Source organism: Musa acuminata, chromosome BXJ3-3 (genome assembly GCF_036884655.1).
Source record: "Musa acuminata AAA Group cultivar baxijiao chromosome BXJ3-3, Cavendish_Baxijiao_AAA, whole genome shotgun sequence".
NCBI classification, from domain to species: Eukaryota; Viridiplantae; Streptophyta; class Magnoliopsida; order Zingiberales; family Musaceae; genus Musa; species Musa acuminata.
In genome coordinates, this window is record NC_088351.1 from 22347365 (window position 1) to 22419453 (window position 72089).

At 37.2% G+C, this 72089-nt stretch overlaps 1 protein-coding gene, 1 long non-coding RNA gene, 1 other non-coding gene and 1 pseudogene across 3 annotated transcripts; 3 read left to right on the forward strand and 1 right to left on the reverse strand.

The window, feature by feature from the left end:
- The first annotated feature begins 28687 nt into the window (after positions 1-28687).
- Positions 28688-30605, forward strand: LOC135632382 (uncharacterized). Its single transcript, XR_010494689.1, has 2 exons — positions 28688-29016; positions 29928-30605. It is a non-coding gene; the product is annotated as an uncharacterized LOC135632382 (long non-coding RNA).
- On the forward strand, positions 29449-29538 carry LOC135634467 (small nucleolar RNA SNORD25). Its single transcript, XR_010495378.1, has one exon. It is a non-coding gene; the product is annotated as a small nucleolar RNA SNORD25 (small nucleolar RNA).
- LOC135634468 (small nucleolar RNA SNORD25) lies at positions 29929-30021 on the forward strand (annotated as a pseudogene).
- Positions 30606-31984: 1379 nt separating the features above from the next.
- Positions 31985-36224, reverse strand: LOC135633048 (uncharacterized). Its single transcript, XM_065142105.1, has 3 exons — positions 36037-36224; positions 32494-32725; positions 31985-32423 (listed from the first exon to the last, which is right to left on the reverse strand). The coding sequence occupies exons 1-3, from the start codon at positions 36147-36149 to the stop codon at positions 32136-32138; spliced, it is 633 nt and encodes a 210-aa protein (XP_064998177.1). The 5' UTR covers positions 36150-36224; the 3' UTR covers positions 31985-32135.
- Between the last annotated feature and the right edge of the window lie 35865 nt (positions 36225-72089).

Consider the following 72089-nt stretch of genomic DNA (forward strand, 5'->3'; position numbering starts at 1 on the left):
AAGAGAGTCATAATTGAGTTTCATTAAAAGGGCATTCATGTAAAACCTACCTAACCGACCCTTATTAAAGAAGTAAAGAGGTCAGCTAGGGTTAGGGTTAGTTTGGAGGTTGCTTCTTAGAGTAGGAGTCTTATTATGAGTTGGTTAGAAGTAGGAGTCTTGAGTATGAGTCCTATTATGAGTTGGGGTTTAGAAGCCCTATAAATAGTCATGTATTCATCCTCTTTTGATAAATAATAGATCAATCTTCTCAACAGCCTTTGAGTAGGAACCTGGAGGAAGGAACCCCTATAGAGTTCCAAGGAGGCCGATCTACTAAAGAGATTAGCCCCAAGCTTAGAATCCACAAGGGTTCCATCAGCCCTCCACAGTCGCCCAAAGTAATTCCCATAATTGCTTAAAAGATCGTCATTGAATTCCGTCATGATCTCCACCACCGCGGATCTTCCTTTAATCTCCTCGTGAATTACAACAGGTTCTGGTTTCCTACCTTACTATTGCCGCAATTTAGTTATCCTTATTCAAAAATCTAGCCATTCATCAGCCCTCCATAGCTGCCCAAAGCAATTCCCACAATTGCTTAAAAGATCATCGTCGAATTCCGTCGTGATCTCCACCACTATGGATCATCCTTTGATCTCCTCGTGAATTGCAATAGGTTCTGGGTTCCTACCTTATTGTTGCTGTAATTTAGTTATCCTTATTAAAAAATCCAACCATCCATCAGCCCTCCACAGTCGCCCAAAGCAATTCCCACAATTGCTTAAAAGATCGTCATCAAATTTCGCCATCATCTCGACCACCGCGGATCACCCTTTGATCTCCCCGTGAATTGCAATAGGTTATGGTTTCCTACCTTACTATTGCTGCAATTTAGTTACCTTTATTCAAAAATCTAAAATAATCTTTCCTATATTGCTGCATAAACTTTTCGTCACAAAATTTTTATCTCTACAACGAAAGATACGCCGTAGAATTTCAGCAACATAACACAATTTTTTTTATCTTATTACTATGTTTTTTCTATCCAAATATCTACGAAATTTTTATGAAAGCTTTGACACTTCCTAACAATGGATTTTTCTTTAGTTTTGTTAAAAAATTCTTAATATAAATTACTGACCTTTTAGTCCAAACTACTACACTTTAGACGTAAAAATCTACTACAGTACCTTTTTGTGATCCTTAATTTTTCCGAACCTTCTACCACCCCATGCCATTAACTCATCGATAAAAAAAAGACATAGACATCTCTAATCTACAAGCATATGCTATGGCTTCTCAAGATCCAATTAATGCCAAATTTGAAGCATTGGAATCTCGGATTGAATCGCGGCTTAAATCACGCTTGGAAGACAAATTACGCGCTTTGTTTGCAGAATTCAGAATTGGACAACCGTCGAGTCCAACCAAATTTCAATGAGGAGAGAGTTTATAGAGGATTCTAGAGAAGAAGGGGCAACCCTTGGACATGTTTCAGCCACGTATAAGGGTGAACTTCCCGCGATGGGAAGAAGGAGACCCAGCGAGGTGGATTTCATACATCGAACGTTACTTTCGCTACTACCTAACATTGGATGATGCTATGGTGGAAATTATTATCATCCACCTTGAAGGAGATGCTATTCAATGGTATAATTGGCTGGAAAATAATCATGGGGCTCTAACATGAAATCAATTTAAGAATGCACTATTGAATCGTTTCGGACCTATGAAGTATGAAAATATTGATGGTCAACCCACAAAGATTCGACAAACTTCTACAATTCAAAGTACCAAACCAGATTTGAGAAGCTATCCTACCTTGCTTTTGATTGGACTGACCGTCGATTGTTAAGAATATTCATTGAAGGACTCAAACTCAGAGATAAAAGGGCAAGTTAAGGTGTGGTAGCCTCGTACCGTGACAACTGTGATTTCTTTCGCCCGAATACAAGAAGAACAACTCAACTAAGATGCTCAGAGGATGAGAACCTCTCTTAGGCTTATGGCATATAAACCTCCTTCTACTCCCAGCTATCCTTCACTGCCAAAAAAATTGACAAGAGAAGAACTATATGATCGATCGGCAAAGGGTCTTTATTGGCATTGTGACGAGCCATGGAACCATAATCATCACTGCAAAAGGGGCCATCTCCTACTAATTAAACCACTTGAAGATATGGAGGAGGAGGTCCAAGAGCATGAGGAAGAGGTCACGGATGAAGAATAGCAGGCAGTCGAGATTATGATGCATGCCCTAGTCGGTTACGCGAACCCGCAAACGATAAAAGTAGGAGGACTTCTGAAGCAACAACCAATCACCATTCTTATTGACACCAGGAGCACTAATAATTTTATGAATAACAAGATCGCTATTCGAATGACCTTACCTATCGAGAATTGCAGTAGGTTTGATGTTAATGTCACCGACGGACGAATTTTGAAGTATGATCATAGGTGCCCATGGGGGAAACTGTTGTTGCAGGACTAAGAGATAATTGCAAATTTCTTCCTCCTCCCTCTGGATGATTATGAGGCCGTGCTTGGCATCGAATGACTGATGATATTAGGTGATGTTTCCTAAAATTTTATGAAACTAATTATGAAATTTTATAATAAGGGGAAACACGTGATAATGTACGGGAAATGTGGGGGGCGACGTAATGATGATTTACACACAACGAATGGAGAAGGTTTTGCACAAAGCATACAGTGGATTTTTTGTATAACTTGTGCAGTAAACTAAGGGAGAGCAAACAGAATTTGAAGATCCAAACCTACTTCCTTTGCTTATTGAATTTTTAGATATATTTGATGAACCACACAACCTACCTCCTACCCATCGACGTAATCATTATATACAGATTCTTCCAGACAAACCTCCAGCAAATACTCAGCTATATCGGTATCTACATATCCAGAAGGATGAAATAGAAATGATTATAAAAGAGATGCTTGAAATAGGAGTTATTCGGCCAAGTTGTAGCTCTTACTATTCACCGGTGCTCCTCGTATGAAAGAAAGACGGAACATGATAAATATGTATTGATTACCGAGCTCTCAATAGCATAACCATCAAGGACAAATACCATAATACAGTAATAGATGAATTTCTTGATGAATTAAATGGAGCACAAGTCTTCACAAAGTTGGACCTTCGATCCGGGTATTATCAAATATGAGTGTGCGAAGAAGACATACCAAAGATCGCCTTTTGAATACACAACGATCACTACGAATTTTTTGTAATGCCCTTTGGTCTCACTAATGCTCCCTTCACCTTCCAAAGTCTTATGAATGATATTTTCTGGAATTATCTTCATAAGTTTATGCTGGTTTTCTTCGACAATATCCTTTTTACAGCCCTTCTCTTGAAAGTCATTTTTAACACTTCCAACTTATTTTGATGATTTTACAAGAATATTTTCTTTTTGTCAAAAAATCAAAGTATAGCTTTTTTTTAACATAAGGTGGAATATCTTGGGCATATCATATCAGAGGAAGGTGTATCGGTGGACTGCTCAAAAATTGAAGTAATGCAGAACTGGCCGACCCCGAGGAACATAAAATCGCTACGCGGCTTTCTCGGTTTAACAGGCTACTATTGCAAGTTCATGAAAATCTATGGAAAGATCAATGCACCCCTTACTTCCTTGCTAAAAAAAGATACTTTCCAATGGTCAGACAAAGCCACCATCGCCTTTGACGAACTTAAAGTCGCAATGATGACAACACTCATACTAGTGTTACCCGACTTCGGCAAGACTTTTGTTATTGAAGTCGATGCCTCCGGAGTTAGAATTGGTGTTATACTAATGCAAGATGGCTGCCCCCTTACTTATACCAGTAAGGCAATATCTCATTCCCATCTCAAGATGACTATTTACGATAAGGAGATGCTTACGATTGTGCATGTGGTGACCAAATGAAGACCGTACTTGATTGGGCGACGCTTTTAAATCAAGACCGACCATAAAAGCCTAAAATATTTCTTAGATAGAAGATATCTTCCCCCAAGCAGCAAAAATGGGTAACAAAGCTTCTTGGATATGATTATGAAATAACTTATAAGAAAGGGAAAAAGAATGTTGTTGCAGATGTGCTTTTACGACTACCCGAGCAAGCTGAATTTTCGATCGTTTCACTTCCGATAAGCGACTTCCTTGAGGATATTAAGAGGGAATGGCAAAAAGATCCGGAGACCAGTAAGATTATAAAAATTTAGAGGAAGTATCAAACTTCATGGCTCATTATAAATGAGACTCAAAAGAATTGTGCTATAAGGGATGCATCGTGCTTATGCCAAATTATACTTGCATAAAAATCATTTTTCAAGAGATGCATTCCACACCTACAGTCGGGCACTCCGGGTTCCTTAGAACTTATAAGAGAATTAAATAAAATTTTTATTGGGTAAGGATGAAAAATATTATTGTTAAATTTGTGGCACAATATGATGTATATCAAAGACATAAAGGCAAGACAATGGCAAGTCCCGAAAAACTGTAACCCTTACCTGTCTAAGACTCAATATGGACTGATATATCAATGGACTTCATCGAAGAACTTCCCTCATCACAAGGAAAAGCTCAAGCAAGGATGAAACAATAATATGGTCAACACAAAGGCGAAAGAGAATTTTCAATAGGAGATTGGGTCTTCCTATGACTCCAGCCATACAAGCAAACATCAATCTAGACCAGAGCATCTATGAAGCTTTCACCTTGGTTCTAAGGACCCTACCAAATTTTAGAGTATATCGGAGCGTTAGCATACAAATTGGACTTACTCGCCAGTTCCCGAATCCATCTAGTCTTCCATGCATCATGTTTAAAGCTCAAGCTGGGACAAAATGAGACAACCCAGAGTCATCTATCAAATATGACTACCCAAGGAGAACTCCAAACCCAGCCGAGTGTCATTATTGATCGACAGATCGTAACTCGATGATGACGACCCACTACTGAAGTGCTAATATAGTGGGCGAACCTACTAGCAGAAGATGCCACTTGGGAGAACTATGACGACTTGAAGATCAAATTTTCAGAATTCATGGATCGTCAGTCTCGAGGACAAGGCTAATTTGAAGACGACGAGTCTGTTAGGACTCTAGCTAGGAGAATCCTAATTAAGTTTCATTGAAAGGGGCATTCATGTAAAACTACCTAGTCGACCCCTATTAAAGAGGTGAAGAGGCCGACTAGGGTTAGGGTTAGTTGGGAGGTTGCTTCTGTTAGGATCGAGAGCACTAAGAGGGGGGGGGGGGGGGGTAAATTAGTGCAGCGGAAAACTTTCTGCGATTAAAATCGAAAACTACGTTCGAACGATAAAAATGATTTCTGTGTAAAATCCGATTCTAAGCAAGATGATATTAAAGTTAATCTATGCAGGGAGTTTGCAGCTATGATGAAAACCAGAATATAGGCGCAAGCTAAAATCCGACGTTCGTACGAAGAAACTGATTTACGACTAAGTGCTGATTTATAAATCGCTTGATTAGGCAAGATGCAGTTTAAGCAAGAGTATGAAGGCAGTTTGTAGTTATGGTAAAGCTTAAAATGTAAACGCAATATGCAATATGATGATCGTACGAAAAAGCAGATTTACGTCTAAACGCTGATACGAAAAGTAAAAGGCTTGAAACCCGATCGTAAAAGCGCAGAAGGCAGTAAGCTTCAGAGGAGGTTTGCAGTAAAAATAATATGCTCAAAGTAAATGCAAACCGAGATTTAGAGTGGTTCGGTCAATCTTGACCTACTCCACTTTTGGCTTCCTCCACCGACGAGGTCACCGACGTCAACTAGAGGCCTTCCTTCAATAGGCGAAGGCCAACCACCCATTTACAGTTTCACTCCTTTTGACGGGCTTAGGAGACAACCCTTACAGAAATTTTCTCTCCTCTCTTTACAACTCAAAACTTGAAGAACAGAGGGAGGAGAACTTTTGGCCTTTACAACAATTTTGAGCTCTAAGAATCACAGAAAGATGTCAAGATTTCGAGTGTTAGTTACTCCTTTCAGTGCTGAATGGGTGGGGTATTTATAGGCCCTAACCCAGTTCAAATTTGGAGCTCAAAACTGTCAATTCCCGGAATTCCGGGATCAGGCGATTACACCTCCTGACTAGGGCGGTTGCACCGCCTGGCAGAGCTCGAAGACTGAGCCTCTAGGCGGTGCCACCTCTGTCAGGGGTGGTTGCACCTCTCTGCCAGAGCTCGAAGACCGAGCTCAGGCGGTGCTACCTCCTGTTAGGAGAGGTTGCACAGCCCAGTCTCGCTTGGAGACTGAGCCCAAGCGGTTGCACCTCATGGCTGGGGCGGTTGCACCGCCCAGTCTCCCTGGGAGACTTAGCCCAAGCGGTTGCACCTCTTACAGTAATCAGGGTCCGAATGGGTAGATCCATTCGGCCTAAATTGGGTCTTTCAGGGGCCCAATTGCCCCAAGAATAAGCCAATGGGATCACCTCCCATTACCAACTTAATCATTGTACTAACTACGATAAATCCTAAGACAATTTCTGCAGCTTCCTCCGGTGCGTCAATCGCATCTTCCTGCGAGTTTCCAGCGAACTTCCATCGATCATCCGATGAACCCTCGGTGATTCTCCTGCGGACTTCCGGCAAACTCCTGGACTTGCGACGATACACTTGGCGAGTTTTGACGAGCTTCTTTGGCAAGCTTATGGACTTCTCAGATTTGTTCTTGTAGAACCTCCGACGATAGTCCGAACTTCCGTCAAGCTCTCGAACTCCCAACGTGATTATTGTCATGACTCCGGCGCAACTCCTGCTGCACGTCTTACTTTCATCGTAGTTAATCCTGCACACTTATCTCAACATATAGGTTAGACAATAAATGACAATTGACTTCATCATCAAAATCCGAGATTCAACAATCTCCCCCTTTTTGATGATGACAATCAATTGATAATAGAGTTAACCTTAACTCCCCCTGTCTACATGCCATACTTGAGATAAGTCATTCTTGAATTCAAGACCTAAGAATTCAAGTGACATCTCTGAAGATGATGTCAATTCTTGACATTCATTCTTACATAACAATTTTGAATGATGGTAATTGTAACAATTCATCATATTGTAAGATATCAACTTGTAAAGCTGTGAAGTAAGATTTTGAGATCATTAGCATCAGTGTTTATAGCATATTCTATATATGGCATCTGTTCATATATCTTTTGATGATGCAGGTATGGCATAATCATAGCATTAGTGTTTATAGCATCAAATTAATTCATATATTTCTCCCCCTTTGTCATCAACAAAAAGCATAATAGATGTGATACCAGGAGAACAATATAAGCAAGTTATCAAGCATATAAAGTAAGACATGATACCTGTAATGCTTTGAATACTTCTTCTCCCCTTTTTTGTTATAATCTTTTGTGCATGAAGGAGGAAAGTCATTTTATCAAATCCATTTTGGAAAAAATATTTTTCAAAAGAGTGTGTTTCATGCATTCGGACAAGATTATGCTACAGTTTTTCAAAAATCAAAACATTTCAACACATGGCAATCAAGTGATCCAATAAAGTCCGAAAAATAATTTTGACTAGTTTATCTATTCGGACACATCAACATTCCTAATCCTCTTCTTATGAAATCAAATTGTTCTTCACTTAGAGGTTTTGTAAAAATGTCAGCTAGTTGATGTTTAGTATCAATGAACTCTATGGTTACGTCATGATTAGTAACATGATCTCGTATAAAGTGATGTGTAATATCAATGTATTTTGTTCTTGAGTGTTGTATAGGATTCTTAGTTAAGCATATTGCACTTGTGTTATCACATTTAATGAGAATATTCTTAAGATTAACTTTGTAATCTTCTAAAGTGTTTTTCATCCATACAACTTGGGCACAGCATGCACTTGCTGCAATATATTCAGCTTCGGTTGTTGATAGTGCAACCGAGTTTTGTTTCTTAGATGACTAGGAAACAAGGGCATGTCCGAAAAATTGACATGATCCTGATGTGCTTTTTCTATCTAGTTTACAGCCAGCAAAGTCCGCATCAGCATAAGCAATTAACTCAAAATTCTTTGATTTTGGGTACCATAATCCTAGATTTGTGGTACCATTAAGATATCTCAGTATTCTTTTAACTGCTTTGAGATAAGATATCTTAGGGTTTGATTGAAATCTAGCACAAAGTCCTACACTGAACATGATGTCTGGTCTGGTTGCAGGGAGGTAAAGTAAACTTCCTATCATACCCCTATAAGTTTTTTGATCGAAGCTTTCTCCACTTTCATCAATTTCTAACTTAGTAGAGGTGCTCATAGGCGTGTTAATAGCCTTTGAGTTGTTCATATTAAACTTTTTTAATAAATTCATAGCATATTTAGTTTGACTAATAAAGATGTCATTGTTTAGTTGTTTGATTTGCAAGCCTAAGAAGAATGTTAATTCTCCCATTAAGCTCATTTCGAATTCAAGACTCATAGTTTTAGCAAAAGATTCACAAAGAGATTCATTCGTAGAGACAAAGATAATATCAACAACATAAATCTGGACAATGAGAAAATTATTTTCAAAATTCTTGATGAACAATGTAGTATCAACCTTGCCTTTGGTGAAATTATTTTCGATAAAAAAAGAACTAAGTCTCTCATACCAAGCCCTTGGGGCTTGTTTTAAACCATAGAAAGCTTTAGTTAATCTAAATACATGATTAGGGAGGCTATTATTTTCAAATCCAGGAGGTTGCTCAACATAAACTTCTTCAGAGATAAAGCCATTTAGAAAAGCGCTTTTAACATCCATTTGAAATAGCTTAAAATTATTACTACTAGCGTAGGCAAGGAGCATCCTTATGGTTTCCAATCGAGCCACAAGAGCGAAGGTTTCTTCGTAATCGATACCTTCTTCTTGGTTGAAACCTTTGGCCACTAATCTAGCCTTGTTTCTAACCACGATACCATTTTCATCTTGCTTGTTTCTGAAGACCCATTTAGTACCAATAACTAAATGGTCATTCGGCCTAGGAACAAGCTTCCACACCTCATTTCTCTCAAATTGATTCAGTTCATCTTGCATTGCGATAATCCATGAATCATCTTTAATGGCTTCGTCAACATATTTGGGTTCAATTTGGGAGAGAAAGGCGGCGTTCGCACAAAAAATTTTAAGAGAAGATCGTGTTTGAACCCCCTTTGACGTGTCTCCTAAAATTAGCTCATTAGGATGAGCATCTACATACTTCCAATCCTTGGGTAAGGATGTTTCGGAAGTGGATGCATCCAAGTTGCTAGTTGGAGAAGGGGTTTCATTTAAATTCAAGGAATCAAAATTAACAACATCATCAAAATCATTTTTCTTGATTTCGAAAATCTCATTGAAAACAACATGAATGGATTCTTCGATAATTAAGGTTCTTTTATTGAAGATACGAAAGGCTTTAGAAACCGAAGAATAACCAAGAAAGATTCCTTCATCGGATTTAGCATCAAATTTTTCTAGGTTATCCTTTTCATTCAAGATAAAACATTTACACCCAAAGACTTTAAAATATGAAACATTGGGTTTCTTGTTGTTCCATAACTCATAGGGAGTTTTGGTTAGTAGGGGTCTTACTAGAACTCTATTCAAAATATAGCATGCGGTATTTACGGCTTCGGCCCAAAAATATTTGGGTAGGTTGTGTTCATTCAACAAGGTTCTTGCCATTTCTTGTAAATTTTGATTTTTTCTTTCTACTACTCCATTTTGTTGAGGATTTCTAGGAGTAGAGAAATTATGGTTGTATCTAAGTCGCATTTGTGATTTTAAATTTATAATCTCCGTCTGTAATTTAGGCTAGAGAGCATTGCGAGTTCCTTTTTGGATCTTGGGTTATGAATATCGAGAATCAAGGAGCAGAATATTATTTCTTGCTCCAGCCTAAAATTTTTATGTTTTTAATGTTTTTACAGGAAGGGATAATTTTTAGGTACCCATTTGCTTTTGGGTGCCTCACAAATAGATCTACATTGTTTATCATGTTGCATAGCATTTATCATGGTTCCTTTAGGAACCCAAATCAATTTGTTTGGACTAATTTTCTTGAATGGACAATAATGCGTCTTGTGTCCAAATTTGCAACAAAAGTTGCATTTGTTTTGGTGTTGAACATGTAGGATGGGGCCTTTTATGAAGGTGGTTGGATTTTGGTGAGGACTTCTCACAAATCCAATTCCACTTCTTTTGGGAACGTGACCCTTGTTTGCGAGAATCATGTTCAGTGACATGCTACCAACCTCAAATTTCTTTAAGGTATCCTTAAGTAGCAAGTTTTCCATTTGGAAAGTTTCTAGATCATGGCATTGGATGCATGAATTTAAACTATCATGATATTCAGTTTTTAACTTATCAAAATCACAAGACTATCATGCTCCTTTTTTTAGCAATTTGTATTTTCTATCAATAATTTTGCATTCATCAAATAAGTCATTGAAGGAATTTAATAATTCATTGAAAGATATACCTGCATCTATTAAATTCGTTACCTCTTCTTCGATGGCCAATAAGGCGTTACGAGCAACTTGCTTGGTGTTGAACTCCTCTTCTTCGGACGCCCTCGAATCATCCCATGTTGCTTTGAGCGCTTTCTTCTTTGTTGTTCTCTTTTTGACTTGGGGACAATCACTCTTGTAGTGTCCCGGCTTTTTGCACTCATAGCAAATAACTTGGTCCTTCTTGGGTTCAAGTTTATTTTTAGTGTCATTCTTAAACTTGTTTCTTTTAATGAATTTCTTAAATTTTCTTGTTAGAAGTGCCAAGTCATCGTCACAGTCCTCATCACTTGAGTTTTCTTTCAAGTGGTCTTCCAAAGTTCTAAGTGCCATATCATTCCTGTTCTTTGGAAGGATGTCTTCTTGCTCTTCATGAGCTTTGCAAGTCATCTCGTAGGTCATTAATGACCCAATTAGTTCTTCAAGAGGGAAGTTGTTTAGATCTTTCGCCTCTTGAATAGTAGTGACTTTAGGATCCCAACTCTTAGGAAGGGATCTTAGAATCTTATTTACGAGCTCAAAATCCGAAAAACTTTTTCCGAGTCCTTTTAGACCGTTGACAACATCCGTGAAACGGGTAAACATGTTGCCAATAGTCTCACTCGGTTTCATCCGGAAAAGTTCAAAAGAGTGTAACAAAAGATTGATTTTTGACTCTTTCACTCTGCTTGTGCCTTCATGAGTCACTTCAAGTGTGTGCCAAATAACAAATGCGGTTTCACAAATCGAAACACGATTAAACTCGTTTTTATCAAGTGCACAAAACAAGGCATTCATAGCCTTTGTATTAAGAGCGAAAGCCTTCTTCTACTAATAATTCCAATCGATCATTGGAAGAGAAGACTTCGACAAGATTCCAAAGTTCAAAATCCATAGAAATAAGAAAGATCCTCATTCGGGTCTTCCAATAGGTGTAGTCCATCCCATTGAACATGGGTGGACGTGTAATAGAATGGCCCTCTTGGTTTTCGGCGTAAGCCATCTCTCTAGGGTTTTAATCCGTTTGAGAGTTAACCCCGCTTTGATACCAATTGTTAGGATCGAGAGCACTAAGAGGGGGGGGGTGAATTAGTGCAGCAGAAAACTTTCTGCGATTAAAATCGAAAACTACGTTCGAACGATAAAAATGATTTCTATGTAAAATCCGATTATAAGCAAGATGATATTAAAGTTAATCTATACAGGGAGTTTGCAGCTATGATGAAAACCAGAATATAGGCGCAAGCTAAAATCCGACGTTCGTACGAAGAAACTGATTTACGTCTAAGTGCTAATTTGTAAATCACTTGATTAGGCAAGATGCAGTTTAAGCAAGAGTATGAAGGCAGTTTGCAGTTATGGTAAAGCTCAAAACGTAAACGCAATCTGCAATATGATGATCGTACGAAAAAGCAGATTTACATCTAAACGCTGATTCGGAAAGTAAAAGGCTTGAAACCTGATCGTAAAAGACCAGAAGGCAGTAAGCTTCAGAGGATGTTTGCAGTAATGATAATATGCTCAAAGTAAATGCAAACCGAGATTTAGAGTGGTTCGGTCATTCTTGACCTACTCCACTTTTGGCTTCCTCCACCAACGAGGTCACCGACGTCAACTAGAGGCCTTCCTTCAATAGGCGAAGGCCAATCACCCTTTTACAATTTCACTCCTTTTGACGGGCTTAGGAGACAACCCTTACAGAAATTTTCTCTCCACTCTTTATAACTCAAAACTGGAAAAACAGAGGGAGGAGAACTTTTGGCCTTTACAACAATTTTGAGCTCTAAGAATCACAGAAAGATGTCAAGATTTCGAGTGTTAGTTGCTCCTTTCAGTGCTGAATGAGTGGGGTATTTATAGGCCCCAACCCAGTTCAAATTTGGAGCTCAAAACTGTCAATTCCCGGAATTTCGGGATCAGACGGTTGCACCTCCTGACTGGGGCGGTTGCAGCGCCTGGCAGAGCTCGAAGACTGAGCCTCTGGGCGGTGCCAACTCTGTCAGGGGTGGTTGCACCTCTCTACCAGAGCTCGAAGACCGAGCTCAGGCGGTGCTACCTCCTGTCAGGAGAGGTTGCACCACCCAGTCTCGCTTGGAGACTGAGCCCAGGTGGTTACACCACCTGGCTGGGGCGGTTGCACCGCCCAGTCTCCCTGGGAGACTTAGCCCAAGCGGTTGCGCCTCCTGGCTTGGGCGGTTGCACCTCCTACAGTAATCAGGGTCCGAATGGGTAGATCCATTCGGCCCAAATTGGGTCTTTCAAGGGCCCAATTGCCCCAAGATTAAGCCAATGGGATCACCTCCCATTACCAACTTAATCATTGTGCTAACTACGATAAATCCTAAGACAATTTCTGCAGCTTCCTCCGGTGCGTCAATCGCATCTTCCGGCGAGTTTCCGGCGAACTTCCGTCGATCATCCGATGAACCCTCAGTGATTCTCCTGCAGACTTCCAGCAAACTCCTGGACTTGCGACGATACACTTGGCGAGTTCCGATGAGCTTCTTTGGCAAGCTTATGGACTTCTCGGATTTGTTCCCGCAGAACCTCCGACGACAATCCGAACTTCCGTCTAGCTCTCGAACTCCCAACGTGATCATTGTCATGACTCCGGCGCAACTCCTGCTGCACGTTTACTTTCATCGTAGTTAATCCTGCACACTTATCTCAACATATAGGTTAGACAACAAATGACAATTGACTTCATAATCAAAATCTGAGATTCAACAATCTCCCCCTTTATGATGATGATAATCAATTGATAATAGAGTTAACCTTAACTCCCCCTGTCTACATGCCATACTTGAGATAAGTCATTCTTGAATTCAAGACCTAAGAATTCAAGTGACATCTCTGAAGATGATGTCAATTCTTGACATTCATTCTTACATAACAATTTTGAATGATGGTAATTGTAACAATTCATCATATTGTATGATATCAACATGTAAAGCTGTGAAGTAAGATTTTGATATCATTAGCATCATTATTTATAGCATATTCTATATATGGCATATGTTCATATATCTCTTGATGATGCAAGTATGGCATAATCATAGCATCAATGTTTATAGCATCAAATTAATTCATATATTTCTCCCCATTTGTCATCAACAAAAAGTATAATAGATGTGATACCAGGAGAACAATATAAGCAAATTATCAAGCATATAAAGTAAGGCATGATACGTGTAATGCTTTGAATACTTCTTCTCCCCTTTTTTGTTATAATCCTTTGTGCATGAAGGAGGAAAGTCGTTTTATCAAATCCATTTTGGAAAAAATATTTTTCAAAAGAGTGTGTTTGATTTTTGTCATTCTAACTGTTAAGCGAATCCGAAAATGAGATGAATTTTTTCATGCGTTCGGACAAGATTATGCTACAGTTTTTCAAAAATCAAAACATTTCAACACATGGCAATCAAGTGATCCAATAAAGTCCGAAAAATAATTTTGACTAGTTTATCTATTCGGACACATCAACATTCCTAATCCTCTTCTTATGAAATCAAATTGTTCTTCACTTAGAGGTTTTGTAAAAATGTCAGCTAGTTGATGTTTAGTATCAATGAACTCTATGGTTACGTCATGATTAGTAACATGATCTCGTATAAAGTGATGTGTAATATCAATGTATTTTGTTCTTGAGTGTTATATAGGATTCTTAGTTAAGCATATTGCACTTGTGTTATCACATTTAATGGGAATATTCTTAAGATTAACTTTGTAATCTTCTAAGGTGTTTTTCATCCATACAACTTGGGCACAGCATGCACTTGCTGCAATATATTCAGCTTCGGTTGTTGATAGTGCAACCGAGTTTAGTTTCTTAGATGACCAGGAAACAAAGGCATGTCCGAAAAATTGACATGATCATGATGTGCTTTTTCTATCTAGTTTACAGCCAGCAAAGTCCGCATCAGCATAAGCAATTAACTCAAAATTCTTTGATTTTGGGTACCATAATCCTAGATTTGTGGTACCATTAAGATATCTAAATATTTTTTTAACTGCTTTGAGATAAGATATCTTAGGGTTTGATTGAAATCTAGAACAAAGTCCTACACTGAACATTATGTCTGGTCTGGTTGCGGGGAGGTAAAGTAAACTTCCTATCATACCCCTATAAGTTTTTTGATCGAAGCTTTCTCCACTTTCATCAATTTCTAATTTAGTAGAGGTGCTCATAGGCGTGTTAATAGCCTTTGAATTGTTCATATTAAACTTTTTTAATAAATTCATAGCATATTTAGTTTGACTAATAAAGATGTCATTGTTTAGTTGTTTGATTTGCAAGCCTAAGAAGAATGTTAATTCTCCCATTAAGCTCATTTCGAATTCAAGACTCATAGTTTTAGCAAAAAATTCACAAAGAGATTCATTCGTAGAGCCAAAGATAATATCATCAACATAAATCTGGACAATGAGAAAATTATTTTCAAAATTCTTGATGAACAATGTAGTATCAACCTTGCCTTTTGTGAAATTATTTTCGATAAGAAAAGAACTAAGTCTCTCGTACCAAGCCCTTGGGGCTTGTTTTAAACCATAGAGAGCTTTATTTAATCTAAACACATGATTAGGGAGGCTATTATTTTCAAATCCAGGAGGTTGCTCAACTTAAACTTCTTCGGAGATAAAGCCATTTAGAAAAGCGTTTTTAACATCCATTTGAAATAGCTTAAAATTATTACTACTAGCGTAGGCAAGGAGCATCCTTATGGCTTCCAATCGAGCCACAGGAGCGAAGGTTTCTTCGTAATCGATACCTTCTTCTTGGTTGAAACCTTTGGCCACTAATCTAGCCTTGTTTATAACCATGATACCATTTTCATCTTGCTTATTTCTGAAGACCCATTTAGAACCAATAACTAAATGGTCATTCGGCCTAGGAACAAGCTTCCACACCTCATTTCTCTCAAATTGATTCAGTTCATCTTGCATTGCGATAATCCATGAATCATCTTTCATGGCTTCGTCAACACATTTGGGTTCAATTTGGGAGAGAAAGGCGGCGTTCGCACAAAAATTTTTAAGAGAAGATCGTGTTTGAACCCCCTTTGACGTGTCTCCTAAAATTAGCTCCTTAGGATGAGCATCTACATACTTCCAATCCTTGGGTAAGGATGTTTCGGAAGTAGATGCATCCAAGTTGCTAGTTGGAGAATGGGTTTCATTTAAATTCAAGGAATCAAAATTAACATCATCATCAAAATCATTTTTCCTGATTTCGAAAATCTCATTGAAAACAACATGAATGGATTCTTCGATAATTAAGGTTCTTTTATTGAAGATTTGAAATGCTTTAGAAATCGAAAAATAACCAAGAAAGATTCCTTCATCGGATTTAGCATCAAATTTTCCTAGGTTATCCTTTTCATTCAAGATAAAACATTTACACCCAAAGACTTTAAAATATGAAACATTGGGTTTCTTGTTGTTCCATAACTCATAGGGAGTTTTGGTTAGTAGGGGTCTTACTAGAACTCTATTCAAAATATTACTAGAACTCTATTCAAAATATCGCATACGGTATTTACGGCTTCGGCCCAAAAATATTTGGGTAGGTTGTGTTCATTCAACATGGTTCTTGCCATTTCTTGTAAATTTTGATTTTTTCTTTCTACTACTCCATTTTGTTGAGGATTTCTAGGAGAAGAGAAATTATGGTTGTATATAAGTCGCATTTATGATTTTAAATTTATAATCTCCGTTTGTCATTTAGGCTAGAGAGCATTGCGAGTTCCTTTTTGTATCTTGGGTTATGAATATCGAGAATCAAGGAGCAGAATATTATTTCTTGCTCCAGCCTAAATTTTTTATGTTTTTAATGTTTTTAAAGGAAATGATAATTTTTAGGGACCCATTTGCTTTTTGGTGCCTCACAAATAGATCTACATTGTTTATCTTGTTGCATAGCATTTATCATGGTTCCTTTAGGAACCCAAATCAATTTGTTTGGACTAATTTTCTTGAATGGATAATAATGCGTCTTGTGTCCAAATTTGCAACAAAAGTTGCATTTGTTTTGGTGTTGAACATGTAGGATGTGGCATTTTATGAAGGTGGTTGGATTTTGGTGAGGACTTCTCACAAATCCAATTCCACTTCTTTTGGGAACGTGACCCTTGTTTGCGAGGATCATGTTCAGTGACTTGCTACCAACCTCAAATTACTTTAAGGTATCCTTAAGTAGCAAGTTTTCCATTTGGAAAGTTTATAGATCATGGCATTGGATGCATGAATTTAAAATATCATGATATTCAGTTTTTAACTTTTCAAAATAACAAGACTATCATGCTCCTTTTTTTAGCAATTTATATTTTCTATCAATAATTTTGCATTCATCAAATAAGTCATTGAAGGCATTTAATAATTCATTGAAAGATATACCTGCATCTATTAAATTCGTTACCTCTTCTCCGATAGCCATTAAGGCGTAACGAGCAACTTGCTCGGTGTTGAACTCCTCTTCTTCGGACGCGCTCGAATCATCCCATGTTGCTTTGAGCGCTTTCTTCTTTGTTGTTCTCTTTTTGACTTGGGGACAATCACTCTTGTAGTGTCCCGGCTTTTTGCACTCATAACAAATAACTTGGTCCTTCTTGGGTTCAAGTTTATTTTTAGTGTCATTCTTAAACTTGTTTCTTTTAATGAATTTCTTAAATTTTCTTGTTAGAAGTGCCAAGTCATCGTCACAATCCTCATCACTTGAGTTTTCTTTCAAGTGGTCTTCCAAAGTTCTAAGTGCCATATCATTCCTGTTCTTTGGAAGGATGTCTTCTTGCTCTTCATGAGCTTTGCAAGTCATCTCGTAGGTCATTAATGACCCAATTTGTTCTTCAAGAGAGAAGTTGTTTAGATCTTTCGCCTCTTGAATAGTAGTGACTTTAGGATCCCAACTCTTAGGAAGGGATCTTAGAATCTTATTTACGAGCTCAAAATCCGAAAAACTTTTTCCGAGTCCTTTTAGACCGTTGACGACATCCGTGAAACGGGTAAACATGTCGCCAATAGTCTCACTCGGTTTCATCCGGAAAAGTTCAAAAGAGTGTAACAAAAGATTGATTTTTGACTCTTTCACTCTGCTTGTGCCTTCATGAGTCACTTCGAGTGTGTGCCAAATATCAAATGCGGTTTCACAAATCGAAACACGATTAAACTCGTTTTTATTAAGTGCACAAAACAAGGCATTCATAGCCTTTGCATTAAGAGCGAAAGCTTTCTTCGCCAAATCATTCCAATCGATCATTGGAATAGAAGACTTTGAAAAATCGTTTTCGACAAGATTCCAAAGTTCAAAATCCATAGAAATAAGAAAGATCCTCATTCGGGTCTTCCAATAGGTGTAGTCTGTCCCATTGAACATGGGTGGACGTGTAATAGAATGACCATCTTGGTTTCCGGCGTAAGCCATCTCTCTAGGGTTTTAATCCGTTTGAGAGTTAACCCCGCTCTGATACCAATTGTTAGGATCGAGAGCACTAAGAGGGGGGGGGGGGGGGGTGAATTAGTGCAGCGGAAAACTTTCTGCGATTAAAATCGAAAACTGCGTTCGAACGATAAAAACGATTTCTGTGTAAAATCTGATTCTAAGCAAGATGATATTAAAGTTAATCTATGCAGGGAGTTTGCAGCTATGATGAAAACCAGAATATAGGCGCAAGCTAAAATCCGACGTTCGTACGAAGAAACTGATTTACGTCTAAGTGCTGATTTGTAAATCACTTGATTAGGCAAGATGCAGTTTAAGCAAGAGTATGAAGGCAGTTTGCAGTTATGGTAAAGCTCAAAACGTAAACGCAATCTACAATATGATGATCGTACGAAAAAGCAGATTTACATCTAAACGCTGATTCGGAAAGTAAAAGGCTTGAAACCTGATCGTAAAAGAGCAGAAGGCAGTAAGCTTCAGAGGAGGTTTGCAGTAAAGATAATATGCTCAAAGTAAATGCAAACCGAGATTTAGAGTGGTTCGGTCAATCTTAACCTACTCCACTTTTGGCTTCCTCCACCAACGAGGTCACCGACGTCAACTAGAGGCCTTCCTTCAATAGGCGAAGGCCAATCACCCTTTTACAATTTCACTCCTTTTAACGTGCTTAGGAGACAACTCTTACAGAAATTTTCTCTCCACTCTTTATAACTCAAAACTGGAAAAACAGAGGGAGGAGAACTTTTGGCCTTTACAACAATTTTGAGCTCTAAGAATCACAGAAAGATGTCAAGATTTCGAGTGTTAGTTGCTCCTTTCAGTGCTGATGATATCATTAGCATCAGTGTTTATAGCATATTCTATATATGGCATATGTTCATATATCTCTTGATGATGCAAGTATGGCATAATCATAGCATCAATGTTTATAGCATCAAATTAATTCATATATTTCTCCCCATTTGTCATCAACAAAAAGTATAATAGATGTGATACCAGGAGAACAATATAAGCAAATTATCAAGCATATAAAGTAAGGCATGATACGTGTAATGCTTTGAATACTTCTTCTCCCCTTTTTTGTTATAATCCTTTGTGCATGAAGGAGGAAAGTCGTTTTATCAAATCCATTTTGGAAAAAATATTTTTCAAAAGAGTGTGTTTGATTTTTGTCATTCTAACTGTTAAGCGAATCCGAAAATGAGATGAATTTTTTCATGCGTTCGGACAAGATTATGCTACAGTTTTTCAAAAATCAAAACATTTCAACACATGGCAATCAAGTGATCCAATAAAGTCCGAAAAATAATTTTGACTAGTTTATCTATTCGGACACATCAACATTCCTAATCCTCTTCTTATGAAATCAAATTGTTCTTCACTTAGAGGTTTTGTAAAAATGTCAGCTAGTTGATGTTTAGTATCAATGAACTCTATGGTTACGTCATGATTAGTAACATGATCTCGTATAAAGTGATGTGTAATATCAATGTATTTTGTTCTTGAGTGTTATATAGGATTCTTAGTTAAGCATATTGCACTTGTGTTATCACATTTAATGGGAATATTCTTAAGATTAACTTTGTAATCTTCTAAGGTGTTTTTCATCCATACAACTTGGGCACAGCATGCACTTGCTGTAATATATTCAGCTTCGGTTGTTGATAGTGCAACCGAGTTTAGTTTCTTAGATGACCAGGAAACAAAGGCATGTCCGAAAAATTGACATGATCCTGATGTGCTTTTTCTATCTAGTTTACAGCCAGCAAAGTCCGCATCAGCATAAGCAATTAACTCAAAATTCTTTGATTTTGGGTACCATAATCCTAGATTTGTGGTACCATTAAGATATCTAAATATTTTTTTAACTGCTTTGAGATAAGATATCTTAGGGTTTGATTGAAATCTAGAACAAAGTCCTACACTGAACATTATGTCTGGTCTGGTTGCGGGGAGGTAAAGTAAACTTCCTATCATACCCCTATAAGTTTTTTGATCGAAGCTTTCTCCACTTTCATCAATTTCTAACTTAGTAGAGGTGCTCATAGGCGTGTTAATAGCCTTTGAATTGTTCATATTAAACTTTTTTAATAAATTCATAGCATATTTAGTTTGACTAATAAAGATGTCATTGTTTAGTTGTTTGATTTGCAAGCCTAAGAAGAATGTTAATTCTCCCATTAAGCTCATTTCGAATTCAAGACTCATAGTTTTAGCAAAAGATTCACAAAGAGATTCATTCGTAGAGCCAAAGATAATTTCATCAACATAAATCTGGACAATGAGAAAATTATTTTCAAAATTCTTGATGAATAATGTAGTATCAACCTTGCCTTTTGTGAAATTATTTTCGATAAGAAAAGAACTAAGTCTCTCATACCAAGCCCTTGGGGCTTGTTTTAAACCATAGAGAGCTTTAGTTAATCTAAACACATGATTAGGGAGGCTATTATTTTCAAATCCAGGAGGTTGCTCAACTTAAACTTCTTCGGAGATAAAGCCATTTAGAAAAGCGTTTTTAACATCCATTTGAAATAGCTTAAAATTATTACTACTAGTGTAGGCAAGGAGCATCCTTATGGCTTCCAATCGAGCCACAGGAGTGAAGGTTTCTTCGTAATCGATACCTTCTTCTTGGTTGAAACCTTTGGCCACTAATCTAGCCTTGTTTCTAACCACGATACCATTTTCATCTTGCTTGTTTCTGAAGACCCATTTAGTACCAATAACTAAATGGTCATTGGGCCTAGGAACAAGCTTCCACACCTCATTTCTCTCAAATTGATTCAGTTCATCTTGCATTGCGATAATCCATGAATCATCTTTCATGGCTTCGTCAACACATTTGGGTTCAATTTGGGAGAGAAAGGTGGCGTTCGCACAAAAATTTTTAAGAGAAGATCGTGTTTGAACCCCATTTGACGTGTCTCCTAAAATTAGCTCCTTAGGATGAGCATCTACATACTTCCAATCCTTGGGTATGGATGTTTCGGAAGTGGATGCTTCCAAGTTGCTAGTTGGAGAAGGGGTTTCATTTAAATTCAAGGAATCAAAATTAACATCATCATCAAAATCATTTTTCATGATTTCGGAAATCTCATTGAAAACAACATGAATGGATTCTTCGATAAATAAGGTTCTTTTATTGAAGATACGAAAGGCTTTAGAAACCGAAGAATAACCAAGAAAGATTCCTTCATCGGATTTAGCATCAAATTTTCCTAGGTTATCCTTTTCATTCAAGATAAAACATTTACACCCAAGGACTTTAAAATATGAAACATTGGGTTTCTTGTTGTTCCATAACTCATAGGGAGTTTTGGTTAGTAGGGGTCTTACTAGAACTCTATTCAAAATATAGCATGCGGTATTTACGGCTTCGGCCCAAAAATATTTGGGTAGGTTGTGATCATTCAACATGGTTCTTGCCATTTCTTGTAAATTTTGATTTTTTCTTTCTACTACTCCATTTTATTGAGGATTTCTAGGAGTAGAGAAATTATGGTTGTATCTAAGTCGCATTTGTGATTTTAAATTTATAATCTCCATCTGTAATTTAGGCTAGAGAGCATTGCGAGTTCCTTTTTGGATCTTGGGTTATGAATATCGAGAATCAAGGAGCAAAATATTATTTCTTGCTCCAGCCTAAAATTTTTATGTTTTTAATGTTTTTACAAGAAGGGATAATTTTTAGGTACCCATTTGCTTTTGGGTGCCTCACAATTAGATCTACATTGTTTATCATGTTGCATAGCATTTATCATGGTTCCTTTAGGAACCCAAATCAATTTGTTTGGATTAATTTTCTTGAATGGACAATAATGCGTCTTATGTCCAAATTTGTAACAAAAGTTGCATTTGTTTTGGTGTTGAACATGTAGGATGGGGCCTTTTATGAAGGTGGTTGGATTTTGGTGAGGACTTCTCACAAATCCAATTCCACTTCTTTTGGGAACGTGACCCTTGTTTGCGAGGATCATGTTCAGTGACTTGCTACCAACCTCAAATTTCTTTAAGGTATCCTTAAGTAGCAAGTTTTCCATTTGGAAAGTTTCTAGATCATGGCATTGGATGCATGAATTTAAACTATCATGATATTCAGTTTTTAACTTATCAAAATCACAAGTAACACTATCATGCTCCTTTTTTTAGCAATTTGTATTTTCTATCAATAATTTTGCATTCATCAAATAAGTCAATGAAGGCATTTAATAATTCATTGAAAGATATATCTGCATCTATTAAATTCGTTACCTCTTCTCCTATGGCCATTAAGGCGTAAAGAGCAACTTGCTCGGTGTTGAACTCCTCTTCTTCGGACGCGCTCGAATCATCCCATGTTGCTTTGAGCGCTTTCTTCTTTGTTGTTCTCTTTTTGACTTGGGGACAATCACTCTTGTAGTGTCCCGGCTTTTTGAACTCATAGCAAATAACTTGGTCCTTCTTGGGTTCAAGTTTATTTTTAGTGTCATTCTTAAACTTGTTTCTTTTAATGAATTTCTTAAATTTTCTTGTTAGAAGTGCCAAGTCATCGTCACAGTCCTCATCACTTGAGTTTTCTTTCAAGTGGTCTTCCAAAGTTCTAAGTGTCATATCATTCCTGTTCTTTGGAAGGATGTCTTCTTGCTCTTGATGAGCTTTGCAAGTCATCTCGTATATCATTAATGACCCAATTAGTTCTTCAAGAGGGAAGTTGTTTAGATCTTTCGCCTCTTGAATAGAAGTGACTTTAGGATCCCAACTCTTAGGAAGGGATCTTAGAATCTTATTTACGAGCTCAAAATCCGAAAAACTTTTTCCGAGTCCTTTTATACCGTTGACGACATCCGTGAAACGGGTAAACATGTCGCCAATAGTCTCACTCGGTTTCATCCGGAAAAGTTCAAAAGAGTGTAACAAAAGATTGATTTTTGACTCTTTCACTCTACTTGTGCCTTCATGAGTCACTTCGAGTGTGTGCCAAATATCAAATGCGGTTTCACAAATCGAAACACGATTAAACTCGTTTTTATCAAATGCACAAAACAAGGCATTCATAGCTTTTGCATTAAGAGTGAAAGCCTTCTTCTCCAAATCATTCCAATCGATCATTGGAAGAGAAGACTTCGAAAAACCATTTTTGACAAGATTCCAAAGTTCAAAAATCCATAGAAATAAGAAAGATCCTCATTCGGGTCTTCCAATAGGTGTAGTCCGTCCCATTGAACATGGGTGGACGTGTAATAGAATGGCCCTCTTGGTTTCCGGCGTAAGCCATCTCTCTAGGGTTTTAATCCGTTTGAGAGTTAACCCCGCTCTGATACCAATTGTTAGGATCGAGAGCACTAAGAGGGGGAGGGGGGGGGTGAATTAGTGCAACGAAAAACTTTCTGCGATTAAAATCGAAAACTGCGTTCGAACGATAAAAATGATTTCTGTGTAAAATCTGATTCTAAGCAAGATGATATTAAAGTTAATCTATTCAGGGAGTTTGCAGCTATGATGAAAACCAGAATATAGGCGCAAGCTGAAATCCGACGTTCGTACGAAGAAACTGATTTACGTCTAAGTGCTGATTTGTAAATCACTTGATTAGGCAAGATGCAGTTTAAGCAAGAGTATGAAGGCAGTTTGCAGTTATGGTAAAGCTCAAAACGTAAATGCAATCTGCAATATGATGATCGTACGAAAAAGCAGATTTACGTCTAAACGCTGATTCGAAAAGTAAAAGGCTTGAAACCCGATCGTAAAAGCGCAGAATGCAGTAAGCTTCAGAGGAGGTTTGCAGTAAAGATAATATACTCAAAGTAAATGCAAACCGAGATTTAGAGTGGTTCGGTCAATCTTGACCTACTCCACTTTTGGCTTCCTCCACCGACGAGGTCACCGACGTTAACTAGAGGCCTTCCTTCAATAGGCGAAGGCCAACCACCCTTTTACAGTTTCACTCCTTTTGACGGGCTTAGGAGACAACCTTACAGAAATTTTCTCTCCTCTCTTTACAACTCAAAACTTGAAGAACAGAGGGAGGAGAACTTTTGGCCTTTACAACAATTTTGAGCTCTAAGAATCACAGAAAGATGTCAAGATTTCGAGTGTTAGTTGCTCCTTTCAGTGCTGAATGGGTGGGGTATTTATAGGCCCCAACCCAGTTCAAATTTGGAGCTCAAAACTGTCAATTCCCGGAATTCCGGGATCAGGCGGTTGCACCTCCTGACTGGGGCGATTGCACCGCCTGGCAGAGCTCGAAGACTGAGCCTCTGGGCGGTGCCACCTCTGTCAGGGGCGGTTGCACCTCTCTGCCAGAGCTCGAAGTCCGAGCTCAGGCGGTTGCACCTCCTGACTGGGGCGGTTGCACCGCTTGCCAGAGCTCGAAGACCGAGCTCAAGCGGTGCTACCTCCTGTCAGGAGAGGTTGCACCGCCCAGTCTCGCTTGGAGACTGAGCCCAGGCGGTTGCACCTCCTGGATGGGACGGTTGCACCGCCCAGTCTCCCTGGGAGACTTAGCCCAGGCGGTTGCACCTCTTGTCTTGGGCGGTTGCACCTCCTACAGTAATCAGGGTCCGAATGGGTAGATCTATTCGGCCCAAATTGGGTCTTTCAGGGGCCCAATTGCCCCAAGATTAAGCCAATGGGATCACCTCCCATTACCAACTTAATCATTGTGCTAACTACGATAAATCCTAAGATAATTTCTGCAGTTTGCTCCGGTGCGTCAATCGCATCTTCCGGCGAGTTTCCGGCGAACTTCCGTCGATCATCCGATGAACCCTCCGTGATTCTCCTGCGGACTTCCGGCAAACTCCTGGACTTGCGACGATACACTTGGCGAGTTCCGACGAGCTTCTTTGGCAAGCTTATGGACTTCTCGGATTTGTTCCCGCAGAACCTCCGACGACAGTTCGAACTTCCGTCGAGCTCTCGAACTCCCAACGTGATCATTGTCATGACTCCAGCGCAACTCCTGCCGCACATCTTACTTTCATCGTAGTTAATCCTGCACACTTATCTCAACATATAGGTTAGACAACAAATGACAATTGACTTCATCATCAAAATCCGAGATTCAACAGCTTCTTAGAGTAGGAGTCTTATTATGAGTTGGTTAGAATTAGGAGTCTTGAGTAGGAGCCCTATTAGGAGTTGAGGTTTAGAAGCCATATAAATAATCATGTATTTATCCTTTTTTAATAAGCAATAGATAAATCTTCTTAGTAGCTTTTGAGCAACAACATAGAGGAAGGAACCCCTATAGAGTTCCGAGGAGGCCGATCCCCTAAAGAGATCAACCCCAAGCTTAGAATCCGCAAGGGTTCTAACAAAAGCTCACATGATTGCGATTCAATAATGAGTGCATCACTTTTGGATCACTTATGAGTTATGTATTCCATCCCGACTGAGTTCAACTTGTAATTTTTTCCCTTATTGGGAAACCTTGGGGGGCATAACATATGTAGTAGAAAAATAAAACAAAAACCAGTTTTCCAAAAGAATCATATATGATCTTCGTAAAATTGAGAACTGCATAACACATGTGAGACATTCGCATTTATGGGAGATTGTATATCTCCAATATGTAGATTTTAGTCCATGAATGAAGGAGCTATTGTAAACTCCTCTCTAACGGTGATCCACACACTGGATAAAGTGGCAACGCACCTCCTCTCACGATGCATTCTTTCCTCGCCTTCGTACACCATCACGTAGTAGCAAAAATAAGAAGGGGGTCGACCCTTCTTACTATTCTCATGCCCCAAATAAAATTGATGGTAGAGGAGAAAATGGAGGGAAGGAGAATAGGAGATGGGCGGCCAATGGAGTCTAGCCTATGACCCTTTGGCCCCTCTTCTATTTATAGAAAGCCCTCTCAATTTAACCCTAATGAATTTTGCCCTATTAGATATTATATCTTCATCTAATTACCCTGACATATTGGATATTATATCTCCATTCAATAACCACTCTACGCTCTATTGGGTCTCACCAAAAGAATCTAGTAAAACAGGAGCTTATTGGATATCACATGTCTAATCCTTTATTCGTCGCGTCATTCATCATATATATGTGACCGTCTAAGCTCAATACTAAGTTGGCCATGAGTTGCACATATTAAAACTTCTTTTGATATCGAGAATGGATAATTTTTTTTTATATTTAATTATATTTTTAAGGTTGGCTACCACTCTTGATGATCGACTGTACTAGATTTGAAACTTCTAAACATATAAGTATGATATCAAAGAGTGAAGTACTCATACAGGGTATCCTTAGGGTCTCAAGTCTAAAAACTAAACATACAACTAGGACTATAGAATCGCTGTTTGATAATGAGGTATCATTAACTAACCAGTATTTCATAAGCGGATCATTCAGTGAACTCATTCTCCAATGAACACCTACATTATTTCCCTAGTGTCCCCACACAAGCAGATATGAGATCGTGCTACGAGTTGAGGAGCGTCATCAACCCATCTATTGTGTGGATCATTGCTAGAGATGATGACAGTAGACCTCCTTCATTCTCTCATATGGATCTGAGATTTTTTAGCGATATACATTCTCCCTAGGTAATACATCTTATATAATACGTGCAGTTTTTTAATTTTACAATTTTTCGCACTCCAATCTTTTGCTATATATATGATACTACCCAATGTTTCCTAATAGTCCTTGACATATATCGGATGTCAAACTCTTCTAGTTATATTAACCATTTTAATAATCATCCTAAGATATTAAATCGAGAAATGACCTATTTAAGCGGTTAGTCGATAATTACAATATATAGTGCATTTGAAAATAGTCGGAGTTTCCTTGCTGCTAGTATCAGTGCAAATATTAGCCTCTCGATAGGAGAGAATCGTTCTTCAGGCTCACTTACAACATGACTAACATAATAGATGTGCTTTTGAATTCTTGAGTAATCCCGAATCAGCATCGAATTGACAGTTGAGTTGGTGGTGACTATAGGTATAGGTAGAGACTTAGAGTTTAACCCAAGATAGAAGAGGAGAGTTGTGATAATTAGGAGATGGTGCTTCAACTTTTCAAAAACCTCTTTACACTCCTTAGTCCATAGGAAGCATTTTAAGTTTTTTAATGCCCAAAAGAAAGATAGACACTTATCACTTAATTGGGATAGAAATAGATTGAGCGATACTATTCATCTTATTAACGGTTGGATTTCCTTTATTAACCGAGGTGGGCGCATCTCCAATATCACTCGAATTTTTTCAGAGTTTGCATCAATTCCCTTTTAGTGAATAATGAATTCGAGGAACTTTCTCGAACTGACTCCGAAAATATATTTGGTTGGATTGAGGTGCATGTTGAATTTTTTTATAACTTCAAATATCTCGACTAAATTTGTCAAATGTGAATCAACCGTTTTGCTTTTGACTATCATATTATCTATATATAAGTCAATGTTCTTTCTAATCTAGTGCTTGAGTATCTTTTTTACCATCTTTTAGCATGTTGCTCTTGTATTTTTCAACCCGAATAACACGACTCGATAGCAATACTTGCCTTAGCCAATGATAAAGGAAGTGTGTTATCAGATCTATATGCTTGGAATCATCAATAGCAATACTTCTTAGGAAAGGGAGGAGGAGACGCTCTCGGACTTCCTCGCTCAATTTACTAACCAGATCTGAGTAGTGCAAGATGTACACCTATCACTTATCATATAGACATTCATAATAGGACTCAAGTTCTTTGTCTTTTTTGGTCGTTGGTAGAGAGGTTACCGATGACGGTATCTGAAATACTCTAGTGGGTCATTCAATACATAGCAACAAAGACAATGATTTTAGGTAAATGCAAAGAGATACACAAAAAGCTAAAATAGGATCAGCTACAATCTCCGTCGATCCCAAGGTTAATGTTATGGTATCATCCTTATTTGGTTATATCCTAATAATGCATCCATAAAAGTGAGGAGCTCATAACCCGAGATAGTATCGACCAATTGTTCAATACGAGAAAGAGAATAACTATCCTTCAGACATACTTTATTGATGTCGATATAATCAACACACATTCTTAAAACTTTCTTTAGATTTTTTAACAAGTACAATATTAGCGAGCTCATCGTGGGTACTATACCTTTGTGATAAATCTTGCTCCTAATAATTTATCTACATCGTGAGTAAACTTATAAAGTTTTTATTTTATTGATTGTACCATATAAGAAAAATATTATTTTTTGTTTGAAAGACTAATTTTTATATCTGATTTTAAAGGGTAGGCTGTGATTATCCATCTCATCAATAAAAAAAAAAAAATATAATTATCTTTTTTATCATAAATAATGAAAAAAACTTTTATTTTCTCTCTCATATTTGAAGAGAGTGCCAGGTGACAGTAATATCCCCTATGAAGATGCTGAGTCTTGATAGTCACATCACAACTAAATTTCTGACATTAAATCTTAATTTCTAATGTATTATGTCTGCAAATCAAAGTCCTTCAATTTTGTTGTCATGGTGATGTCGTCAATTCAGCATTGATTTCAGGCACGTGGGTAGAGTAGTCAATCTCTCGTAGGACATGAAGTTGGTGCTGGTTAATTTTCCATCCCAGCGGCCCATTACTCGACGTCGACACTATTAAACCTGTTCTCACTGCACTAGAAATTTAAGAGCTCGAACGGTCGTCCCTGACGGACCGTCCCAAGTGTTCGGCCGCCCCCGACGAAGCAGGCTAAAAGCCCACAACATCCTCACGGACCGACCCAACCCGACCCTGCGAGCCGCACTCAACTGATCAATTAGGGTTTTACCTGGTATTCATCCTCACCGTCGAAGCTTAACGATGAAATATCTCAGCCGTCGATGTGACTCGGAGGTCGTCTTCCTGCCTATAAATAAGTGGGACTCGGTGTCAGCTTCCCCAGCGTTGCCCGTTCGCCGATACACATACCGCCGTCGTCTCTTCTACTCGGCCATCTCTGGTTAAATCCTCTCTCTAATATTCCTCGTGTCTCCCCCTCCAATCTTCCTTCTAAATCTGCAGATGGAGAGAAGCAGAACTGGGGTTTCTTTTACGGCGACATCGTCGTCTATGAGATCGTTCGAAGAGTCACCAGTTACGACGTCAACGAGTTGGTTGTCGAAAGCCTCGCTAGCAAGTTAATCACCTGCAACTCCCTGACGCTTCTTTATGATCTTTACCTTTTATATTTGATGATTTTTCCGAACTAACGGAAGCATTTAGTTCGATTTTTTTTTCATCTGATACCCATTTTGAATATCTTTTAATGAGATCTTATCTTTCTGTTTTCCTGGCTATGCTTCTTAATCTGGTCGATGAGCTTTCTCCTCTTTGCTCTTTGGCTCGTTCCCTTGAAGCGACATTAAGATCATTCATTCGATCTGTCCTTTTAGTATTTTATTCCTGTGGATTGTTTCAGCCTATCTTCGGGGTTGGGGAGATCGATTGACACGTTGTAAGTCTGACTATCTTTCGTCGTTTACTTTCGCGAACTGTTTGTTTTCCCTTTGTTTTGATCTGAATTACTATTTAATATCAGATGTTTAATGTCTGCTCGTCTGGCAGATAAGACAACAGTGATGATCCTACAGACCTGTAATGATTCTGCGGATATGATCGCAGATATAATGCTGAATAACATCTAAGGGACTGAGTATTTTTATTCTATTCTATCATTTTCTGTGGTAGTCTGATGACTACCTTTTACGAGTTTCATCCTCGATTGTTTTTCTGGATCATTCTTTTACTTGTTTTGATGGACTGGTTTCGTACTCTGGCTATGCTTCTTAATCTGGTCGATGAGCTTTCTCCTTTATGCTCTTTGGCTCGTTCCCTTGAAGCTACATTAAGATCTTTCATTCGATCTGTCCTTTTGTATTCCATTCCTGTGGATTGTTTCAGCCTATCTTCGGGGTTGGGGAGATCGATTGACACGTTCTATGTCTGAGTATCTGTCGTCGTTTACGCTTCGCGAGCTGTTTGTTTACCCTTTATTTTGATCCGAATTATTATTTAATATAAGATATCTAATGTCTGCTCGTTTGGCAGATTAGACAAGTGTGATGATCCTACAGACCTGTAATGATTCTGCGGACATGATAGCAGACACAATGCTGAAGAGCATCTAAGGGACTGAGTTTTCATCATCGATTTTTTTTCTTCTGGATCATTCTTTTACTTTCTTCCATGGACTGGTTTCGTACTGATCAACTATTAGCCATTTGACTTTTACCTAATTGAACATTACCGATTAAGTAGAGGGTAAATTATGGTAAATGATCATCTAACGAATACACTGATATCAAGAGGTAATTATGATCAATATTTATTAGTCTCATTTTTTTTTGATAATGGGCACAAGTATTGTAGTGTTTGATGGCTCCTGTTGTTGATGATAGAATTACGTTTTGAGTGACCAGCCATTAGTTTTTTAGTTGTTTACATTTTGATGTTCTAACATGAATAACATTGGAGGAAAGCAGCTAGTGAAATGTGACATCGCCTTTCGCGATTGTTTTTTTTGTGTGTTTGTGTAATTTAAGTGCCTTTGGGCTTCATCACGTTAATCAAGACCTTTATATTGCTCGTCTATTAAGAGGTCTGTTGTGTTTGAAGCGAGAAAAAAATGGCTGCCTCGCTATCCGCTGCAAACTCTTCTGTTTTGCATTTGGACGTTGGTGAGCTACATTATTGAATGATCGTATTTGCTTTGCCCCTCGATGCAAATTTTATATATGTTAATTCTTGCAATTTTAGGTATTTGCTACGTTTGTTGTTTTCTCCCAACTTTGAGCCTAAGCTACGACGATAGTGAACTCTCTTAGCAGTTGACATACATCATGGAACGTGGTTGGGAGGGACGCGCTGAGAACCAAAGATGTGGTGTATCGGCAAATTCATCATCAATCTCTATATTACCCTTGCTTACCTCCCGACAACTCATCATATTATAATGCAAACCAGAAACAAAGCAGAGCCATTATTATTATCTCTTAATTGAAACTAGTTTTTCTAGTGTATGTACCATGATGATTGATTTTGGCCATTTATTTTTAGTATGTACCAATTGAACTTAGTCACTTTTTCTCTTAAACGTCACGCAAGCATCATGGGCTTTCACAATTGAATTCGACTTCAATACCAGCCCTTCCGAAACAACCCTCATCCTTTTGCAGTATATGTTTGATAAAATATCGAATTTCCTTTCGGATAGTTTTCGGGATGTCAGAAGGCATTCTAGATGACCAAGAATATATATACGAATGAAAAGTTACAGTACGCCATGTTATTAATTTAGATAATGTCGTTCTCATCCCTGATAATAACAAAACATCATATCTGATATCTTATGGCCTTATTGGCTGATGATAAAAGACAAGCCGGGGAACAAAGAATATGTATGAGGTGCAATGCCTTGTATCAAAGTCACCCATACGGATTAACGATAACAAAAAAGAAGTTTTAAAATAAATGATTACGTATGCCACAATCCATAAAGAATAAGTAAAAAGTAAAATTTTATATTAACAAAAACCTTGTTAGTAATAAATAAAATAAAGTTTATTAAAATGATGATATTAATCAACATTATAAACCCGATTATGATAATTTCTCAAAGAAAATTATAATATCCGAAGTTTAAAAGATAAAATGCAACTTTCTTTTGATAGATCTGTTTGTAGGAGTTGATGGTATTGATTAATCAAAATAAAAGAATTATAATAATTTATTATGATTGATTAAATAATAATTAACACTAAAATAGTATCCGTTTTTGAAAGGAGTTTAGTTATTGAATTGTTGAACTATTCAAAAAGATTGTAAAATAAAAACTCACTACAGTTCTTTTCAAAATGTCCTATCGATTTAGCCCTAACACGATTTTATTTTTATGACGATACTATCCGAGTTTTTTGATCTTTTTATAAATTCAATGGAACATTTTTGGGAAAAAAAACACTATAAAATTTAAGAGGTTTTTAATTATTTATTTTTTTCAAAGGATAAATCACAAAAGCCAAATTAGAACCTATTTTCAACAACTGTGAATAGATAAATCATAATACGATCCACTCGATCGAACATCTGAAGTTGATTATGTGGGATGCTTTAATCTTTTTTGTAAAATATAACAATAATTTAAATTAAGCTGAAAGTTGTTCATGTCTGTCGTACTACTGATACAACAGATTCCAAAAGTCAGCACCTGAGATTTGAATGTTCAAAGTCATACTCCGAAGCAAATAATTAACCCAACTATTTAAGCTTCGACTTGGCAGAACTCTTCAACGGTTTAGCTATGGCTGCAGCAGCCTGACCTCTCATCACCCCCTTGTTCGCATTGTAATTGATGGATGAGAAAGCACACACTAGTGCTACCAGAATCGTCGGGTAGACATAGAGATCTGCATTTGCTACTTTTCCAAGCACACCTTCTTTCACAAGGCCCCAAACAATGAGAAGTGTACCGAATAAGGTCATCCTGCCGGGATTTATCAGACCAACTAGTGCCCCTGCTACGGAGAAGTAGCTACCTGCAAGAACCTGGATACACATGCCAACCCAAATCAGGTTAAATTCAAGAATGAATATTAACTGCATTTCTCTGATGGACCTCTAGACGCTGGAGATCCTCATTTGGCGCTGCATTTTTCGCTTCTGTCAGGTTATACATGTCGAGCAAACCGCTCCAGCTTGGCAAGGCCATGTTGGTAATGAGACCCTGGATGACGGCTCCAGGGTACAGGAGAGCCTTCACGACAGATGGAGGGAATATTTCATTTGCGATCAATTGTGAAGATGTCACTTGTATTGGTGTTGTACACATCCCCGATCTGCATGGGATCCTAAAAGTGCCAAATAATAAACAGATAAATCTCACTAATAGTAAGAGCAAAATATTTTAAAATCTTAGTTCTTTCTAATAGAATATAATGGGTGCAGATAATCTTTGTTCAAAAGAAAAAAAAACAACTAAATGATATTCCTTTCCATCTAGTAACTAGCACTAGAAGGAAATGCCCAACTTAAACATAGATTTTCACAATTTGACATAAAAGTTTCTTGTATAGTTAATCGCCATTTGGGTCTCGTTAACAAATTCATGTTCAATTAACGACGGCATCAAAGACGAGTAAAATAAAATTTGCCATGATATGGGGACGATAACATGTGGACACACCTCATCTATGTATGTCATCAAAGACGAGTAAACTGAAATTTGCCACGATATGGGGATGATAACATGTGCACACACCTCATCAACATATGGCATCAAAGACGAGTAAAATGAAATTTGCCATGATATGGGGACGATAACATGTGGACACACTTCATCAACATACGGCTAACATGTCATCATCTCTTAGCCAGCACATCGTCACCACCTAACCGATACATCGCCGCTATTTGGTCAACATCTTATCATCACTTTGTTGACACCTCAACTGTTTTGGTTGATGTGTCATAAGATACCTGAACCCATGAGACGAATTGCGTGGCACCAATGGAGGCCTACTCGATGTAGTCGTTACTCCGTGATCCCCAGATTTGATGCACAATCTCATGACCTCATCTCATTTATGGTTGGACAATGTCTGTAACCCGTTCGCAACATAAACTACAACCCTAAGCTCAATAGTAGTTTACCACCCTATATAAGGGCCCCAAGGTGCACCTTGATCTCTCTCTCATATACACAAATTGCACTATGTTGATTCGCCATTTAACTAAATCCCCTGAACCCCCATATGAAGTTACGCTTTCAAGGGGTTTTTATCGGGTAGAGTCTCCAACGTAATTTTGCATGACTTGGCTTGGACATTTTGCCTGCTTGACACCACTACTCTTTACATTGGACAACCATAATATGAATTAACACTACTCTTTTTTCATCCATGTAAAGCGCACTTAGCATGAACATTAGTAATATATGCTTGTCTTGTCAACATTTGGAATGTACCTTATTTTCTTATTTGGTCTAACATAACTGCCTATTGCCCAAAGCGGATGTCGACTATCATATATCTAATCTCTGGATGGCTCTCAAGAACAAAATTGTATATTTTTTTGCTTGGTTATTGTCACTCACTGAGGTAAGCAACCATAGCACGAGATAAGTCACTCGTTAAGTCAATAATACCAAAAAGAAATTGTGAGTATTAGATATAGGCTTAGTTCCTCATACAGCAAAAAGAAATAAAGAAAAGCTCATTTTGTATTTTTCAAATATTAAAAAAATGTAATAGAGTATTCACCTTAAATAAAACAGGAAAAATGCTTCGAAAATCTACTAATGAAATTTTATTTGCATAAATGTTAAAGGAAAAGCAGGTACCATCACATAAGCATTTTAAGTATTATCAAATTCCTAAATCACGTATATGACAGGATGTGATGTAAAAGATGACACAAACAAGCAAAGGCACCAAAGGCACAACATTTCAAGAATGAAGAAAAAACTTGTAGGTCACCTAATCACAAAAGATTGAACATATTGAAGAGATGAATTTTAGTTATAGCACATTTCCTGGAAGTTGCTACAGGATTCATTCAGTACAAGCTTGAGTTAATCAAATACACATGGAAAAATTCACAGTAGGCCAAGAATTCATTTGCATACATGGACATTACAGTTCTATGCATTATTTTATTATGCAAACAGAAGGATATCACAGATAGAGAACAACCAGTGGTGCAAGAAGACAATAATCTTTTCTCAGTCAGTTCAGCCAAATCTAAATATCAGCATCAGAATCCTATTAACTTTCTCATATACCTAGTCTCCGAATGGCTCTCCGCAACAAAAATCAAACACATGGCATAATTTCACACCAGGAGCAAAATTTATTTGCATACGTCACAAGTTTACAGTTCTTAGAATAGATTTCTAAGTAAAATGAGGGAGATAAGAGGAATAAAATAGATAACTACCAGTGCAAGAAGAGAACTACTATTATTAAACAGTTGAGCCAAATTAGATCTCAGTCAGCATCAGAATTTTGTTCAGATACATTATTCAAATTATGACCCTCGATAATTTTTCAAACTAGCCATGCGTAGTTCTCTCTTTTTTTTTTTGTTAGGGCATCCGAGTTTTATGTTCCACGAGTAAATTTAGGCCTAGAGGAGCATTATTGTAGATTCATATTAAGTAACTGAATTAGACTCTGTTTTTGCCATATTTGATCTCAATTATTAGGACAAAAACAAGCAGCACACACAAACTAATATGCCTGGCCAAGACCTTATTAATTTTACCTTGGTTAGTCAAGAATGCAAGGATGTTCCAGAAGGCAAAGTGAGATGAAACATCTTAACAATTAATCAAGAGTGACTAAATTATGCAGAATTTCCATTATAAGACTTGCCCTCGAGGACCATTTTTAGGTGGCCAAACATGGAATGGCGTCGAGTAGGAGCACTGTAGACTTGTTCGAGGGACACATCTTTTGTACTACTCAAAAGGTACAGAAGGAAGATGTTCTGTGTTCATCAACCATGCTTATGTCTCCATATAAATTAGCACGGCAGGCTCAACTTCTCATACTACAGCATATGCTTAATTGCTATTAGAGTCCCTGAAAGCATAGTCCATGTGCTGACTTGTTGTGATCAAAGTTAAGTAGCATCAGAATAGGTCAAGAAAAAGTAACAACACTAGGCTACTTGCATCTCTTCATTCCTCAAAATACAACTCTGATCATTCTGTTTCAGAGGTCAAACAGAAATAGATGCCGAGTGGTAGAACCGCAGATAGAATTATGTGGTTTCAGGTGACAAAATTGATAATATCTAGCTCATCTAGTTGGTCTGGCATTCTTGGTGATTGGAAAGAGTCGGCCGTACCAAATACGAATAGCATGAGCAGTAGGAATTGTTGTTGGGACGTGACGGACAATAAGATGTGTTCCAGAATTAGATCAAGTGGCCGACCTGTTTCTGAAATCGCGGGAGGTAAATGACCAGAAACGACGGAAGATGGGAGCACGCTATGAGAAGGGGAAGTAATATTAGGAATGATCAACGATACGATAAAAACTCACGATCGGAGCGGATGATATGCAATCAGAGCAAAACTCGAGCGGCGATTTGGATCTTAAATGTAAGAGTTTCTTTCTTTGTTTGTTTCTTGAAGGGGGAAGGAAGATCAGATTACCTGAAAAGAGGGATTTGAAAGATAATGAGGACGAAGTAGACGCGAGAGGCGATGCGGGAGACTTTGGCGCTCGTCCATCCCTTCGACGACGGCGACGACGAAGAGGAAGCCATGCTTCGGCGAAACCACAACAGGCAGAGGGGAGAAGACGAGCTGTGTCAGATCTGGACGAATTGCGGTCAGATTTCATTTCACCAAAGTACCCCTGATTTGAATATACAATTTATTCTTTATTTATCTGTATTTTGATAAGCATTTTTAAGTTTAGACGATTTTCCTATAAAATACTTATTTTTTAGGTATTTTTCTCTTCCCTTTTGCCCCTTTTTTTTTTTTCCAAACAATATTTTTAATTTTAAAAAATCTAAAATATCACTCAAAAGTTTTTTTCAAATATTTTTGTCTTTTTAATCATTTTTAACTAATATAATATTTTATTTTTCAATAGTATTATAGTATTTTATTAATATACTAAAAATATTATAATAAATTTTAATAATATTTTTTATTTAATGCACTAAAAATATTATAAATGTTTGAAAAATAACTACAAGTGAATTCATATTGTACCTCTTTAATTGTTATTGTTGATTGATTATTATAATATCATATTTTTAAGTTTATAATTAATTTGATCGAGATTAGAAGTCTATTTAAATTATTTATAATATTTTTAAATAGACTATAATATTTTTGTTATAATGATCAAAACATTATAATAAACTGAAATAACGGAAAAAATTTGAGGGACAATTTAGGTATTATATGTATAAAGCAAAATGAAGGATACCGATTGAAAAATATTCAAAATATGAATATTTTCTAAGAAAATCATCTTTTAATTTTTTGATTATTCACCGGTAAAGAGAATCTTAATTTTTTTTTAAACGATAAAAATACTCTTACTAACAAGAGAATGTCGAAATTCAATTAGATCAAACAAATGTATTGAATCAAATCAATTATACAGACCTGTTATAATATTTTTATAAATGTTAATGTTTTTTGTTACTAATTAATTTAAATTTTTATAGACATTAATTTTATTATATGCTTCAGATTTCATGAAATATTTTCTTTGAGAGTTTTTAAGTGATTTTATACAAAAAAAAATGAATATTTTTATATATTAATGGTGACAAATCATTTTTAACATAATCTTAAATTTAGATATAATTTTTTTTAAAAAATATATATATAATAATTAATTTTTATTTATTGAAAAATTATAATAAAATATAGACATTCCCAGTTGCAATGTTTAGAACGAACTTAAATAATTTTATCACTGAATCAAAATACTATAGGCCCAATCAATTTATGTGTTTGGAAGGTTACTATATGTTTCGAGATATTATAAAGCTCTCGAAAATTATAAAAGCTCTCAGGACCTTAGCTATCAATTTTACTATAAGTTTCGGGATATTATTATAAAACAATTTATATGAGAATTTGAATGATATTGGATGAAAATTATGAAGGTCTTATATATTTTATGATAAATCATTATAAAATTTTTATTTTTATTTTATTTTATATTAAATTTATGTCTAAATGTTTTGGAAACGCTTATAATATTTATGGTCATTTATCGTGAAGAAACGGCAATAACAAAAGAATAAGAGATTATTTTGTTACAATATTTTTTTAGGATCTTTTATAAAGTGAATGGTTCTCTTGGAGGAATATAAAAAAAAGAAGAAATCATTCAAACGCATGAACCATAATCTATCATCTATCTTGTTTGCCTCTATTGTGATCTAACATATCAACAAGGCAAAAATATATTAATTTAATTTCACCAATTGACAGCATGTTAATTATCAAAGAGGACATCAATATGAATGCACGAAAACTACGATTAAGCTTAAGTAATTATAGATAAAACTATTTATTATTGTCTTGATGTCGTCGATCGAGAATTGATATGGCTAGATTCTATTTCGAAGGCATAAGCTCGTCCAAATGGTTTACGTGATGATTCTGTGGGGTGAGTTAGAGCTTGGGAAGCTAAGGTTGAAATAATTCTCGAGGTATTGTTTATAAGTTTGAGGTGGATCCCAAGTCGAGACGAGGTAGTCCGGACCTCCTCAAAGTCTTGGAGATGAGCCAAGGTGTGCCTTGGCTTCGTTCGGAATCTTGTATAAACGATTAGTGTCGGGGGAAGTTCCTGACCAGATCTCTTCCATAGTAAAGTTAATATAAGTGAGAGTATGAATACTCTAAATCTTGAGTCTAGTCCTTTCTTCTAGCCTTGGGGATTAAATTTTTGTTACGATCAAATCGACACTAAGAGGGGGGTTGAATTAGTGATATCGTAAAACTTTACATCGATTCAATAATCTCGTTCGATAAAAGCCGGTATCGAAAATGAGCTTGACTTAGAGTGCACGTTCGTAAGCGTAGTGAAAGTAATAAGTAAAGCAGTTTGCAATGAAAGTAAAGAGCTTAAAATAAATGCAAACTGAGTTTTATAGTGGTTCGACCATCGTGACCTACATCCACTCCCATTTCCTCCTTGTTAAGGCCATAGGCGTTCATTAACGGTCTTTCTTTAATAGGCGAAGACCAATCACTTTCTTACAAAACTTTCTCCTTTTTTTTTTGGTTTAGGAGACAACTCTTACAAACCTCACACCTCTCTTAGAATGATTACAAATCTAAAGAAAGAGAAGGAGGACACTTAGCACTTTTGTAATACTTTCACATCCCAACACTTCAAGATTTTTATTCACACTTTGTTACTCTTTCAGAAAGAGTGAGGTATTTATAGGCCCCAATGACTTAAAAAATGGAGCCAAAAAGTGTCTCATCTAGAGTTTCCGGGTATCGGCGATATCACCGCCAGTACTAGGCGATACTACCGCCTGACACTCTGATACTGGGTGGTACCATCGCCTAGTCTAGTAGTACCACCGCTTGATAGAGCCTCAGAGATTAGGCTCTGGTGGTACCACTGCCTGATAGCTATTTATGATCGATGGTACTACCACCCAGACCACCTAAGAGGCTAAGTCTCAAGCGGTGCCACCACCAGCTCTAGTAGTGCCACTGCCTGACGTGGCTTTGGGTCACTGAATGTGCCACACAGTAGGCCCAATTTAGTCCTAATTTGGGCCCAATTGGCCCCTAATTGAGCTAGTAAGATTTTTTTCAAATCTAACTTAAATTAAGACCTAACTATATCAATTAAGGCTAAAATAATTACAATCAAGCAATTTAGTTGTCCAGCACGTTAATTTTCATCCGAACTCTCGGCGAAGCTTCCGGCGCACTTCCGGCGAACTCTCGACGAGCCTCCGGTGAACTTCTAGCACATCGTTTAGATATTCGGCGTATCGCCTGATCCTCTAGCATGTTGATATTAGGAACGAGTCGGCACCAAAAGGGGGGGGGGGGGGGGGGTGGTAGGGGTGAATTAGTGCAGCGGTAAAAACGTCGGTTTAAGAAAAAACTTCTTGCTATAAAACCCGATCTCGAAAATGTATACTTGAAAGCGTATGCGAGCGTAGGCATAGTAAAAGCATAGTAAGGAGGAGAGGCAGTTTGTTATAAAAGTAAATTGCTCAAAGTAAATACAAACCGAGTTTATAGTGGTTCAATCGTCATGACCTACATCTACTCCCAATTCCTCCTCCGTCGAGGCCATCGACATCCACTATCGGTCTTCCTTCAATAGGAGAAGACCAATCACCTTTTACAGCTCTTTCTCCTTTTATCGGATTTAGGAGATAACCTTTACACCCCCCACTTGCTCCTCTCTCAAACTATTCTAACACTTAGAAGAAGGAGAGGAGTTTACACAAGATTGCAATAGCGTTTCTTTCTTTTTTCACTCTCAATACTTGTGTAGTTTAACTAGGGATGAGAGGGGTATTTATAGGCTTCAAGTTGATTCAAACTTGGAGCAAAAAAGGTCTCATCTCGGGTTTCCCGGGTCCTAGTAGTACCACCGCCTACAACACTAATACTAGGCGGTACCACCACCTGGAAGACTATGTCTGGGTGGTGGTGGTACCACTGCCTGACATAGTCTTGGAGACTGTGCCATGACGGTGCCACTTGTTGGGTCACTATTTGGGCCTTTCATTGGGCCCAACATAGTCCATACATGGGCCCAACTGGCCCCTAATTAGGTTGGTCCAATTCCAATCCCAATTATGTGTTAACTACGAAATCTAAGATAATTACTAAGCTAAACAAGTCCATAAGTCTAGGTTTCTTCCGACGAGCTTCCGACGATATCTCGGCAATATTCCAACGGACTCCCGATAAGCTCCTGGACTTCACGATGATCTTCTTGACGATTTTCGATGAGCTTCTTTAGTAAGCTCTTGGACTTCTCGATTAATTCCGATAGAACTTTCGACGAATGTCCGAACTTCCGACGAACTCTCGAACTCCCAATGAAATTACGTCCTTGACTCTGAGACTTCATTTTACTTTATGCCTTGCTATCGTAGTTAATCCTACACATATAAAACCTACTTCGATCTAGATAATTAATACTAAGCTAATAAGATATTGTCTGGCATGTCATTAGTTCATCGACGCCTCATTTGATTGTTCGGCGCCTCATCCTCTCTTGTGGCCTATTGCCTAATCGGCCAGTTGAACTCATGGCCCTAAGCCCGAACTCATGGCTCGAAGCCTTCTATCGATACGTCGACCAATCCTTCGGCTCGATATCTAATCTTTTGACATGTTTTTCTCCGGCCTAGCATGATTCTTCTTAATTTAATTGTCTCTCCCTAATCAAAGCATCTTGCGTTACTCAAAACACAGATTAAATCATAAATACTATTAATTGGTTTCATAATCAAAATCCGAGATTCAATAGTTGACTCCTACAACATCCGTTCTCGGCGTATACTCCGATTCTTTTGACCCGATGTCTGATCTTTGACTCTAGGCTAACGTTTGATTCTTCCATAATTGTTTTGCCTTTTTCTACTTAGTTAGTCCTGCATCAATTATCTCAACACATGGATTAGATAATTAATTTATCAATTAATTTCATCATCAAAATCTGAGATCCAACACTTTTATACCTGGGCAATTGATGGAGGGAGATTAACGTCTAATGGGGACGGGCCCATATGCCCTCCTATGGCTTATTTACTTAGACAACAAGATGGTATAGTTCCCTGTGACGTGTCATTAGCGAAGAATGATTATAGGGGCATGGTTTGTTAACATTAACGATCACAAAAAATAGATGAAAGGCGATTTAACTATGTCAACCGATTGGGAAAGGAGTAGACTGGCCTTGTCGCCAAGGAGTTACTACTCCCAATAATCGACCTGTACTCTAAAGTCATGGTTTGTGGGGTAAAGGGTTGCCACCCTAGCGTTTGCCACTAGGAAAGAGGGTACATGCATTTCTCTACCCACGTCAACATCTATTGTGATAGAATAAAATGAAGAAGATATCTCTTTGTTATATGATGCTCCCTATTTATACACATTTAGGAGAGAGGATTTCTCTCTATAGAGCAACAAGATTTCCTCGTATAGTTGGGGAAATCTTAGTTGCTATCATGATAGAATGAAATGAAGAATAAGATATCTCTTTGTTATATGGTGCTCCCTATTTATATACATTTAGGAGGGAGGATTTCTCTCAACAAAGTAGCGAGATTTCCTCATATGGTTGGGGAAATCTTAGCTACTATCATGAAAATTCTTGGCTGTTATTATACCCCCACAAGATGGTGCTCCTGTCAAGGATTCCGATCTTGGACCGATGTGATGAAAATAGTTTGTGCGCGAGAGGCTTCGTGAGTGAGTCTACTAGTTGATCAACCGTATGTATATAAGAAACACATAGTTTATGTCTGAGAACTTGTTCTCGTATAAAGTGAAAGTCAATGGCAATGTGCTTCATGCTGAGTGGAATACTAGATTGGCATATAGGTAATTGGCTCTGATATTATCACAATAAATTGTAGGAGTAGAGGTGGAGTCGATATCAAGTTCCTTGAGTAGATTCATAACCCAATTGAGTTCTGCAGTAGTGGTTGCAATAGCACGGTATTCAGCTTTAAATATAGATCATGCAATTATTTTTTACTTTTTAGAACTCTAATTGATTGGATTAGCTCTAAGGAAGAAAATATACCCCGACGTGGATGTTCTATCACTAAAGTTCTCTGCCCAATCAACATCAACAAAGGCATGGAGATGAAGAGGGGAGTGTTTACTTAAAAAGAGACCATGATTGAGGGTCCCGTGAAGATATCATAAGATTCATTTAATTGTAAATCAATGCATAGTAGATGGCCGATGTATTAATTATGATAATTTATTAACCACAAATGAGATATCTGGGTGGGTGAGAGATAAGTATTATAAGGAGGCAAGTACTTGGTGGTATTGAGTTGGGTCCGTAGTAGGCCTTCCATCATATAGTTCGAGTGATTCTCTAGTAGATAGAGGAGTTATAACCATTTTTTCGTCTTACATATTCGTCTTTGATACAGATCTTGAATATACTTTCTTTGTGATAGGAAGAGTCCTGAAGATGTATATGTTGCTTCTACTCTTAGAAAGTAGCTGAAGGTTCCTAGATCTTTGAGGGAGAATCAATCTGCCAAATATTTGAGGAATGTCTTGATCTTCATAGGATTGTTGCTCGTGATAATAATATCATCCACATATACCAAAAGATATATGATATTGCCAACTTGGTGATGAAGAAATAGTGAGGTATCATACTTCGAGTTGATGAAGCCAGTTGATATAAAAAACAAGCATGTTCGATGTACCAGACTCTTAGAGCTTGACAAAGTCCATAAATAGCTTTTCGTAGTTTACAAATATGCATTGGATACTAAGGGTGGATGAAGCCAAGAGGTTGCTGCATAAAGACATCTTCAATTAGGGTACCTAGTAAAAAGGCATTATTAGCATCAAATTATCATAAATGCCAACCTTTTGAGATGGGCAAACTCAGAATAAGTTGGATTATTGTGGGTTTAACAATGAGACTAAATGTCTCCATGAAGTCAACACCAAGACGATTATGAAACCCTTTGGCCACTAGATGCGCTATATATCTAGCAACTGATCCATCTGGGTTCCGCTTAATTCGAAAGACCCACTTACATATGATGATATTTTGTGTGGAATGAGAGGGTCCATATAGAATTATGGAGGAGGGTATCATATTCTTCACCTATGGCTTTACGCCAGTATAAAGATGTTTGTACTTGAGTAATTATGACAGGTTCATTTATCTATGATGAGGATTTTGTGATAGCATGTAGGTCAATGACTTGTCATGGTTTAAAGATATCACTTTTGGAGCATGTTGTCATTAGATGTCCAGGAGCTATAGTTTGTGTTGTAGGAATGGGCGGTGGAGAGGCACTGACACGGGATGGGACAAGTTGAGGTACTTCAGTGTTACTAGTACCAAAAGAGAATAAAGGTAATGGTTGTATTTTCGAGGGCATTACTTCAGTAGTAGGGGAATCTTGTAAAGAAGGGAGAGGAGGAGCAATGGAGGGGGTGAGGAGTTGCTGAACCGAGAGAAGAGAGTATGGATCCTGAGGAGAAGGATTGGATGGTGTTGTGGGAGACTCGTTTGAAGGGATCAATGGTGTATTCCATTGATGTATATTTGTTGGAGTAGGTCGCACAGCATGAGACTCATGATTTTGAAATGGAAAGGTAGACTCCACAAAAATAACATGACGTGATATAAAGATATTTTGAGTTTGGGGTTCGTAGCATCAAAAGGCATTATATTCAAGAGAGTATCCAATGAAAATGCAAGGCTTAGATCTTGATGTTATTTTTATTGGGATCAAGAGCGGCAGTAAGAGGGGGGGGTGAATTAGTGCAGCGGAAAACTTTCGCGATTTCAAAAAAATGTTTGTTTCGTTTAAAACTGATTCCGACGAAAATGGTTTCAGTTCAATCTATTTTGAAGAGAAGTTGAACTTAAAGCTTTCATAAAAGTGCAAAAGAAGATTAAGGAGGTTTACAGTAAATTAAATTACACAAATGAAAAGCAAACCGAAATTTAGAGTGGTTCGGTCAAGGTGACCTACATCCACTTTCGGATTCTTCCTCCGACGAGGTCATTGGCATCCATTAAAGGCCTTCCTTCAATAGGTAAAGACTGAACATCTTTATAGCAGTTTCTCCTTTTTTCAGATTTAGGAGACAACCCTTACAAGTCTCACTCCTCTTTCTTGGATGGTTACAAGGCTAAGAGATGAAGGAGGAGAATTCTAACTTTTATAAAACTTTTATGACTCAAGACTTCAAGATTAAGCCAATACTTTCGTGTTCTTTCATGCAGAAAAGGGTGAGATTTTTATAGGCCCCAATGACTTCAAAATTAGAGTCAAAAAGTGTCACATCCTTGGAATCCGGGTACTGGTGGTACCACCACCGTTACTAGGTGGTACTACCGTCACTAATCTGATATTGTGCGGTACCACTGTCGAACAAGGGCGGTACCACCACTAGCAGCACTACCGTCGATGGTACCACCTCCCAGTCTGGGTGGTACCATCGTCCAGAAATCCAAGGGCACTGCCTTCCAGGCGGTGCCACTATCGGCCTTGGTGGTGTCACCGCCGGTAATATTTTCAGGGGCTGAATTGGGTGATCAATTCGGCCCAATTCAGCCCTGTTAAGGGCCTAGTTGGCCCCTAATTAAGTTAGTGAGATTACCTCCTAATCTTAACTTAATTTATGCTCTAATACGATAATTAAGACATAATTTACAATGCTTCTTGTTCCGGTGCGTCAATTGCTTTTCTAGTGAGCTTCCGACGTACTTCCGGCGAACATTCGACGAACTCTCGGCAATGTTCCGATGGACTCCTGGTAAGCTCCTAGACTTTACGACGATCTTCTTGGTGAGTTCCGATGAGCTTCTTTGGCAAGCTCTTGGACTTCTCGGTTGGTTCCGGTAGAACTTCCGACGAACGTCTGGACTTCTGTCGAACTCTCGAACTCCAAATGAGATCTCGATCTTGACTCCAGCACAACACTTGATTTATATCTTACTGCTATCGTAGTTAATCTTGTACATTTTTCTTAACTTATAGATTAGATCAAATAAATTATAATTGACTTCATTATCAAAATTTGAGATTCAACAATCTCCTCCTTTTTTATGATGACAATCAATTAATGACGGAGTTAACCTTAACTTCCCCTATCTATATGCCATACTTGAGAAAAGACATTCTTGAATTCAAGGCCTTTGAATTAAAGAAACAAACTAATAAGATAAGTTTATTTAAACTTATCAATATGCACATCATGATTCCTATCATAATCTAACATTCTCAAAATACGATGCTAAGTAATTTTCAAAATGATGTCAAGGCATGACATCCATTTTCAAGTATGATATTTCAAATATAAAAGATGACAAAGATAGCAATTCATCATTCTATGGCAAGATATCAATTACAAAATAGCAAGTTAAGCTCTTGATATCTTATCATAACGAAAGAAATTTATCAACCAAACATTTCAAGTATATATGATGAAATACATTATATACATTTGTCTTCAATTTACCATATTTTGGTATTATTTCCCCCCTTTGTCATCAACAAAAAGGAGAACAATTCAACAATGTAAGTGTGGTAAAAAAAATCAAGCAAGTTTCACACTTAAAAGTTCTCATCATTAAATGTTATCAACATTAAAACGATTGATTCCAACAACTTCTCCTCCTTTGTCATCATATTTTGCATGAAAAAGAGGAAAGAATATAAAGAGGGAATCCATTAAGAACTAAATTTGTGAAATGATTTGAATCAAGTCAAAAATGATAAAGAAGTTTTTGTTAAAATATGCTTTCATTTTGACAAAGAGAAGGGATTCATGAAAAGGATCGAGATATCAATATGAATCAAATCCCTATGAAAATTATCACACAAATGCTTTCATTATCACACACGAGAATTTATCTTTCAAGGATTAATATATCCATTGGAATTCCTTCAATTTTCATGGGAGAGGAGTATCACATGAAGGAAAAATTCACGAATAAAACTTCATAGTGAGAAGAGCATTACATCAAATCCATTTCTCATTAAAAATTCATAAGAGTGAAATCCGTGAGAGATGCATTTGTCAATGATTTCCATGAATCAAACATCAAGATATGTATAAACACTTCATACATTTATAAAATGTTTTGTCATAGCCTATCATCACTACTTGTATGAGATAATATCATTAGTACTTGTAGCACTCAAAAGTTAAGAATCCGTTATTGCATCATATATGATTAAAACTTCTCAATATTCAATAGAGATCATAATCATCAAAGTAAACATGATATTGCATCATTGTATGATAACATGCTTATCATTTAAAGAGATCACAACATCATAGAAACTTTTCGCATCAAAGCACAAAATTCCAACATCAAAGTAAACATTTTATTGAAGCACACAACCTTATCATCATGTAAAATTTGCATCATAAAATTATCAGCACAGATTTTAAGTGATCCAAGAATCAAGAATGTCTAAAAATGAAATTCATGCATTTGGACAAATTAACATTCCTAATTCTCTTCTAATAAAACCAAATTGTTCTTCACTTAAGGGCTTTATAAAAATATCAGATAATTGATGTTTTGTATCAATAAACTCTAAGATTACATCATGATTATTAACATGATCTCGTATAAAGTGATGCCTAAAATCAATATGTTTAGTTCTAGAGTGTTGAATGAGATTTTTTGTTAAACATATTACACTTGTGTTATCACATTTTATGAAAATATTTTTAAGACAAATCTTATAATCCTCTACATGTATTTTTCATCCATACAACTTGTGCACAATATGTACTAGCTGTAATGTACTCGGCTTCGGTTGTAAATGGTGCAACTGAATTTTATTTTTTGGAAGACCAAGAAACAAGTGCGTGTCCTAAAAATTGACATATTCCAGATGTGCTTTTTCTATCTAATCTACATCCAGCAAAATCCACATCAGCATAAGCAATTAGCTCAAATTTCTCAGATTTTAGATACCATAATCCTAGATTTGTGGTTCCTTTAAGATATCTAAGTATTCTCTTAACTACTTTAAGATAAGATATCTTAAGATTAGATTAAAACCTAGCACAAAGTCCTACACTAAACATGATATCCGATCTAATTGCAGTGAGGTATAGTAAACTTCCTATCATACCCCTATAAGCTTTTTGATCAAAGCTTTCTCCACTTTCATCAAGGTCTAACTTAGTGGAGGTGCTCATAGGAGTATTGATAGCCTTTGAGCTATCCATATTAAACCTTTTTAGTAAATCTAAAACATATTTTGTTTGACTAAGAAATATACCATTGTTAAGTTATTTAATTTATAAGCCTAAAAAAAAGGTTAGTTCCCCCATTAGGCTTATTTCAAACTCTAGACTCATACTTTTGGCAAATGACTCGCATAAAGATTCATTCATGGAACCGAAAATAATATCATCAACATAAATTTGAATAATAAAAAAATTATTTTTAAAATTTTTGATAAACAATATAGTATCGACCTTGCCTTTAGAGAAATTATTTTTGATAAGAAATGAGCTAAGTCTATCATACCAAGCCATTGGGGCTTGTTTTAATCCATAGAGAAGCTTTAGTCAATTTAAATATATAATTAGGGAGATTATTATTCTCAAACCTGGGGGGTTGTTTAACATAAACTTCTTCGGAAATAAAGCCATTAAGAAAAGCACTTTTAACATCCATTTGAAACAACTTAAAATTATTACTACTAGCACAAGCAAGGAGCATCCTTATGGCTTCTAATCATGCCACAGGAGTGAAGGTCTCTTCATAATCGATCCTTTCTTCTTGGTTGAAACCTTTGACTACTAATCTAGCATTGTTTCAAACCACGATACCAAATTCATCTTGCTTGTTTCTAAAGACTCATTTAGTACTAATAACTAAATGGTCATTTGGCCTAGGAACAAACTTCCACACCTCATTTCTCTCAAATTGATTTAACTCATCTTGAATTGTGATGACCCATGAATCATCTTTCAAGGCCTCATTAATGCATTTAGGTTTAATTTGGGAGAGAAAGGTGACGTTTGCACAAAAATTCTTAAGAGAGGAATGAGTTTGAACCCCTTTAGATGTGTCTCCTATGATTAGCTCCTTAGGATAAGCATCTACATACTTTCAAACCTTGGGTAAGGATGTTACGGAAGTAGATACATCCAAGTTGTTAGATAAAGAAAGGGTTTCATTTAAATTCAAAGCATCAAAATTAACATCATCATCAAAATCATTTTTCTTAACTTCGGAAACTTCATTAAAAACAATATGAATAGATTCTTCTATAATCAAAGTTCTTTTATTAAAGAAATGAAATGCTTTAGAAATAGAAGAATAGCCAAGAAAAATTTCTTCATCGGATTTAGCATCAAATTTTCCTAAGGCATCTTTTTCATTCAAGATAAAACACTTACACCCAAAAACTTTAAAATATGAAATATTGGGTTTTTTGTTGTTCCACAACTCATAAGGAGTTTTGGTAAGTAAGGGTCTTACTAAAACTCTATTCATGATATAGCATACCGTGTTTACGGCTTCAACCTAAAAATATTTGGGTAGGCTATGTTCATTCAACATGGTTCTTACCATTTCTTGTAAGTTTCTATTCTTTCATATTACTACTTCATTTTATTGAGGATTTTTTGGAGTAGAGAAGTTATGGTTGTATCCATTAGACTCACAAAATTCTTGAAAATCACGGTTTTGAAATTCACCACTGTGATCACTTCGAATTGATGAAATCACAAAACCTTTTTCATTTTGAACAAGTTTATAAAACTTAGAGAAATACTTAAAGCATTCACTTTTGTGTGCCAAAAAATAAGTCCATGTGTATCTACTATAATCATTAATGATGACAAATGCGTATTTGCTGCATCCTAGGCTTGATGTAGAAATTGGTCCGAACAAGTCCATATGGATTAATTATATTGGTCTAGAGGTGCTTATTTGGTTCGTTGGTTTGGAGCTACCTTTTATTTATTTTCCTAGTTGACATGCATCACATATATTATCTTTGGCGAACTTAATATAAGGAATTCCTCTTACAAGTTCTTTGGATGAAATTTGAGTGATTAGTTTCATGCTAGCATGATCTAATCTCTTTTGCCAAAGCCAAGCATCATCATTCAAAATCAAAAAATATATTTCATTATAAAGATCATTAATGTCAATAGTGTATATGTTATTTATTTTAATGCAATCATAGATGTGTTTTTGTATGGTTTTTTAATAATGTAAGTATTAGATTCAAATTTAATGATGTATTCTTTATCACACAATTGACTAATGCTCAAAAGGTTATGCTTTAAGCCATCAACTAACAACACATCTTCAATAGAAAATGTGGATTTGTTAACTATGGTTCATTTGCCAATGATTTTACTCTTGTTGTTGTCTCCAAAGGTGACATATCCTTCATCTATGCTAGTGAGTTTAGAGAATTGAGATGGATCTTCGGTCATATGCCTTGAGCATCTACTATCAAGGTAACTATCTCTTACTCCTAGCTTGTGATGGTAAACGTTTCTAAAAAAAAGATGATTTTTAGGTACCTATTTTACCTTGATTGCCTCAAAAATCGATCTATATAGCTTTTCATATTGCATTGAGTCATTAGAGGTTCTTTTAGGAACCCAAATCAATTTGTATGGACTATATTCTTAAATGGATAATGATAAGCTATATGCCCAAATTTACAACAAAAGTTACATTTCTTTCTGGGTGAAACATACAAAGTAGGGCCTTTAACAAATGTGGTTGGATTTTAGTGAGAGCTACTCACAAATTCGATTCTGCCTTTTCTATTAACGTGACCCTTATTGGCAAGGATCATGTTCAAGGATTTGCTACCACCCTCAAACTTTTCTAAGGTTTTCTTAAGTAGCAGGATTTCCTTTTGAAGTAATTCTACTTCATCACATTTCGTACATTAAGCTAAACTATCATTGTGCTCAACTTTTAATCTACCATAATCACTAACAAGAGAATCATGCTCCTTTTTTAACAATTTATATTTTTTACTAATTGACTTACATCCATCAAATAAATCATGAAAAGAATTTAAAAGTTCATCAAATGATAAATTTGCATCAAATGAACTTGTTACCTCATCTCCAGTAGCCATTAGTGCATAGTGAGCAACTTGCTCGGTGTTGGTTGGCTCCTCTTCTTCGGAAGCACTTAAGTCGTCCTATGTAGCTTTGAGAGCCTTTTTCTTTAGTTGAGACCTCTTTGCTTGGAGACATTCACTCTTAAAGTTTCCCGGCTTCTTGCATTAATAACAAATCACTTGTTCAAATTTATTTTTAGTATCATTTTTAAATTTGTTCCTTTTAATGAATTTTTTGAATTTTCTTGTTAAGAGTGCCAAGTCTTCATCAAGGTCTTCATCACTTGAGTTTTCTTTCAAGTGGTTTTCTTGTGTTCTCAGTGCCATATCTTTTCTGTTCTTTGAAAGGATGTCCTCAAGCTCTTCATGAACTTTATATATCATTTCATAGGTCATTAGTGACCCAATTAGTTCTTCAAGAGAAAAATTATTTAGATCTTTGGCCTCTTGAATGACCATTACTTTAGGGTCCTAACTTTTTAAAAGGGATCTTAAAATCTTATGAACAAGTTCAAAATCTGAGAAACTTTTACCAAGTCCTTTTAGACCATTGACGAGATCTGTAAATCGAGTGTATATGTCTCCAATGGTCTCACTCGGTTTCATTCAAAACAACTCATAAGAATGCACTAAAAGATTAATTTTTGACTCCTTCACTCTATTAGTGCCTTTATGAGTCACTTCGAGTATGTGCCAAATGTCAAAAACTGTTTTACAAATCGATACTCGATTAAACTCGTTTTTATCTAAAGCATAAAATAAGGCATTCATAGCCTTTGCATTTAAAGCGAAAGTCTTCTTCTCTAACTCATTCCAATCATTCATTAGAAGAGAAGACTTTTGAAAGTCATTTTCTATAATATTCCATAATTTGAAATCCATTGAAATTAGGAAGATACTCATTTTAGTCTTTCAATATGTATAATTCGTCCCATTAAATATGGGTGGATATGTAATTGAATGGCCCCTAGGTTGCCAATAAATGTCATTTCTCTTGGGTTTCAAACCAAATGAGAGTGAACCTTGCTCTGATACTAATTGTTAGGATCAAGAGCGGCACTAAGAGGGAGGGGGGGTGTGAATTAGTGTAGTGGAAAACTTTCGTGATTTCAGAAAAATGTTTGTTTCGTTTAAAACTGATTCCGATGAAAATGATTTCGATTCAATCTATTTTGGAGAGAAGTTGAACTTGAAAGCTTTCATAAAAGTGCAAGAGAAGATTAAGGAGGTTTGCAGTAAAGTAAATTGCACAAATGAAAAGCAAACCGAAATTTAGAGTAGCTTAGTCAAGGTGACCTACATCCACTTTTGGATTCCTCCTCTGTCGAGATTACCGGCATCCACTAAAGGCCTTCCTTCAATAGTGTTAGGATCGAGAGCACTAAGAGGGGGGGGGGTTGAATTAGTGCAGCGGAAATCTTTCAGCGATTAAAAACGAAAGCTGCGTTCGTTCGATAAACACTATACAAAAGCCGATTCTAAGTTTACTTATGATTAAGTGCAGTTTACGTTTAAACACAGTTAGCGTCTAAACACAGTTTGCGTCTAAATGCAGATTGTGTCTAAACTCAGATTGCGTCTAAGCGCAGTTTGCGTCTAAGCGCAGATTGCGTCTATGCGCAGTTTGCGTCTAAGCGCAGTTTGCGTCTAAGCGCAAATTGCGTCTAAGCGCAGTTTGCATCTAAACACAGTTTGCGTCTAAGCGCAGTTTAAGCAGAAGTATAAAGACAATGTGCTGCTATTGTACAGCTCAAAAAGTAATCTGCAAAAAGCAGATTTACGTCTAAACGCAGATTTACGTCTAAACGCAGATTTACGTCTTAAACGCAGATTTACGTCTGAACTTTGAAACTTGTTTGTATACTCGCAGAAGGCAGTATGCAGTTGAAATTAAGACGTAAACGTAAGCTGAAATCTGATGATTGTGCGAGGAAAGCCGATTTACGTCTGAATGCAGTTTTACGTCTAAATGTTGAAACTCGTTCGTAAAGTTGCAGAAGACAGTTTGCAGTTATAAACAGATTCAAGACGTAAATGTAAGCTGCAAAGTAAAGATCGTACGAAAACACCTATTGACGTCTGAATCCAGATTCGGAAAGATTAGAGCTTAGAAACTTGTTCGTAAAAGCGCAGAGAGCAGTAGCTATGTAGGAGGTTTGTAGTAATGATAAAGTGCTCAAAATAAACGCAAACCAGAGATTTAGAGTGGTTCGGTCAGTCTTGACCTACTCCACTTTTGGCTTCCACCACCGGCGAGGTTATCGACGTCAACTAGGGGCCTTCCTTCAATAGGCGAAGGCCAACTGCCCTTTTACAGTTTCTCTCCTTTTGACGGGCTCAGGAGACAACCCTTACAGATCCTTTCTCTCCTCTCTTTACAACTCAAGACTTGAAGAACAGAAAAGAGGAGAACTTAAAGGCTTTTCAACAATTTTGAGCTCAAGAATCACAGAGAAGATCAAGATTTCGGTGTAGGTCTCTTGCTCTTTCTGTGCTGAATGGGTGGGGTATTTATAGGCCCCAACCTAGTTCAAATTTGGAGCTCAAAACCATCAAATCCCGGAATTCCGGGATCAGGCGGTTGCACCTCTGACTGGAGAGGTTGCACCGCCTGGCAGAGCTCGAAGACTGAGCCTCTGGGCGGTGCCACCTCTGTCAGAGGCGGTTGCACCTCTCTGCCAGAGCTCGAAGATCGAGCTCAGGCGGTTGCACCGCCTGACTGGAGAGGTTGCACTGCCTGGCAGGGCTCGAAACTTGAGCTCTGGGCGGTTGCACCTCTTGGCTGGGGCGGTTGCACAGCCCAGTCTCGCTGGGAGACATAGCCTGGGCGGTGCTACCTCCCTGCCTGGGCGGTTGCACCTCTTTCACTATTTCAACTCACTTGGTTTGGCTCCAAACTTGGTCCAAACCAATTCGAACTTGGGCCTAATTGGCCCCTACTTGGGTTATAGGATTAACACCTAATCCTAACCCTAATTAACATGCTAACTATGAATTTAAAGACATTTTCTAAGCTATTACAAAGTCCGCAAGTCAAGACTTCTTCTGGCGAGCTTCCGGCAAACTTCCGGCGGTCTTCCGATGAACTCTCGGAAACCATTCTGCGGACTCCCGGCAAGCTCCTAGACTTCACGATTTGATCTTAGCGAGTTTCAACGAGCTTCGTCGGCAAGCTCCGATCTTTCTCGGCGAGCTCCGCGAACTTCCAACGAACCTTCCGGCGAGCTTCCGAAAAACCCTTCGGCAAGCTCCCAACTCATTCTCGGCTAGTTCCGGTAGCATTCCCGACGAACCTTCGGACTTCCGTCGAACTCTCGAACTCGCAACAAATCCTTCGCGCTTGACTCCGACACTTTGTTTCGCTTTATGTCTTCATCGTTATCATAGTTAATCCTGCACAACAAAACAAAACTTCGATCGAGACAATTAATCCTAAGCAATTTAACCAAGTTGTCCGGCATGTCATTGGTCCCTCGACGCTTCGTCCGATTCTTCGGCGCATCATCCTCTCCTGCAGCCTATCGTCCAATCGGCCAGTTGACTCCGCAACTCCGATATCCTTGGCACAATACCCGCTCTTCTTGGCCCGATGCCCGAGTCCACGGCCCGAAGCCTTCTGTCGATACGTCGACCGATCCACCGGCCCGACGTCCAATCTTCTGACATGTTCCTTCGGCACAACATGATTTTCCTGCTTTAATTGTCTCATCCTGATCGAAGCATCCTGCGTCACTCAAAACGCAGATTAAATCATAAACATATATCAAGTAGTTTCATCATCAAAATACGAGATTCAACAATCTCCCCCTTTTTTATGATGACAACCACTTGATGACGGAATTAAACTTAACTCCCGGAGTTTAAACAAACTCCCCCTATCAATATGCCATATTGATAGAACCTTGAATTCAAACTGAATTCAAGTCATTGCAATATTCATCATGAATACTTGCAACACGTCAACATGAACATATGCATAAACTTATGCATCACATGTCATGTCATCAACATACTTTCATCAACATACTTCTCCCCCTTTGTCATCAACAAAAAGGAGAAGTATCACAATCAATCGTTTGTGATATTGATTCAACTCATTGCATGAAAAACATAGTATCAAGTTTTATTATCATGCAAATCTTGGAGCTAGAAGATTTAGCAAGTGTTACATCATGCTTAGAACATTCATGCTATCAAGTTTTAGATATGCAAGTTTTATATCATATAAGATAGCACTTTTGGTAATGTTTAAGATAGCAAGTTCTATATCATGCAAGCTAGCAAATTAAAGATGTTCAAGAAGGCAACTCTTGCTTCTTGAAAATTTTGTTCACTTTGCTAGATGCGCAAGTTAGCATTTTTGCCTCTTGAGATAGGCAAGATAGCACATTAGTTTTTTTTTTTTTTTTTTTTTTTTTTTGAGATAGCAACTTTTTGCTTCTCTTTAGACCAACAAGCTAGCAATTTTTACGATATACAAGTTTCACAATATATAAGCTAGCAAAAATTTCGAAAGCAAATGCAAGATAGCTTTCTTGTGTAAGCTCATGATTCTTGCTTCCTATTGCAATGTGCAAATTGCAAGTTTTGCTTCTTGAGATATTTAAGATAGTGACGTTCAAGAAGACAATTTTTCTTCTTGAAATAAGCAAGTTAGCAATCTTTGCTACTTAAGATAGGCAAGCTAGCAATCAAGTTTTTGCATCTTCTTGACTTGTACAAGCTAGCTATCTCCCCCTTTGTCATTGTCAAAAAGAAAGGAAGAATACAGTTTTGTAGTTCTTTTTCCTTTTACAATGATTTCAAAATCATGACAAAGGATGAATAATCAAGTTATGAATGTCAAGACAATTTTTCATCATGAATATTTATCATTGCATGCATCATTATCATAAGTTGAAGTATTACATGCATGATATCATATCACCATTCATAATTACATTAATGTTTCAATATAACAATTTCTTCTCAAAATGTGTAACTTGGCACTCATAGCATTTTAAATCATGATTTACATCATATGCAATACATCATATCATAATTAGAAAGAACAAGTATTGCATGCATAATTGCACATAATAAATGTTTCATATCATGATGGTATCAATTTTGTCAAATTATATCCTACCATGCATGATCAAAACTTCTCCCTATTTTATCATTGAAAACAAGAAGAAAGTAGGGGGAAGAGCATAAAAGTGTTAAATATTTCAATCATTTCAAGGCATTTACATCATAGATCAAGTCATGATTTGTGATTCATCATAAAGCAAGTTAGTTTTCAATCATCACATAAGGCATTTAAGAAATTTTTGAAATATAGGAGAATGATTAATTTAAGCATACAATGTTTCAATCCAATTCAAGTCATGAATATCAATGCTTTCATATTGTGAGTATCAATTCATGAATACCACAAGATATTATTTGTGACTTCAATTTTGCAAGATCAAGATTATGATTTAGATAAAACTTATTCAAATCAAATCATTAACTTGAAATTCATAATCAAGTCATTAAAATTAATTTCGAGATTCACAAAATATCATGAAATCATTAATCTCGATTAGATGGGAAAAGTATTTTTTAAGAGATTATTTTTCATCTAAGCATGCCTTAGTCTTTATATGCCAAATTAAGATAAGCATGAAAGTTCAAGACATAAGGCAAAGAAATCTTGTATTATGAAATATATGATATCAAGGCTCATGATTCATTCGAAAAGATATAGTACAAAGAGTAACTTAAAACATTCTTATCAAGATCACATTTTAAAATATTCCAAGTTTCAAGATATCAATATGACACTTCATTCAATTGCATTTCATTTGAAGAACTCCTTTTTGATAAATGTAGGGAGCATAATGAACGATCTTGATTTATAAAGAGCTTCATGTTATAATTATCAAGATCATGATTATGATTATTCTCTTTAGCAAAGAATCACAAAAGCACTTTATTTTTGCATAAGAAATCTCATTGTATTATGATTTATAAATTCTTTTTCTGCACATGAATCATAGGAGATATGAATATGAAACAAATCTTCGCAAGCAAAAACACTCTCATTCATATTTCAAGATGGAATTTATAAGCAGGAATCATTTCATCAAATCCATTTTAGAAAAATATTTTTCATAAGTGTATGAGAAAATCTGATTGTTAGGATACCAATTGTTAAGTGAATCCGAAAATGAAATTAACACTTTCATATATTCAGACATGATTTTTGCTATAGATCTTGAAATTAAATCAAGAAGATCAAACAAGCTCATGATCATGGATAACTTAAAATCTCATGCATAAAATTGTTAATAACCATTTAATATTACATCTTTATGCATTACTTTAAATCAAACGTGATTTCATTCAACAATGTTAATCAAACATGATACACATTATTACTTCTTAACCATGATCAAAATTATTTTGTTTATTTATCATACAATATTATCATTTTCGAAATTATTAGCATGATCATAATTTTTGTATTTTTATTTTTAAACATGTAATTTTCAAGAAAATTAATTCTAAACTAAAAAGGAAAATATATCATGAAAGCATCAAGTAATTTTAAAATAAACCAAAGGCATTTTAATTACCTCAATGTCGTAGGCTGGTAAGGCGTAGTTTGCCGCCTCGCTTTTGTTGACTTTCTCGTCTTCGGAGGAGCTCGATTCATCCCAATTTTCGTTCTTCTTCTTGCGTTTAAAGCAAGTAGTTCCATTTTTTTTGCCTTTTAATTTTCGTTTCATTTGTAGTTTAAGTTCACCATCACTTGAGCTTATGCTCGAGTGGTCTTCAAATGTTCTAAGTTCCAAATCCTTCCTGTTCTTTGGAAGGTTGTTTTGTTCATCATTGTCCTCATCACTTGAGTCATCGCTCAAGTGGCATTCATTTGTCCAGAGTTCCAAATCCTTCCTGTTCTTTGGAAGGTGATTGTGTTCAACATGTTCATCATGTGCATTGTGCACCATTTCATATGTCATCATTGAACCAATTAGTTCTTCAAGTGGTAAGTTGTTTAGGTTTTTAGCTTCTTGTATTGCAGTTACTTTTGAATCCCACTTTTTAGAAAGAGAACGCAAAATCTTGTTTATGAGTTCAAAATCCGAAAAACATTTTCCAAGAGCTCTTAAACTATTGACGACATCCGTGAAACGGGTGTACATGTGGCCTATAGTTTCGCTTGGTTACATTTGAAAAAGCTCAAAATTATGCAATAAAAAGTTAACTTTCGAGTCTTTGACTCTACTAGTTCCCTCGTGCGTGATTTCAAGAGTGCGCCAAATATCGAAAGCCGTTTCGCACAAAGAAACCCGATTGAACTCATTTTTGTCCAAAGCGTAAAATAAGGCATTCATAGCCTTTGCGTTTAAAGAAAAATACTTCTTCTCCAAGTCCGACCATTCGTTCATCGGTTTAGAGGGAAGTTGAAAACCGTTTTCAATGATATTCCATAAATCCAGATTTAGAGAAATCAAGAAAACTCTCATTCGAGTTTTCCAATAAGTGTCGTCCAATCCGTTAAAAAACGGTGGACGAAAGACCGAAAAGCCCTCTTGAAGAGCCATTTCTCTCGGGTGTAAATCCGAAATGAGAAATAACCTGGCTCTGATACCAATTGTTAGGATCGAGAGCACTAAGAGGGGGGGGGGGGTGAATTAGTGCAGCGGAAATCTTTCAGCGATTAAAAACGAAAGCTGCGTTCGTTCGATAAACACTATGCAAAAGCCGAATCTAAGTTTACTTATGATTAAATGCAGTTTACGTTTAAACACAGTTAGCGTCTAAACGCAGTTTGCGTCTAAATGCAGATTGCGTCTAAACTCAGATTGCGTCTAAGCGCAGTTTGCGTCTAAGCGCAGTTTGCGTCTAAGCGCAGATTGCGTCTAAGCGCAGTTTGCGTCTAAACACAGTTTGCGTCTAAGCGCAGTTTAAGCAGAAGTATAAAGACAATGTGCTGCTATTGTACAGATTAAAAAGTAATCTGTAAAAAGCAGATTTACATCTAAACGCAGATTTACGTCTAAACGCAGATTTACGTCTAAACGCAGATTTACGTCTTAAATGCAGATTTACGTCTGAACTTTGAAACTCGTTTGTATACTCGCAGAAGGCAGTATGCTGTTGAAATTAAGACGTAAACGTAAGCTGAAATCTGATGATTGTGCGAGGAAAGCCGATTTACGTCTGAATGCAGTTTTACGTCTAATTGTTGAAACTCATTCGTAAAGTTGCAGAAGACAGTTTGCAGTTATAAACAGATTCAAGACGTAAATGTAAGCTGCAAAGTAAAGATCGTACGAAAACACCTATTGACGTCTGAATCCATATTCGGAAAGATTAGAGCTTAGAAACTTGTTCGTAAAAGCGCAGAGAGCAGTAGCTATGTAGGAGGTTTGCAGTAATGATAAAGTGCTCAAAATAAACGCAAACCAGAGATTTAGAGTGGTTCGGTCAGTCTTGACCTACTCCACTTTTGGCTTCCTCAACCGGCGAGGTTACCGACGTCAACTAGGGGCCTTCCTTCAATAGGCGAAGGCCAACTGCCCTTTTACAGTTTCTCTCCTTTTGACGGGCTCAGGAGACAACCCTTACAGATCCTTTCTCTCCTCTCTTTACAACTCAAGACTTGAAGAACAGAAAAGAGGAGAACTTAAAGGCTTTTCAACAATTTTGAGCTCAAGAATCACAGAGAAGATCAAGATTTCAGTGTAGGTCTCTTGCTCTTTCTATGCTGAATGGGTGGGGTATTTATAGGCCCCAACCTAGTTCAAATTTGGAGCTCAAAACCATCAAATCCCGGAATTCCGGGATCAGGCGGTTGCACCTCTGACTGGAGAGGTTGCACCGCCTGGCAGAGCTCGAAGACTGAGCCTCTGGGCGGTGCCACCTCTGTCAGAGGCGGTTGCACCTCTCTGCCAGAGCTTGAAGACCGAGCTCAGGCAGTTGCACCGCCTGACTGGAGAGGTTGCACCGCCTGGCAGGGCTCGAAACTTGAGCTCTGGGTGGTTGCACCTCTTGGCTGGGGTGGTTGCACCGCCCAGTCTCGCTGGGAGACATAGCCTGGGCGGTGCTACCTCCCTGCCTAGGCGGTTGCACCTCTTTCACTATTTCAGCTCACTTGGTTTGGCTCCAAACTTGGTCCAAACCAGTCCGAACTTGGGCCTAATTGGCCCCTACTTGGGTTATAGGATTAACACCTAATCCTAACCCTAATTAACGTGCTAACTATGAATTTAAAGACATTTTCTAAGCTATTACAAAGTCCGAAAGTCAAGACTTCTTCTGGCGAGCTTCCGGCAAACTTCCGGCGGTCTTCCGATGAACTCTCGGAAACCATTCTGCGGACTCCCGGCAAGCTCCTAGACTTCACGATTTGATCTTAGCGAGTTTCAACGAGCTTCGTCGGCAAGCTCCGATCTTTCTCGGCGAGCTCCGCGAACTTCCAACGAACCTTCCGGCGAGCTTCCGAAAAACCCTTCGGCAAGCTCCCAACTCATTCTCGGCTAGTTCCGGTAGCATTCCCGACGAACCTTCGGACTTCCGTCGAACTCTCAAACTCGCAACAAATCCTTCGCGCTTGACTCCGACACTTTGTTTCGCTTTATGTCTTCATCGTTATCATAGTTAATCCTGCACAACAAAACAAAACTTCGATTGAGACAATTAATCCTAAGCAATTTAACCAAGTTGTCCGGCATGTCATTGGTCCCTCGACGCTTCGTCCGATTCTTCGGCGCATCGTCCTCTCCTACAGCCTATTGCCCAATCGGCCAACTGACTCCGCAACTCCGATATCCTTGGCACAATACCCGCTCTTCTTGGCCCGATGCCCGAGTCCATGGCCCGAAGCCTTCTGTCGATACGTCGACCGATCCACCGGCCCGACGTCCAATCTTCTGACATGTTTCTTCGGCACAACATGATTTTCCTGCTTTAATTGTCTCATCCTGATCGAAGCATCCTGCGTCACTCAAAACGCAGATTAAATCATAAACATATATCAAGTAGTTTCATCATCAAAATATGAGATTCAACAAATAGGTGAAGACTGAACACCTCTTTACAGCACTTTCTCCTTTTCCCGGGTTTAGGAGATAACCCTTACAAGTCTCACTCCTCTTTCTTGGATGGTTATAGGGCTAAGAGATAAAGGAGGAGAACTCTAACTTTTATAACACTTTTATGACTAAGACTTCAAGTTTAAGCCAATACTTTCGTGCTCTTTCATGAAGAAAATGGTGGGGTTTTTATAGGCCCCAATGACTTCAAAATTAGAGCAAAAAAGCATCATATCCCCAGAATTCGGGATACTAGCGGTACCACCACCGTTATTGGGTGGTGCTACCACTACTGATCTGACACTCGATGATACCACCGCCAAACAGGGGCGGGACCACCGCTGACAGCACTGCTGTCGGTGGTACCACCACCCAGTCTGGGCGATACCACCACCCAGAAATCCAATGCGTTAATTGTTCTTTCGTCGAGCTTCCGACGTACTTCCTGCGAATATCTGACGAACTCTCGACAATATTCTAGCAGACTCCCAACAAGCTCCTAGACTTTATGATGATCTTCTTGGCGTGTTCCGACGAGCTTCTTTGGCAAGCTCCTGGACTTCTCGGTTGGTTCTGGCAGACCTTCCGACGAACGTCCAGACTTCCGTAGAACTCTCGAACTTCTAATGAGATCTCGATCTTGACTCCAGCACAACATTTGCTTTATGTCTTACTACTATCGTAGTTAATCCTACACACTTTTCTCAATATATAAATTAGATCAAATAAATTATAATTGACTTCATCATCAAAATCCGAGATTCAACAATTTTATGCGAGGCATAGGAACGAAACCATGGATAATATAAATAGCCAAATACTTTAAGTTTTATAGGTTTGGAGATTGAAGCCAACTATCTGTGTTCTCGCTGTTGCTCTACTGTAGTATACATTCAAGGAACAATCATAGAGGAGGAGGGGTAGCTGTTTGTTGTAGAGTAGGTGATGACAATGCAATTGATGCAGATCGCAGCGTTCGACCGAGTTCAAAGGCAAGATGCGACTAGGAAAGATATGGCAGTCGTTCCAAATAAGAAAGATGGGAAGACAATAGGGGAAGTAGTCATCGAGGCGATACTCCGGGAACTTACTGTAGGAGACGGTGTGGCCAGCGCCCTTGTTGGTGATGATGTACGTGAAGAGGGTGAAGCAAATAAGGAGGGGCGAGAGGTGGGGGAGGGTGCTAGTCTTCAAGATGTGGTGAAGCTACTCATCGATCTAGGAGGACAAGGGCAGAGATACTAGTGCAGAGCGATAGCAGGGGAAGACAACTATCGTTCACCAAGGAAGTGTCATAGTTGCCGTAGGGAAAACAACCCCCGCTAGAAAATTAGACGATGGGAATCGCCTCCTACAATCCTTCGGTGAGGAAGATCAACCAATGTTAGAGGAGGGAAGAGGGGGAGGAAGCTGTGATCATCGCTGGTCGAGATGGGAATTCCAACATAACCCCTTCGTAGATCGCTCCCGAAGTTCTTCTCTTGTTAACCTTTTTGGTGCAGGGACTCGGTTGATAGTAGGGGGGGCTGAGGGCTTTAGTATTATAGGTTGAGGAGTGATCCTAGTCCTTCGGGCTTCATGGTTCAATCGCTCCTCTTGAAGTTATGCGAAAGAGATGGCTGCCATAAGCGTGTATGGTTGTCGTGCCTTAACTTCTCCCCGGATCTCGGGTCTAGAAGGAAGGTGACCCAGATGATGCTCACGAAGTCCGACGTCATGAGCAATGAGTTGCCTTACTACGTAGGTACAACGACGATGAAGAGTAGTAGAGGAAGGACTGCCCGTGATTGAGCCAGAGTGTGTGCTTGTGCTGGCAGCATTGGCGGACACATTGATGAAGGCGTTAACAGAGGATATGGAAAAGGGGGCTGTAGATCTGCCTAGGGTGGTGCAGGTGATGAATGGACTGCCACAAACGAGGAGAAAACTAGTAGCATGGTGACGTCGGATAGCGAGAAGGCGAGAGGGTTACTCGGCGTCGACTCGATGGAATAGAGGGGGTGCCGCAGTAGCGATGACTGTGAGATAAGAATTGTTGTTGTCAAGGAGAAGGTGACTGCCGCTGTTTATACACATTTAGTGTTATATGATGAAATGAAGAAGAAGATATCTCTTTGTTATATGATGCTCCCTATTTATACACATTTAGTGTTGGGAAAAACCTGTTAAAGCGGAATATTCTTTTCCCTCTTTGTGTATCAAAATAGGTTCCTCATCAAAATACCAACTTGATATCTAAATGTAAATATCAACCAGCACAGTATAAACAATAGAGCAAATAATCAATCACACAGTGAGACCAAATCTTTTTAACGTGGAAAACCCAATGTGGGAAAAACCACGGGACCGTAGTCCACCTCAAACTTCCACTATTAATAATAATGATAACAGGTTTATGGTATGTCTTCTCTAGAATAACTAGAGGATCAGTATAACATCAAGAATATAGATCTTGGCTCTAGCATATCATCGGATCTCCTCAAAAGAGAATTCTAGGTCTCACATAGTGGATATCGTAGGAAAGTACCTTAGAGAGGGTAAACTACATATCAACAACGTTAGGATTGTAGAGTTTGCTGCAAGGATTCTCCACATAAAATTTGGGCCGAAACTGACAACGTTTAGCCACCGATCGTCAAGCAAAAAACTTAGAAACCTAATCTTTCTCTCTCCTCTTTCCTCTGCACGTCGTACGCTGCACGCGTTCACTGTGCATACACACACACTACCCTCACACCAATTTTGCCCTTTCTCTCTTGAATTCTTTGATTTGGGCTTATGGCCCAAATTTGTCCAAGCCCACGTATAGGTTGGACCCAACAATTCTCCCCCTCTAGCTCATATGGTGGGTTGTACCAAGCCCGCTCTTCGCCTACATGCTTCAAGCTTCTCCTTAGGCAAAGACTTTATCAACATATCTGATCCATTCTCATTAGTATGCACTTTTTCCAACTGTAATTCTTTCATCTCAAGCACATCACGAATCCAATGATATCTCACATCAATATGCTTGGATCTAGAATGGTATGTTGAATTCTTGGAGAGGTGAATGGCACTCTGACTGTCACAGTAAACAGTATATCCTTCCTGTTTCAAGCCCAATTCCTGTAGAAACTTTTTCATCCATAAAGCTTCCTTGTAGGCTTCAGTAATTGCTATATATTCTGCTTCTGTGGTTGATAGAGAAACACACTTCTGTAACTTAGACTGCCAAGAGACTGCTCCTCCTGCAAATGTCATCAAGAATCCCGAAGTGGACTTCTTGGAATCAGTATCACCTGCCATGTCTGCATCTGTGTAACCTTCTAACACAGGTTCATCATCACCAAAACATAAACATAACCTGGAAGTACCTCTTAGATATCTTAATATCCATTTCACTACTGCCAAATGTTCCTTTCTAGGATTTGAGAGAAATCAACTGACAACTCCAATTGCATGAGCTATATCTGGCCTAGTATAAACTATCGCATACATCAAACTACCTACTGCAGATAAGTAAAGCACTCTGGACATTTCTTCTTTTTCTTTCTCACTTGTAGGATATTGTTTCGAACTAAGCTTGAAATGACCTGCAAGTGGGGAACAAACTGCTTTGGCTTTACTCATGTTGAATCTTTCAAGAACCTTTTCAATGTAAGTCTCCTGAGATAGCCAAATCTTCCTTTTCTTCCTATCACGAAGAATCTTCATGCCAAGTATTTGTTTCACCGATCCCAAGTCTTTCATGGCAAAAGACTTACTTGGCTCTCTTTTAAGCTTTCCAATTTTTCCAACATCATGGCCAACAATCAGCATATAATCAACATATAGCAGTAAAATAATAAAATCATCATATGAAAATTTCTTCATAAACACACAATGATCAGATGTGGTTCTATCATACCTTTGGCTCATCATAAAGGAATCAAACTTCTTATACCATTGTCTAGGTGCTTGTTTGAGTCCATATAAGCTTTTCTTAAGCTTACATACCAGATTTTCTTTTCCCTTGACTTTGAAACCTTTTGGTTGCTCCATGTAAATTTCTTCTTCTAAGTCACCATGAAGAAATGCTGTTTTTACATCAAGTTGCTCAACTTCTAAATTCAAGCGGGCAGCGAACAACTCGGATAGAGGACATTTTCACAACCAGAGAAAATATTTTTTCAAAGTCAATACCTTTCTTCTGACTGAATCCTTTCACAACTAGTCGTGCCTTGTATCTCTATTGTGAGTTATTATTTTCAGTCTTAAATTTGTAAACCCACTTATTCTTGAGAGCTTTCTTCTCTTTAGGCAACTTTACCAAGTCATAGGTGTGGTTCTTAAGCAGGGATCTCATCTCTTCTTGCATGGCTTTAACCCACTCATTCTTATTCTCATGTAGAATAGCTTCTTGGTAAGTTTCTGGCTCTCCCCCGTTAGTAAGCATAACATACTCATGTGGAGGATATCTGGTAAAGGGTTGTCGCTCTCTAGTGGATCTTCTCAATGGAATCTTAACTGGTGGTGGAGGTTCTTGTTCAGTTAGTTCAGCATCATCAACTGTAGGAGTATCATCACTTACATTCTCACCATGATCTTCTTATTCATCTCCCCTATGATCATCATGAACTATAGGTAAAGGAACTGGACCTAAACTCCAAGGAATATAAACAAAGGTTTCTGGGTTCTCAATATTATCACCATTATCAAACAATTGGTCTTCAAGAAACATAATATCTCTGCTTCTAATAATCTTCTTGTTCACTGAATCCCATAATCTGTACTCAAACTCTTCATGACCATATCCCAAGAAGATACATGCTTTTGCTTTACTATCAAGCTTGGACCTCTCATCTTTGGGAATATGAACAAATGCTTTACACCCAAAGACTCTCAAATGATTATAAGATATATCTTTTTCTCTCTATACTCTCTCTGGAACATCACCTTGCAGAGGAACTGATGGAGAAAGATTTATCAGGTCAACTGTAGTTCTCATAGCCTCTCCCCAAAATGACTTTGGTAACTTGGCGTGGGAAAACATACACCTAATCCTTTCTTCAATGATTCTGTTCATCCTTTCTGCCACACCGTTCTACTGAGGAGTTTTAGGAACTGTTTTCTCAAGCCTAATACCATGGAACCTGCAATAATTCTCAAAAGGACCCCTATATTCGCCACCATTATCTGATCGAATACACTTTAGTTTTTTGTCAATTTCTCTTTCAACACTGACATGAAACTCCTTAAAAACATCGAGTACCTGGTCTTTAGATTTCAAAGCAAAAGCCCACACTTTTCTAGAATGGTTATCAATAAAAGTAACAAAATAAAGAGCACCTCCAAGAGTTCTAGTTTGCATAGTACAAACATCAGTATGAACTAAATCAATAACATCTGATCTTCTAGATTATGGATATGTTTGAAATGCAACTCTCTGTGTTTTTCCAGCTAAGCAATGATCACAAGATTTAAGAGATGTACCTTGCAACTCTGGTAAGAACTGCTTTCTAGTAAGAGTTTGAAGTCCCTTCTCGCTGATATGTCCAAGCCTCTTATGCCAAAGATCTATACTTTCACCTTTTTGAATTGCATTAATCTCTCCTTTGTGTAGCTTAGCTTCCATGACATAAAAAGAGTTAATCTTATTTCCTTTTGCCACAATTAGAGAACCTTTAGTGAGTTTCCATTACTTTCACCAAAATAATGTGCAAAGCCCTCATCATCAAGTCTGCTTGTAGATATCAAGTTAAGACGAATATCTAGAACATACCTTACATATTTGAGTATCAATTTGCTCCCAATACTAGTCTCCAAGCTAATATCTCCAATATCCACAATCTTAGATGTATCACTATTTCCCATTCTAACATTACCAAAATCACCAGCAATGTAAGATCTAAAGAAATCACCATGAGAAGTAACATAAAATGAAGCACTAGAGTCAATTACCTAGTTACTGTCCTGAGCTACAAGACTGACACAACTGTCATCACAAACAATAGTGATATTACCTTCAACAGCAACTATATTGGTCTGTTTCTCATTTTTCTTCATTTCAATCTGTGATATTACACTCTTTCTTCATGTGACCTGGCCTATTCCAGTGAAAACATTTGATATCTCTTCTAGACTTAGATCTTCCTCTATATCCATGTGGATTTCTACTATGACTTCTTCCACGTTTTTCTTGTTTTTCAGTAACAAATGCACCAGAGGAAGATTCACCCTGTTCTTTCCTTCTGACATCTTCATTTAGTAAACTGTCTTTAACCATATCTATAGTTAGAGTTCCCTCTGGCGTGGAGTTGCAAATAGTCACCACATACATTTCCCAACTTTCTGGTAAAGAGCTGAGAAGTAATAATCCCTGCATCTCATCATCTATATTCATTTTCATAGCAACCAACTTGTTTGCAAGACTATGAAATAGGCTTATGTGCTCAACAATGTTACCTCTTTATACTTCAAATTTACAAGCCTTCTAAGGAGAGAAATTATATTTCCCATTGTCTTTTTCGCAAAGAGGTTTTCTAACCTTTGCCAAATAACATCAGCTTTGGTTTCATCTGAAATATGCTCATGCAAGTTTATATTCATCCATCTTCTAATATAGGTAATAGATTTTCTATGTTGAACTTCCCATTCTTCATCATCCATAGTAGAAAGTTTATCTTTAACCTTGATAGGCTTATACAAATCTTTGCAATATAGCAAATCTTCCATCAGACGCCTCCAAGTGGAATAATTTGGCGAGTTCAATTTAATTATACCATCTGACTGCTCCATTTCAATCACACAAGAAAACTAGCACCAAACAACCTGATGCTCTGATACCACTTGTTGGGAAAAACCTGTTAAAGCGGAATATTCTTTTCCCTCTTTGTGTATCAAAATAGGTTCCTCATCAAAATACCAACTTGATATCCAAATGTAAATATCAACCAACACAGCATAAACAATAGAGCAAATAATCAATCACACAGTGAGACCAAATCTTTTTAACGTGGAAAACCCAATGTGGGAAAAACCACGGGACCGTAGTCCACCTCAAACTTCCACTATCAATAATAATGATAACAGGTTTATGGTATGTCTTCTCTAGAATAACTAGAGGATCAGTATAACATCAAGAATATAGATCTTGGCTCTAGCATACCATCAGGATGGATCTCCTCAAAAGAGAATTCTAGGTCTCACAGAGTGGATATTGTAGGAAAGTACCTTAGAGAGAGTAAACTATATATCAACACCGTTAGGATTGTAGAGTTTGCTACATGCGTTAACTGTGCATACACACACTGCGCTCATACCAATTTTGCCCTTTCTCTCTTGAATTTTTTGATTTGGGCTTATGGCCCAAATTTGTCCAAGCCCACATATGGGCTGGACCCAACATTTATGAGGGAGGATTTCTCCTAACAGAACTACGAGATTTCCTCGTATAGTTGAAGAAATCTTAGCTGCTATTATGAGAAATCTTAACTGCTATCACATTGCAAGTGAGAGTTATGTCAAAATGAAAGTAATTATGCAGGATTGTTAAAACTATCATGTCAAAAACGATATTTATGTTATTAAACTTTGATTTGGTAGAGAATAATCGAGACACCTCAAGATTAAAAATTTTATCGATCTTAATAGCCTAATAGCTTACAATCTCTAGATCTTTCATTTTTCGGTGCTTATTGGATTATGTCTGAAATAAGCCAAGTACACCTATCTTAATAAAGATTATTCCAACGTGTTATGTCTTCCTTCTATAATATATTTACTCAATTCAACTTGTATATTATTATATAAGAAAAACTAATAAATCTTAAATGCTCATAATAACAAGATTCAAACTCGTAACCCTTTCCTTATTATATATAGTAGATAAATCCTGCTTCCCCATGGATATAAATCTCTTTCCTCTCTAATTTTGATTTTTTTATTTAGCTTAATCAAATGTGAGAATTTTTTGGAGAAAAATCAAGAAATTTAACATTAGAAAACTCTTCAATAACCAATTCAAGATTATCAAGACCTTTTCTTGTCCAACAAAAAAATTAAGTTAGATTTAAAAAATTATAAAAATGATTTAATTATAATATTCCTGAATTATTTCACTCAAGTATAAATCCTCATATAAATCCAAAGAATTTATATTTTTTTCTCACTCCCCTCTTAGACATCATAAAGAGAAACTCAGAAACACCTAATTATTTTTCATATTTTATTCCTCTTAACAAAACTAAAAAATATATAAGATATTTATAACATAATCAAATCCAAAGTTTTATAGTTATCTTTCGGATTCATTCTTGTAATTGTTAGGATCAAGAACGACACTAAGAGAGGGGGGTAAATTAGTGCAGCGGAAAAATAACGTCATACGATAAAAATTGATTTTGACGAAAACCAATTGTTTAACTCATATAAGTTTGCAAGTGAATAGAGAAGAGGGGATTAGATAGTTTACAATAAAGTAGAATGCAGTAAAGAGAATAAGTAGTAAGGAAAGAACACACCATAATTTATAGTGGTTCAGTCGTAGTGACCTACATCCACTTCTGATTACTCCTCTGTTGAGGTCACCGACATCCACTAAAGATTTTCCTTCAATAGGCGAAGACCAACCACCTCTATACAGTACTTTGTCCTTTTCACGGGTTTAGGAGATAACCCTTACTACTCACTCTTTACAAGTATTCCCTCACACACCTCCCTTAGGATTAACTCTAAGCACTAGGAGGAGGGAACTCAAAGTTTTGGCAGAGTTTACTCAGTTTTTTCCTCAAGAATTCTTACTACCTAAGTGGGGTATTTATATGCCCCAAATGGTTTAAAAAATGTAGTCAAAAATTTAAATTTTTGGGTCTTCCGAGTATGGGCGGTACCATCGCCTACAGCTTGATACTAGGCAATACCACTACCTGACACAATGTCACTAGGTGGTACCACAGCCCAATCTGACGGTACCACCGCCTGACATACTCAAAGCCTGAGTTTTTCGAATTTTCCAACTTACAAGCGGTTCCACCGCCTGTTCTGGTGGTACCACCGCTTGACCCAACTTTTGGGTCACTAAATGGGCCTCCCAATTAATCCAAATCAGTCCCAATTAAGGGTCAATTGGCCCCTAATTGGGTTAGTATGATCACACTAAAAGCTAACTCAATTAGCCCCCTAAATTACTTCTATCTTAGACAAATGATTACCAAGTATGAATCCTTTGTCTGACATGTCATTGGTTCATCCAGCACTCACCCGATCCTTTAGCGCATCATCCTCTCTTTCAGCGTATTGCTCAATCAACATGTTGACTCTCGTAACTTCCGATCTCCTTGGCACAATGTCTGATCCTTCGGCTCAATGCTAGAATTCATGGCACGAGCCTTCTATCGACACGTCGACCGATCCTCCGGTCTGACGTCCAATCTTCTAACATGTTCACTTCGGTCTAATATTTGATTCCTCTTGCTTTAATCAATTTATCTCTCTTTGATCGAAGCTAGTTCTGCGTTACTCAAAACGCAAATTAGATCATGAACTCATCAATTGATTTCAACATCAAAATCCGAGATTCAATAATCTCCCCATTTTTTATAATGATAACCAATTAATTGATGATAAAGTTTAAACTAAACTCCCCCTATCAATATGCCATATTGAAATAAGGCATCATTTAAATAAATGATGACCTTTTAGTCCAAGTTGAAACTATTTTAATCACATCATATGCAATACATCATATACATCATCATAATAAAATCATGAGTATTGCATGCATCATTTTAAAAGATAATATATATTTTTAAAATTATCATTACATGCATGATCGTCATACATAATTTAAAATTATCATTTTAGGTATAAAAAGCATGATTATCATCATACCTTCTCTTCCTTTGTCATCAACAAAAGGAGAAGTGTAACAAGCAAATTTTTAGATATGCAAATTAGTAAGATAGCAAGTTAGAACATACAAGCTAGCAAGTTTTAGAAATATGCAAGTTTAGTAATTCTTTACTTCTTTAGATGGGCAAGATAATGTTTTTTGCTTCTTTTTTTAGATATGTAAGCTAGCAATTTTTGCTTCCTTAACAATGTTCAAGCTAGCAAATTTAGCAAGTTTTATATCATTTTCGAACATACAAGCTAGCAATTTTGCTTTTTCTTGAATTGTGTAAGCTAGTAAATTTTGGTTCTTTTTTTAGATACGCACACTATCAACAATTTTATTTTTCTTTACGATACGCAAGCTAGTAAGTTTTTCTACCCCTATGTCATTGTCACAAGGAAATGGAAGGATACAATAGTACAAAATATTTCAATCATTACAAAGCATACAAGCCATAAATACAAAGAAATCATGTCATGAAAGATATAATATCAAAGATCATGAAAGATTAAGTCATCAATACTAAAGGATATGATTTATTTTGACAAATCTCCCTTTTAGTAAATAACAAAAAGAAACATCGAAGTTCAAAAATGTGATCTTGATTCATAGAAAAATCTCATGTATCAATATCGAGAAATCAAGATCATGATTTGGATAAAAAATAAATCTTAACCAATAAAGTTTTCTCATAAGAAATGCCAAGTCATCATCATTATCACGTTAGGCATGATACTAAATCAATAAATTTTCAAATCAATATTACTTGGGTATGCATGATACCAAAACATGGTTTCAAGTCTTCAATATATAACATATATAAATTTAAACCATTACATTTCATCTTTGCTTCATGCATGATACCAAAAATAAATCATTACTATGGGCATATCATACATGATACTCAAGCATTCATGATACATCATTTTGGGCACAACATTCAAGATTCTAAGACATTAAAATTTTTAAACATTTATCACTTCATGCATTAAATCAACATTTTGATCATGATACCAAATATTAAATCAACATTTTTAAGCAGTTATCACTTAATACATTAAATCAATATTTTGATCATAATACCAAACATTCATAATATGCATAATATAAATGTTTTAGGCATAATATACCAAACATTAAATTAACAAATCGACTCAAATTATCATTTTAGGCATAATATACATGATAATATACCAAACATTTATAATATACCAAACATTAAATCAATAGATCGACTCAAATTATCATTTTAGGCATAATTTATATGATTATCATCATACCTTCTCGCCCTTTATCATCAATAAAAAGGAGAAGTACAACTAGCAAATTTTTAGATATTTAAGCAAGTAAGATAGCAAGTTAGAATATGCAAGCTAACAAGTTTAGCAATTCTTTGCTTCTTGAGATGGGCAAATTTAAAGTTAAGCAAGATTACAATTTTAGCTTCTCTTTTTAGATATGCAAGCTAGCAATTTTTACTTCCTTTGCAATGTTCAAGCTAGCAAATTTAGCAAGTTTTATATCATTTTCGAACATACAAGCTAGCAATTTTGTTTTTTCTTGAATTGTGTAAGCTAATAATTTTTTGTTCTCTTTTGAGATGTGCACACTAGCAACAATTTTATTTTGTTTACGATACGCAAGCTAGCAAGTTTTTCTCCCCCCTATGTCATTATAAAAAAGAAAGGGAAAGATACAATAGTGTAAAATATTTCAATCATTACAAGACATACAAGCCATAAATACAAAGAAATCATGTCATGAAAGATATAATATCAAAGATCATGAAGGATTAAGTTATGAATACTAAAGGGCATAATTTATTTTGACAAATATCTCATTTAGTAAATAACAAAAAGAAACATGGGAGTTCAAAAATAAAATCTTGATTCATAGAAAAATCTGGTGTATCAAATATTGAGAAATCAAGATCATGATTTGGATAAAAAATAAATTTTAACCCATAAAGTTTTC

What these genes read in the sequence shown, in the direction of transcription:
- LOC135633048 (XM_065142105.1), bottom strand. Translation starts at nt 36,149, where the DNA reads ATGGCTTCCTCTTCGTCGTCGCCGTCGTCGAAGGGATGGACGAGCGCC. An exon ending in TTTCAAATCCCTCTTTTCAG is followed by an intron (nt 32,726 to 36,036) that starts GTAATCTGATCT and finishes TGGCACTTTTAG; the next exon opens with GATCCCATGCAGATCGGGGA. An exon ending in AGGATCTCCAGCGTCTAGAG is followed by an intron (nt 32,424 to 32,493) that starts GTCCATCAGAGA and finishes ATGTGTATCCAG; the next exon opens with GTTCTTGCAGGTAGCTACTT.